Raw genomic sequence first — 60948 nt, 5'->3', positions numbered from 1 at the left:
CCTGGCCTCTCCCGGGAAGCTAGTGCCTGTGTCTTGTCAATACCACATTCCCTCCCGACTGCTTGCATCACAGTGTCGAGCTCACTGAGGAGAAAGGAAAGGTGTACACAGCAAAGTGGACGGTAGTCACTGAACAAGGTAGCGTAACTCTATCCCGACCCAAATCAGCAGAGAAACTTAGAAACCATAGGGTCACTCAATGCATGACTAAGCACACTCAATGCAACAATTGTGTTGACAATCACTGCACAACTGTCCCCAGCAACCCCCTCCCAGAACCACCCCTGAGCAACACCTCTCCCCTTGGGCATCTTAGGAGAGCATCTGCAGGGGAGAGGATGACACAGAGGCATGGGCTGGGATGCAGCAGAACTTTAATGAGTCAAAAGAGGGAAACGAGGCCGCTCTGAGTTGGAGTCCCTAGTGCGGGGAGCACCAGGGGCAGAAAGGAGTCCACGCCCCACGGCTGTGGCGGAGGTCCCGCCAGGTGTCCATCTGCCTGCCCTACAGAGGGAGCAGGGCCAGCAGGTCCTCCCTAGGCTGGCTTTGTGGGGCTCACAGCCCAGGGCAGCACAAGAGAACCAGGACGCAAGAGGGGAAGGAGAGAGTGGAAGAGGGGAAAGGCAGGCATGGGCCGTGCTTTCTGAGGACCAAGGCTGGCCCCGTCCTTTTGCAAGGGGTGCTGGGGTTGCTCGGCCCCTCTGAAAGCAGCAAGCCGATGGTCCGTCCCCAGTCCGGTACCGTCTTGTGGGTCCCTGGGGGCCTTCCCCAGGGCCATCGCCAGCAGCTTTAGCAGGGGAGGCACCTCCTGCCGCAGTAGCCGCTGCCGAGGCCGGAGAGGCCAAAACCTCCGGAGGAGATGGGCACTCCCTGAGAGCTGAGGATGCTGCCAACGGCAGCGGAGGAGGAGGATCCCACGGCGGTGTTCTGCGGGAAGGAGCTGAGGATGGGGCCGGGCAGGGTCACCACCACGGGGGAGGGCTGGATGACGACGGTGGAGTCCTGGCACTGCTTGACACAGGGCTCATTGCAGCTGTTGGCCAGCGGGGTCGGGCCACAGGGCTGGCATGGCAGGCACGGGTTGTAGCAGGACATGTCTTGTGGCTGGAGGTGCAGCTGGGAGAGAGGGCAGGGGATAATAAAGCACGAGGGGTAGTTGGAGTGCAGCCCGTCAGCCCACCATGAGGGAGACCCTTTCCCTCAGCCCAGAGGAGCCCCACCAAGAGCGACAAAGCCCAGGGAGGTCCTGACCTAGCCCATAGCTCAGGAGACACCCCAGCCAAGCTCCAACCTCTCTCCACGCCACACCTTCTTCTCCCTTCCCTCTCCCGTGGCAACCAGACTCAAGACCCAGCATAGGACAAAGAGACAGGTATGTGCTGAGAAATCGCAGAGGAGGAGGAGGAGGAGGAGGAGGAGGAGGAGGAGGAGGAGGAGGAGGAGGAAGACAAGAAATGGCTGCAAACTCACGTTGTTCCCAAGGAGATGAAGGCGAGAGGAGTGGGTGAGAGAATGAGGAGAAGGGCCCGCTTTTATACGGCTCCTGCACCGCCCCAGGCCCACAGTCACTGCAGGCGGGCAGTAATTTTCCAGCAGACTCACCTCCAAAGCAAAATAGCCTACCTAATGGCACTGGTTGTGTTTTGGTTTCCATCAGTGCTGCCATTTCATTTCCTCATTTTTGACATGACCATTACGCCACAGAGGCTCTTTTGAAGTATTGGGATGAGAGGCCCAAGGTTTTTCCTGAGCAAGATCGTGTCAGTATGGGCAGAAGATGTGACCCCAAGTGCTAGACGTGGCTGTGCAGACAGAGAATATGGGTCTGGGGAAATCTGGTGAGGTTGTTTACAACTCCCTGGAAAGAAAGACGGGCATGTCTTCCCACCAGTGCAGTCCTCTCCTGGGTGCCCAAAGGCTCCTGTGGCTTGAGGACATGCCGCATCCTTCTCCCACCCTGACCGCCTCCCTGCTCGCTCCAGCAGTCACTGATCATTGCCTCTATAGGCAGGTGGGCTGCGGTGCTGGTTTCAAATGCCTTCGCCCAAGGAAAGCCTCTCCTTGCTGGAGACATTTGCTGGTTTCTTTGGCAAAGTCGTCCCCTCTCATGGCAGTCTCTGGGGGTCCCCAGCCAGTGCCGTCAGCAGGCTTGCGGAAGGAGAACGTTGCCTTCCCAAAACCTCTGATTCCTCAACAAGCCCCGTGGAGTCGTGTCCCTCCTCACTACGTGAGGGGTGTGTTGGGGCTCGGGACAGCGCCTTGTTCCTCCCACTCTCCTCGCACCACCGCACACTTTGGCCACACGCTTTGGACGCTGACCTGCAGGACACACAATAGCCTGGCCTGGAGCTCTGTACTCGGGTACAGCCCAGTGCTCAGAGCTCGATTTCACCGGTCAGGGATGGAGCTGCCCTAGCCGCAGGGGAATTCAGCCCTGCGTGGGACACGGGCCTGCAGACAGCACCCACTCCTGGCTTGGCCTCGTGCCAAAAGGCTGACACACGGCCAATCCAAAATTAGAGTGTGACTCGCCATGGGTAGGGAGAGTCTATCCCAGAAAGCTTGCCTTGCTCTCCTGGGACGCGTCCCAGCTGCCTCCGTGTCTGCAAGGCAGGGAAGCGCATCACCTCCTTGATGTAGTCTGAGAGCTGGTTTTGTATCTGACCACGTCCCCTCCCTGAGCATCCCCAGGCACGTGGCGCTGCAGGGTCCTGCCAGCCCTCGCTCGCTGGGGAGCTGCGGGAAGCCTCCTTGCTTTCCCAGTGGTGCTGGGTTGTGCTCCAAGCTGAGGAGGCCTTTGGGGCGTGGTAAAGAAGGCATGCTGAAGCACGGATGCCAGGAGAAGACATATCGCCTGGGACCCAGGGATGAGTCCCAACCAGTGGGGAGATGTTTTCTGCAACCCTTTCTTTCCACCCATTCAGCATTCAGGAGAGCTCCTCACCGCAGCCCGGTCTCTTTGGCCGGGAAGATGAGGCCTGTGCGTCTGTTCCCTTCCACCCTCCATGCCTCTCCCCAAGGCTGACCCTTCCCCCGCAGGCAGATCTACCCAGATGAGGTTCAAGGGCTCTAAGATCGTAGCATAGTTCAGTCCCCCGTCCGTACTGATGCAAGAGGTTCCTCCCTTCCAGCTGCAGGACTCGCCATTTGTCATTCCTGAATGCCACGGGGCTCCTGTGGCCCAGTCCGCCAGCAGGTCGAGGTCTCCCTTGACAGCAGCCCTGCCCTGGAGCACATCAGCTGGCTTGTACGGGTTGACTTTTCTCAGGCAGTCCTTGATTTGATGCCCACCCACTGCTGGGAGGGCTCCCCCTCCTTCCTTCAACTCTTTCAGAGGGCACAGCAGCCTGGGAGACCTTGTGGGTGAAGACTGAGAGAGAGAAGGCGTTGGCTGCCCCCAGCCTGCTCTCTGTCCACTTTCAGGAAATCAGCCGCCCTAGCCAGCAGTGGGCCCACATTTTCCTCCATCAGCCTTCAGCTACTCTTGTAGGGGTGGATGTTGCTCCTGATGCTTGTTGCCTGTTGCTCTTGATGCCCCTTGAAGACTCCAGGCAGGCTGAGCTTTGGCTCTCCTAGCAGCATCCCAACATGCCTAGGAATTATTTCCAAATTCCTCCTTTGCAGCTCATCCCTCCTTCCACCTCCCGGATGCTGCCTTTTGACGTTGCTGCTCTTGCCTTGAGTAGCCCACTTAGCCAAAGCCGGACTGCTGAGACGTCTGTTTGATTTCCTGAGTGTTGGGCTGGACCCTTCTTGCTCTTCGACCGTGAGGTGCCTAAGGCGCTGCCAGCTTTCCTGAGCTCTTTTGAGCTTCACAGCTGCCTCCATGGCATCCTGCCTACCAGCTGCCCGACTAGGCTGAAGTCAGCGTGCCTGAAGCCCAGGGCTGTACTCTGCTACTTGCTTTCCTCCCTGCCATCAGGTCTTGAACACCAGTGTTTCTCAGGTGTGACAACCAAGGCTGCCCTTCATTCCAGTGCTCCCAGCCAGTTCTTCCTTCTTAGGGGCAGCTGTGCAGCACCCCTCTTTTGCCCATGACAGAATCGCAGGATCCTTGAGGTTGGCAGGGACCTCTGGAGATCGTCTAGTCCAACCGTCCCTGCTCAAAGCGCGGTCAGCCTTTGGAGGATGCTCAGGGCCAAGTCCTGTCAAGCTCTGGATACCTACAAGGATGGAGAATCCACAACCTGTCCGTGGCAACCCCAGCTGGCACTTGAGCACCCTCACACTAACAAAGTCTTTTCTTATGTTTTTGTGGAATTTCCCGTGTTTCAATATGTGCCTATTACCTCTTGGCCCTTCACTGGATGGGGCTCAGGAGAGTCTGGCTCTACGTTCTTGACTCTCTCCCATCAGCTCTTTTGCCCATCGCTAAGAACTTAGGGGGCCTTCTCTCCTCCAGGGTGAAGAACACCACCTCTCACAGCCCCTCCTGCCTCAGGGGCTCCAGTCGCTTCATGGGCTCCGTGGCCCTTTGCTGGACTCGCACCAGTACGGCCATGCCTCTGTCATACTGGAGAGCCGTGAACTGGACACTCTTTGTGGCAGCTGTGGTCTCAGCAGTGCTGAGCCAAGAAGAGGGATCAAATTTACAAGCTCGAGAAGTGGGCCCATGTGAACCTCATGAGGTTCAACAAGGCCAAGTGCAAGGTCCTGCACCTGGGTCGGGGCAACCCCCGGTATCAATACTGGCTGGGGGATGAAGGGACTGAGAGCAGCCCTGCCGAGAAGGACTTGGGGGTACTGGTGAATGAAAAGCTGGACATGAGCCGGCAATAGGTGCTCGCAGCCCAGAAAGCCAACCCCATCCTGGGCTGCATAAAAAGAAGCGTGTCCAGCAGGTCGAGGGAGGTGATTCTCCGCTTCTAGTCCACTCTCGTTAGACCCCAGCTGGAGTACTGCATCCCGCTCTAGAGTCCGCAGCACAAGAAGGACATGGACCTGTTGGAGTGGGTCCAGAGAAGGGCTACAAAAATGATCAGAGGGATGGAACTCATCTCCTGTGAGGACAGGCTGAGCGAGTTGGGGTTGTTCAGCCTGGAGAAGAGAAGGCTCCGGGGAGACCTTGCTGCAGCCTTTCAGTACTTAAAGGGGGCTTATAAGGAAGTCGGAGAGGGACCTTTTATCAAGGTCTGTAGTGACAGGAAAAGGAGCAACAGTTTTAAACTCAAATAGGGTAGATGTAGATTGGACATAAGGAAGAAATTTCTTGCGATGAGGGTGATGAGACACTGCAAAAAGTTGCCCAGAGACTGATGGGATGTCCCTTCATTGGAAGTGTTCAAGGTCAGGGTTGACGGAACTTTGAGTAACATGATCTAGTGACAGATGTCCCTGCCCACGGCAGGAGGGTTGGACTAGATGATCTTTAAAGGTCTCTTCCAACCCAAACCATTCTATGATTCTATGATAGCATGGTTCTATGATAAGGCATCCCTCTGCACTGTGTTCCTCCCTTTGAGAATGCTATGGTTAGGATGGGTTCTCCTGGCCTCTCCCGGGAAGCTAGTGCCTGTGTCTTGTCAATACCACATTCCCTCCCGACTGCTTGCATCACAGTGTCGAGCTCACTGAGGAGAAAGGAAAGGTGTACACAGCAAAGTGGACGGTAGTCACTGAACAAGGTAGCGTAACTCTATCCCGACCCAAATCAGCAGAGAAACTTAGAAACCATAGGGTCACTCAATGCATGACTAAGCACACTCAATGCAACAATTGTGTTGACAATCACTGCATGACTGTCCCCAGCAACCCCCTCCCAGAACCACCCCTGAGCAACACCTCTCCCCCTGGGCATCTTAGGAGAGCATCTGCAGGGGAGAGGATGACACAGAGGCATGGGCTGGGATGCAGCAGAACTTTAATGAGTCAAAAGAGGGAAACGAGGCCGCTCTGAGTTGGAGTCCCTAGTGCGGGGAGCACCAGGGGCAGAAAGGAGTCCGCGCCCCACGGCTGTGGCGGAGGTCCCGCCAGGTGTCCATCTGCCTGCCCTACAGAGGGAGCAGGGCCAGCAGGTCCTCCCTAGGCTGGCTTTGTGGGGCTCACAGCCCAGGGCAGCACAAGAGAACCAGGACGCAAGAGGGAAAGGAGAGAGTGGAAGAGGGGAAAGGCAGGCATGGGCCGTGCTTTCTGAGGACCAAGGCTGGCCCCGTCCTTTTGCAAGGGGTGCTGGGGTTGCTCGGCCCCTCTGAAAGCAGCAAGCCGATGGTCCGTCCCCAGTCCGGTACCGTCTTGTGGGTCCCTGGGGGCCTTCCCCAGGGCCATCGCCAGCAGCTTTAGCAGGGGAGGCACCTCCTGCCGCAGTAGCCGCTGCCGAGGCCGGAGAGGCCAAAACCTCCGGAGGAGATGGGCACTCCCTGAGAGCTGAGGATGCTGCCAACGGCAGCGGAGGAGGAGGATCCCACGGCGGTGTTCTGCGGGAAGGAGCTGAGGATGGGGCCGGGCAGGGTCACCACCACGGGGGAGGGCTGGATGACGACGGTGGAGTCCTGGCACTGCTTGACACAGGGCTCATTGCAGCTGTTGGCCAGCGGGGTCGGGCCACAGGGCTGGCATGGCAGGCACGGGTTGTAGCAGGACATGTCTTGTGGCTGGAGGTGCAGCTGGGAGAGAGGGCAGGGGATAATAAAGCACGAGGGGTAGTTGGAGTGCAGCCCGTCAGCCCACCATGAGGGAGACCCTTTCCCTCAGCCCAGAGGAGCCCCACCAAGAGCGACAAAGCCCAGGGAGGTCCTGACCTAGCCCATAGCTCAGGAGACACCCCAGCCAAGCTCCAACCTCTCTCCACGCCACACCTTCTTCTCCCTTCCCTCTCCCGTGGCAACCAGACTCAAGACCCAGCATAGGACAAAGAGACAGGTATGTGCTGAGAAATCGCAGAGGAGGAGGAGGAGGAGGAGGAGGAGGAGGAGGAGGAGGAGGAGGAGGAGGAAGACAAGAAATGGCTGCAAACTCACGTTGTTCCCAAGGAGATGAAGGCGAGAGGAGTGGGTGAGAGAATGAGGAGAAGGGCCCGCTTTTATACGGCTCCTGCACCGCCCCAGGCCCACAGTCACTGCAGGCGGGCAGTAATTTTCCAGCAGACTCACCTCCAAAGCAAAATAGCCTACCTAATGGCACTGGTTGTGTTTTGGTTTCCATCAGTGCTGCCATTTCATTTCCTCATTTTTGACATGACCATTACGCCACAGAGGCTCTTTTGAAGTATTGGGATGAGAGGCCCAAGGTTTTTCCTGAGCAAGATCGTGTCAGTATGGGCAGAAGATGTGACCCCAAGTGCTAGACGTGGCTGTGCAGACAGAGAATATGGGTCTGGGGAAATCTGGTGAGGTTGTTTACAACTCCCTGGAAAGAAAGACGGGCATGTCTTCCCACCAGTGCAGTCCTCTCCTGGGTGCCCAAAGGCTCCTGTGGCTTGAGGACATGCCGCATCCTTCTCCCACCCTGACCGCCTCCCTGCTCGCTCCAGCAGTCACTGATCATTGCCTCTATAGGCAGGTGGGCTGCGGTGCTGGTTTCAAATGCCTTCGCCCAAGGAAAGCCTCTCCTTGCTGGAGACATTTGCTGGTTTCTTTGGCAAAGTCGTCCCCTCTCATGGCAGTCTCTGGGGGTCCCCAGCCAGTGCCGTCAGCAGGCTTGCGGAAGGAGAACGTTGCCTTCCCAAAACCTCTGATTCCTCAACAAGCCCCGTGGAGTCGTGTCCCTCCTCACTACGTGAGGGGTGTGTTGGGGCTCGGGACAGCGCCTTGTTCCTCCCACTCTCCTCGCACCACCGCACACTTTGGCCACACGCTTTGGACGCTGACCTGCAGGACACACAATAGCCTGGCCTGGAGCTCTGTACTCGGGTACAGCCCAGTGCTCAGAGCTCGATTTCACCGGTCAGGGATGGAGCTGCCCTAGCCGCAGGGGAATTCAGCCCTGCGTGGGACACGGGCCTGCAGACAGCACCCACTCCTGGCTTGGCCTCGTGCCAAAAGGCTGACACACGGCCAATCCAAAATTAGAGTGTGACTCGCCATGGGTAGGGAGAGTCTATCCCAGAAAGCTTGCCTTGCTCTCCTGGGACGCGTCCCAGCTGCCTCCGTGTCTGCAAGGCAGGGAAGCGCATCACCTCCTTGATGTAGTCTGAGAGCTGGTTTTGTATCCAGGGCCCTTCTGCCACGTCCCCTCCCTGAGCATCCCCAGGCACGTGGCGCTGCAGGGTCCTGCCAGCCCTCGCTCGCTGGGGAGCTGCGGGAAGCCTCCTTGCTTTCCCAGTGGTGCTGGGTTGTGCTCCAAGCTGAGGAGGCCTTTGGGGCGTGGTAAAGAAGGCATGCTGAAGCACGGATGCCAGGAGAAGACATATCGCCTGGGACCCAGGGATGAGTCCCAACCAGTGGGGAGATGTTTTCTGCAACCCTTTCTTTCCACCCATTCAGCATTCAGGAGAGCTCCTCACCGCAGCCCGGTCTCTTTGGCCGGGAAGATGAGGCCTGTGCGTCTGTTCCCTTCCACCCTCCATGCCTCTCCCCAAGGCTGACCCTTCCCCCGCAGGCAGATCTACCCAGATGAGGTTCAAGGGCTCTAAGATCGTAGCATAGTTCAGTCCCCCGTCCGTACTGATGCAAGAGGTTCCTCCCTTCCAGCTGCAGGACTCGCCATTTGTCATTCCTGAATGCCACGGGGCTCCTGTGGCCCAGTCCGCCAGCAGGTCGAGGTCTCCCTTGACAGCAGCCCTGCCCTGGAGCACATCAGCTGGCTTGTACGGGTTGACTTTTCTCAGGCAGTCCTTGATTTGATGCCCACCCACTGCTGGGAGGGCTCCCCCTCCTTCCTTCAACTCTTTCAGAGGGCACAGCAGCCTGGGAGACCTTGTGGGTGAAGACTGAGAGAGAGAAGGCGTTGGCTGCCCCCAGCCTGCTCTCTGTCCACTTTCAGGAAATCAGCCGCCCTAGCCAGCAGTGGGCCCACATTTTCCTCCATCAGCCTTCAGCTACTCTTGTAGGGGTGGATGTTGCTCCTGATGCTTGTTGCCTGTTGCTCTTGATGCCCCTTGAAGACTCCAGGCAGGCTGAGCTTTGGCTCTCCTAGCAGCATCCCAACATGCCTAGGAATTATTTCCAAATTCCTCCTTTGCAGCTCATCCCTCCTTCCACCTCCCGGATGCTGCCTTTTGACGTTGCTGCTCTTGCCTTGAGTAGCCCACTTAGCCAAAGCCGGACTGCTGAGACGTCTGTTTGATTTCCTGAGTGTTGGGCTGGACCCTTCTTGCTCTTCGACCGTGAGGTGCCTAAGGCGCTGCCAGCTTTCCTGAGCTCTTTTGAGCTTCACAGCTGCCTCCATGGCATCCTGCCTACCAGCTGCCCGACTAGGCTGAAGTCAGCGTGCCTGAAGCCCAGGGCTGTACTCTGCTACTTGCTTTCCTCCCTGCCATCAGGTCTTGAACACCAGTGTTTCTCAGGTGTGACAACCAAGGCTGCCCTTCATTCCAGTGCTCCCAGCCAGTTCTTCCTTCTTAGGGGCAGCTGTGCAGCACCCCTCTTTTGCCCATGACAGAATCGCAGGATCCTTGAGGTTGGCAGGGACCTCTGGAGATCGTCTAGTCCAACCGTCCCTGCTCAAAGCGCGGTCAGCCTTTGGAGGATGCTCAGGGCCAAGTCCTGTCAAGCTCTGGATACCTACAAGGATGGAGAATCCACAACCTGTCCGTGGCAACCCCAGCTGGCACTTGAGCACCCTCACACTAACAAAGTCTTTTCTTATGTTTTTGTGGAATTTCCCGTGTTTCAATATGTGCCTATTACCTCTTGGCCCTTCACTGGATGGGGCTCAGGAGAGTCTGGCTCTACGTTCTTGACTCTCTCCCATCAGCTCTTTTGCCCATCGCTAAGAACTTAGGGGGCCTTCTCTCCTCCAGGGTGAAGAACACCACCTCTCACAGCCCCTCCTGCCTCAGGGGCTCCAGTCGCTTCATGGGCTCCGTGGCCCTTTGCTGGACTCGCACCAGTACGGCCATGCCTCTGTCATACTGGAGAGCCGTGAACTGGACACTCTTTGTGGCAGCTGTGGTCTCAGCAGTGCTGAGCCAAGAAGAGGGATCAAATTTACAAGCTCGAGAAGTGGGCCCATGTGAACCTCATGAGGTTCAACAAGGCCAAGTGCAAGGTCCTGCACCTGGGTCGGGACAACCCCCGGTATCAATACTGGCTGGGGGATGAAGGGACTGAGAGCAGCCCTGCCGAGAAGGACTTGGGGGTACTGGTGAATGAAAAGCTGGACATGAGCCGGCAATAGGTGCTCGCAGCCCAGAAAGCCAACCCCATCCTGGGCTGCATAAAAAGAAGCGTGTCCAGCAGGTCGAGGGAGGTGATTCTCCGCTTCTAGTCCACTCTCGTTAGACCCCACCTGGAGTACTGCATCCCGCTCCAGAGTCCGCAGCACAAGAAGGACATGGACCTGTTGGAGTGGGTCCAGAGAAGGGCTACAAAAATGATCAGAGGGATGGAACTCATCTCCTGTGAGGACAGGCTGAGCGAGTTGGGGTTGTTCAGCCTGGAGAAGAGAAGGCTCCGGGGAGACCTTGCTGCAGCCTTTCAGTACTTAAAGGGGGCTTATAAGGAAGTCGGAGAGGGACCTTTTATCAAGGTCTGTAGTGACAGGAAAAGGAGCAACAGTTTTAAACTCAAATAGGGTAGATGTAGATTGGACATAAGGAAGAAATTTCTTGCGATGAGGGTGATGAGACACTGCAAAAAGTTGCCCAGAGACTGATGGGATGTCCCTTCACTGGAAGTGTTCAAGGTCAGGGTTGACGGAACTTTGAGTAACATGATCTAGTGACAGATGTCCCTGCCCACGGCAGGAGGGTTGGACTAGATGATCTTTAAAGGTCTCTTCCAACCCAAACCATTCTATGATTCTATGATAGCATGGTTCTATGATAAGGCATCCCTCTGCACCGTGTTCCTCCCTTTGAGAATGCTATGGTTAGGATGGGTTCTCCTGGCCTCTCCCGGGAAGCTAGTGCCTGTGTCTTGTCAATACCACATTCCCTCCTGACTGCTTGCATCACAGTGTCGAGCTCACTGAGGAGAAAGGAAAGGTGTACACAGCAAAGTGGACGGTAGTCACTGAACAAGGTAGCGTAACTCTATCCCGACCCAAATCGGCAGAGAAACTTAGAAACCATAGGGTCACTCAATGCATGACTAAGCACACTCAATGCAACAATTGTGTTGACAATCACTGCACGACTGTCCCCAGCAACCCCCTCCCAGAACCACCCCTGAGCAACACCTCTCCCCCTGGGCATCTTAGGAGAGCGTCTGCAGGGGAGAGGATGACACAGAGGCATGGGCTGGGATGCAGCAGAACTTTAATGAGTCAAAAGAGGGAAACGAGGCCGCTCTGAGTTGGAGTCCCTAGTGCGGGGAGCACCAGGGGCAGAAAGGAGTCCGCGCCCCACGGCTGTGGCGGAGGTCCCGCCAGGTGTCCATCTGCCTGCCCCACAGAGGGAGCAGGGCCAGCAGGTCCTCCCTAGGCTGGCTTTGTGGGGCTCACAGCCCAGGGCAGCACAAGAGAACCAGGACGCAAGAGGGAAAGGAGAGAGTGGAAGAGGGGAAAGGCAGGCATGGGCCGTGCTTTCTGAGGACCAAGGCTGGCCCCGTCCTTTTGCAAGGGGTGCTGGGGTTGCTCGGCCCCTCTGAAAGCAGCAAGCCAATGGTCCGTCCCCAGTCCGGTACCGTCTTGTGGGTCCCTGGGGGCCTTCCCCAGGGCCATCGCCAGCAGCTTTAGCAGGGGAGGCACCTCCTGCCGCAGTAGCCGCTGCCGAGGCCGGAGAGGCCAAAACCTCCGGAGGAGATGGGCACTCCCTGAGAGCTGAGGATGCTGCCAACGGCAGCGGAGGAGGAGGATCCCACGGCGGTGTTCTGCGGGAAGGAGCTGAGGATGGGGCCGGGCAGGGTCACCACCACGGGGGAGGGCTGGATGACGACGGTGGAGTCCTGGCACTGCTTGACACAGGGCTCATTGCAGCTGTTGGCCAGCGGGGTCGGGCCACAGGGCTGGCATGGCAGGCACGGGTTGTAGCAGGACATGTCTTGTGGCTGGAGGTGCAGCTGGGAGAGAGGGCAGGGGATAATAAAGCACGAGGGGTAGTTGGAGTGCAGCCCGTCAGCCCACCATGAGGGAGACCCTTTCCCTCAGCCCAGAGGAGCCCCACCAAGAGCGACAAAGCCCAGGGAGGTCCTGACCTAGCCCATAGCTCAGGAGACACCCCAGCCAAGCTCCAACCTCTCTCCACGCCACACCTTCTTCTCCCTTCCCTCTCCCATGGCAACCAGACTCAAGACCCAGCATAGGACAAAGAGACAGGTATGTGCTGAGAAATCGCAGAGGAGGAGGAGGAGGAGGAGGAGGAGGAGGAGGAGGAGGAGGAGGAGGAGGAGGAGGAGGAGGAGGAGGAAGACAAGAAATGGCTGCAAACTCACGTTGTTCCCAAGGAGATGAAGGCGAGAGGAGTGGGTGAGAGAATGAGGAGAAGGGCCCGCTTTTATACGGCTCCTGCACCGCCCCAGGCCCACAGTCACTGCAGGCGGGCAGTAATTTTCCAGCAGACTCACCTCCAAAGCAAAATAGCCTACCTAATGGCACTGGTTGTGTTTTGGTTTCCATCAGTGCTGCCATTTCATTTCCTCATTTTTGACATGACCATTACGCCACAGAGGCTCTTTTGAAGTATTGGGATGAGAGGCCCAAGGTTTTTCCTGAGCAAGATCGTGTCAGTATGGGCAGAAGATGTGACCCCAAGTGCTAGACGTGGCTGTGCAGACAGAGAATATGGGTCTGGGGAAATCTGGTGAGGTTGTTTACAACTCCCTGGAAAGAAAGACGGGCATGTCTTCCCACCAGTGCAGTCCTCTCCTGGGTGCCCAAAGGCTCCTGTGGCTTGAGGACATGCCGCATCCTTCTCCCACCCTGACCGCCTCCCTGCTCGCTCCAGCAGTCACTGATCATTGCCTCTATAGGCAGGTGGGCTGCGGTGCTGGTTTCAAATGCCTTCGCCCAAGGAAAGCCTCTCCTTGCTGGAGACATTTGCTGGTTTCTTTGGCAAAGTCGTCCCCTCTCATGGCAGTCTCTGGGGGTCCCCAGCCAGTGCCGTCAGCAGGCTTGCGGAAGGAGAACGTTGCCTTCCCAAAACCTCTGATTCCTCAACAAGCCCCGTGGAGTCGTGTCCCTCCTCACTACGTGAGGGGTGTGTTGGGGCTCGGGACAGCGCCTTGTTCCTCCCACTCTCCTCGCACCACCGCACACTTTGGCCACACGCTTTGGACGCTGACCTGCAGGACACACAATAGCCTGGCCTGGAGCTCTGTACTCGGGTACAGCCCAGTGCTCAGAGCTCGATTTCACCGGTCAGGGATGGAGCTGCCCTAGCCGCAGGGGAATTCAGCCCTGCGTGGGACACGGGCCTGCAGACAGCACCCACTCCTGGCTTGGCCTCGTGCCAAAAGGCTGACACACGGCCAATCCAAAATTAGAGTGTGACTCGCCATGGGTAGGGAGAGTCTATCCCAGAAAGCTTGCCTTGCTCTCCTGGGACGCGTCCCAGCTGCCTCCGTGTCTGCAAGGCAGGGAAGCGCATCACCTCCTTGATGTAGTCTGAGAGCTGGTTTTGTATCCAGGGCCCTTCTGCCACGTCCCCTCCCTGAGCATCCCCAGGCACGTGGCACTGCAGGGTCCTGCCAGCCCTCGCTCGCTGGGGAGCTGCGGGAAGCCTCCTTGCTTTCCCAGTGGTGCTGGGTTGTGCTCCAAGCTGAGGAGGCCTTTGGGGCGTGGTAAAGAAGGCATGCTGAAGCACGGATGCCAGGAGAAGACATATCGCCTGGGACCCAGGGATGAGTCCCAACCAGTGGGGAGATGTTTTCTGCAACCCTTTCTTTCCACCCATTCAGCATTCAGGAGAGCTCCTCACCGCAGCCCGGTCTCTTTGGCCGGGAAGATGAGGCCTGTGCGTCTGTTCCCTTCCACCCTCCATGCCTCTCCCCAAGGCTGACCCTTCCCCCGCAGGCAGATCTACCCAGATGAGGTTCAAGGGCTCTAAGATCGTAGCATAGTTCAGTCCCCCGTCCGTACTGATGCAAGAGGTTCCTCCCTTCCAGCTGCAGGACTCGCCATTTGTCATTCCTGAATGCCACGGGGCTCCTGTGGCCCAGTCCGCCAGCAGGTCGAGGTCTCCCTTGACAGCAGCCCTGCCCTGGAGCACATCAGCTGGCTTGTACGGGTTGACTTTTCTCAGGCAGTCCTTGATTTGATGCCCACCCACTGCTGGGAGGGCTCCCCCTCCTTCCTTCAACTCTTTCAGAGGGCACAGCAGCCTGGGAGACCTTGTGGGTGAAGACTGAGAGAGAGAAGGCGTTGGCTGCCCCCAGCCTGCTCTCTGTCCACTTTCAGGAAATCAGCCACCCTAGCCAGCAGTGGGCCCACATTTTCCTCCATCAGCCTTCAGCTACTCTTGTAGGGGTGGATGTTGCTCCTGATGCTTGTTGCCTGTTGCTCTTGATGCCCCTTGAAGACTCCAGGCAGGCTGAGCTTTGGCTCTCCTAGCAGCATCCCAACATGCCTAGGAATTATTTCCAAATTCCTCCTTTGCAGCTCATCCCTCCTTCCACCTCCCGGATGCTGCCTTTTGACGTTGCTGCTCTTGCCTTGAGTAGCCCACTTAGCCAAATCCGGACTGCTGAGACGTCTGTTTGATTTCCTGAGTGTTGGGCTGGACCCTTCTTGCTCTTCGACCGTGAGGTGCCTAAGGCGCTGCCAGCTTTCCTGAGCTCTTTTGAGCTTCACAGCTGCCTCCATGGCATCCTGCCTACCAGCTGCCCGACTAGGCTGAAGTCAGCGTGCCTGAAGCCCAGGGCTGTACTCTGCTACTTGCTTTCCTCCCTGCCATCAGGTCTTGAACACCAGTGTTTCTCAGGTGTGACAACCAAGGCTGCCCTTCATTCCAGTGCTCCCAGCCAGTTCTTCCTTCTTAGGGGCAGCTGTGCAGCACCCCTCTTTTGCCCATGACAGAATCGCAGGATCCTTGAGGTTGGCAGGGACCTCTGGAGATTGTCTAGTCCAACCGTCCCTGCTCAAAGCGCGGTCAGCCTTTGGAGGATGCTCAGGGCCAAGTCCTGTCAAGCTCTGGATACCTACAAGGATGGAGAATCCACAACCTGTCCGTGGCAACCCCGGCTGGCACTTGAGCACCCTCACACTAACAAAGTCTTTTCTTATGTTTTTGTGGAATTTCCCGTGTTTCAATATGTGCCTATTACCTCTTGGCCCTTCACTGGATGGGGCTCAGGAGAGTCTGGCTCTACGTTCTTGACTCTCTCCCATCAGCTCTTTTGCCCATCGCTAAGAACTTAGGGGGCCTTCTCTCCTCCAGGGTGAAGAACACCACCTCTCACAGCCCCTCCTGCCTCAGGGGCTCCAGTCGCTTCATGGGCTCCGTGGCCCTTTGCTGGACTCGCACCAGTACGGCCATGCCTCTGTCATACTGGAGAGCCGTGAACTGGACACTCTTTGTGGCAGCTGTGGTCTCAGCAGTGCTGAGCCAAGAAGAGGGATCAAATTTACAAGCTCGAGAAGTGGGCCCATGTGAACCTCATGAGGTTCAACAAGGCCAAGTGCAAGGTCCTGCACCTGGGTCGGGGCAACCCCCGGTATCAATACTGGCTGGGGGATGAAGGGATTGAGAGCAGCCCTGCCGAGAAGGACTTGGGGGTACTGGTGAATGAAAAGCTGGACATGAGCCGGCAATAGGTGCTCGCAGCCCAGAAAGCCAACCCCATCCTGGGCTGCATAAAAAGAAGCGTGTCCAGCAGGTCGAGGGAGGTGATTCTCCGCTTCTAGTCCACTCTCGTTAGACCCCACCTGGAGTACTGCATCCCGCTCCAGAGTCCGCAGCACAAGAAGGACATGGACCTGTTGGAGTGGGTCCAGAGAAGAGCTACAAAAATGATCAGAGGGATGGAACTCATCTCCTGTGAGGACAGGCTGAGCGAGTTGGGGTTGTTCAGCCTGGAGAAGAGAAGGCTCCGGGGAGACCTTGCTGCAGCCTTTCAGTACTTAAAGGGGGCTTATAAGGAAGTCGGAGAGGGACCTTTTATCAAGGTCTGTAGTGACAGGAAAAGGAGCAACAGTTTTAAACTCAAATAGGGTAGATGTAGATTGGACATAAGGAAGAAATTTCTTGCGATGAGGGTGATGAGACACTGCAAAAAGTTGCCCAGAGACTGATGGGATGTCCCTTCATTGGAAGTGTTCAAGGTCAGGGTTGACGGAACTTTGAGTAACATGATCTAGTGACAGATGTCCCTGCCCACAGCAGGAGGGTTGGACTAGATGATCTTTAAAGGTCTCTTCCAACCCAAACCATTCTATGATTCTATGATAGCATGGTTCTATGATAAGGCATCCCTCTGCACCGTGTTCCTCCCTTTGAGAATGCTATGGTTAGGATGGGTTCTCCTGGCCTCTCCCGGGAAGCTAGTGCCTGTGTCTTGTCAATACCACATTCCCTCCCGACTGCTTGCATCACAGTGTCGAGCTCACTGAGGAGAAAGGAAAGGTGTACACAGCAAAGTGGACGGTAGTCACTGAACAAGGTAGCGTAACTCTATCCCGACCCAAATCGGCAGAGAAACTTAGAAACCATAGGGTCACTCAATGCATGACTAAGCACACTCAATGCAACAATTGTGTTGACAATCACTGCACGACTGTCCCCTGCAACCCCCTCCCAGAACCACCCCTGAGCAACACCTCTCCCCCTGGGCATCTTAGGAGAGCATCTTCAGGGGAGAGGATGACACAGAGGCATGGGCTGGGATGCAGCAGAACTTTAATGAGTCAAAAGAGGGAAACGAGGCCGCTCTGAGTTGGAGTCCCTAGTGCGGGGAGCACCAGGGGCAGAAAGGAGTCCGCGCCCCACGGCTGTGGCGGAGGTCCCGCCAGGTGTCCATCTGCCTGCCCCACAGAGGGAGCAGGGCCAGCAGGTCCTCCCTAGGCTGGCTTTGTGGGGCTCACAGCCCAGGGCAGCACAAGAGAACCAGGACGCAAGAGGGAAAGGAGAGAGTGGAAGAGGGGAAAGGCAGGCATGGGCTGTGCTTTCTGAGGACCAAGGCTGGCCCCGTCCTTTTGCAAGGGGTGCTGGGGTTGCTCGGCCCCTCTGAAAGCAGCAAGCCGATGGTCCGTCCCCAGTCTGGTACCGTCTTGTGGGTCCCTGGGGGCCTTCCCCAGGGCCATCGCCAGCAGCTTTAGCAGGGGAGGCACCTCCTGCCGCAGTAGCCGCTGCCGAGGCCGGAGAGGCCAAAACCTCCGGAGGAGATGGGCACTCCCTGAGAGCTGAGGATGCTGCCAACGGCAGCGGAGGAGGAGGATCCCACGGCGGTGTTCTGCGGGAAGGAGCTGAGGATGGGGCCGGGCAGGGTCACCACCACGGGGGAGGGCTGGATGACGACGGTGGAGTCCTGGCACTGCTTGACACAGGGCTCATTGCAGCTGTTGGCCAGCGGGGTCGGGCCACAGGGCTGGCATGGCAGGCACGGGTTGTAGCAGGACATGTCTTGTGGCTGGAGGTGCAGCTGGGAGAGAGGGCAGGGGATAATAAAGCACGAGGGGTAGTTGGAGTGCAGCCCGTCAGCCCACCATGAGGGAGACCCTTTCCCTCAGCCCAGAGGAGCCCCACCAAGAGCGACAAAGCCCAGGGAGGTCCTGACCTAGCCCATAGCTCAGGAGACACCCCAGCCAAGCTCCAACCTCTCTCCACGCCACACCTTCTTCTCCCTTCCCTCTCCCATGGCAACCAGACTCAAGACCCAGCATAGGACAAAGAGACAGGTATGTGCTGAGAAATCGCAGAGGAGGAGGAGGAGGAGGAGGAGGAGGAGGAGGAGGAGGAGGAGGAGGAGGAGGAGGAGGAGGAGGAAGACAAGAAATGGCTGCAAACTCACGTTGTTCCCAAGGAGATGAAGGCGAGAGGAGTGGGTGAGAGAATGAGGAGAAGGGCCCGCTTTTATACGGCTCCTGCACCGCCCCAGGCCCACAGTCACTGCAGGCGGGCAGTAATTTTCCAGCAGACTCACCTCCAAAGCAAAATAGCCTACCTAATGGCACTGGTTGTGTTTTGGTTTCCATCAGTGCTGCCATTTCATTTCCTCATTTTTGACATGACCATTACGCCACAGAGGCTCTTTTGAAGTATTGGGATGAGAGGCCCAAGGTTTTTCCTGAGCAAGATCGTGTCAGTATGGGCAGAAGATGTGACCCCAAGTGCTAGACGTGGCTGTGCAGACAGAGAATATGGGTCTGGGGAAATCTGGTGAGGTTGTTTACAACTCCCTGGAAAGAAAGACGGGCATGTCTTCCCACCAGTGCAGTCCTCTCCTGGGTGCCCAAAGGCTCCTGTGGCTTGAGGACATGCCGCATCCTTCTCCCACCCTGACCGCCTCCCTGCTCGCTCCAGCAGTCACTGATCATTGCCTCTATAGGCAGGTGGGCTGCGGTGCTGGTTTCAAATGCCTTCGCCCAAGGAAAGCCTCTCCTTGCTGGAGACATTTGCTGGTTTCTTTGGCAAAGTCGTCCCCTCTCATGGCAGTCTCTGGGGGTCCCCAGCCAGTGCCATCAGCAGGCTTGCGGAAGGAGAACGTTACCTTCCCAAAACCTCTGATTCCTCAACAAGCCCCGTGGAGTCGTGTCCCTCCTCACTACGTGAGGGGTGTGTTGGGGCTCGGGACAGCGCCTTGTTCCTCCCACTCTCCTCGCACCACCGCACACTTTGGCCACACGCTTTGGACGCTGACCTGCAGGACACACAATAGCCTGGCCTGGAGCTCTGTACTCGGGTACAGCCCAGTGCTCAGAGCTCGATTTCACCGGTCAGGGATGGAGCTGCCCTAGCCACAGGGGAATTCAGCCCTGCGTGGGACACGGGCCTGCAGACAGCACCCACTCCTGGCTTGGCCTCGTGCCAAAAGGCTGACACACGGCCAATCCAAAATTAGAGTGTGACTCGCCATGGGTAGGGAGAGTCTATCCCAGAAAGCTTGCCTTGCTCTCCTGGGATGCGTCCCAGCTGCCTCCGTGTCTGCAAGGCAGGGAAGTGCATCACCTCCTTGATGTAGTCTGAGAGCTGGTTTTGTATCCAGGGCCCTTCTGCCACGTCCCCTCCCTGAGCATCCCCAGGCACGTGGCACTGCAGGGTCCTGCCAGCCCTCGCTCGCTGGGGAGCTGCGGGAAGCCTCCTTGCTTTCCCAGTGGTGCTGGGTTGTGCTCCAAGCTGAGGAGGCCTTTGGGGCGTGGTAAAGAAGGCATGCTGAAGCACGGATGCCAGGAGAAGACATATCGCCTGGGACCCAGGGATGAGTCCCAACCAGTGGGGAGATGTTTTCTGCAACCCTTTCTTTCCACCCATTCAGCATTCAGGAGAGCTCCTCACCGCAGCCCGGTCTCTTTGGCCGGGAAGATGAGGCCTGTGCGTCTGTTCCCTTCCACCCTCCATGCCTCTCCCCAAGGCTGACCCTTCCCCCGCAGGCAGATCTACCCAGATGAGGTTCAAGGGCTCTAAGATCGTAGCATAGTTCAGTCCCCCGTCCGTACTGATGCAAGAGGTTCCTCCCTTCCAGCTGCAGGACTCGCCATTTGTCATTCCTGAATGCCACGGGGCTCCTGTGGCCCAGTCCGCCAGCAGGTCGAGGTCTCCCTTGACAGCAGCCCTGCCCTGGAGCACATCAGCTGGCTTGTACGGGTTGACTTTTCTCAGGCAGTCCTTGATTTGATGCCCACCCACTGCTGGGAGGGCTCCCCCTCCTTCCTTCAACTCTTTCAGAGGGCACAGCAGCCTGGGAGACCTTGTGGGTGAAGACTGAGAGAGAGAAGGCGTTGGCTGCCCCCAGCCTGCTCTCTGTCCACTTTCAGGAAATCAGCCGCCCTAGCCAGCAGTGGGCCCACATTTTCCTCCATCAGCCTTCAGCTACTCTTGTAGGGGTGGATGTTGCTCCTGATGCTTGTTGCCTGTTGCTCTTGATGCCCCTTGAAGACTCCAGGCAGGCTGAGCTTTGGCTCTCCTAGCAGCATCCCAACATGCCTAGGAATTATTTCCAAATTCCTCCTTTGCAGCTCATCCCTCCTTCCACCTCCCGGATGCTGCCTTTTGACGTTGCTGCTCTTGCCTTGAGTAGCCCACTTAGCCAAAGCCGGACTGCTGAGACGTCTGTTTGATTTCCTGAGTGTTGGGCTGGACCCTTCTTGCTCTTCGACCGTGAGGTGCCTAAGGCGCTGCCAGCTTTCCTGAGCTCTTTTGAGCTTCACAGCTGCCTCCATGGCATCCTGCCTACCAGCTGCCCGACTAGGCTGAAGTCAGCGTGCCTGAAGCCCAGGGCTGTACTCTGCTACTTGCTTTCCTCCCTGCCATCAGGTCTTGAACACCAGTGTTTCTCAGGTGTGACAACCAAGGCTGCCCTTCATTCCAGTGCTCCCAGCCAGTTCTTCCTTCTTAGGGGCAGCTGTGCAGCACCCCTCTTTTGCCCATGACAGAATCGCAGGATCCTTGAGGTTGGCAGGGACCTCTAGAGATCGTCTAGTCCAACCGTCCCTGCTCAAAGCGCGGTCAGCCTTTGGAGGATGCTCAGGGCCAAGTCCTGTCAAGCTCTGGATACCTACAAGGATGGAGAATCCACAACCTGTCCGTGGCAACCCCAGCTGGCACTTGAGCACCCTCACACTAACAAAGTCTTTTCTTATGTTTTTGTGGAATTTCCCGTGTTTCAATATGTGCCTATTACCTCTTGGCCCTTCACTGGATGGGGCTCAGGAGAGTCTGGCTCTACGTTCTTGACTCTCTCCCATCAGCTCTTTTGCCCATCGCTAAGAACTTAGGGGGCCTTCTCTCCTCCAGGGTGAAGAACACCACCTCTCACAGCCCCTCCTGCCTCAGGGGCTCCAGTCGCTTCATGGGCTCCGTGGCCCTTTGCTGGACTCGCACCAGTACGGCCATGCCTCTGTCATACTGGAGAGCCGTGAACTGGACACTCTTTGTGGCAGCTGTGGTCTCAGCAGTGCTGAGCCAAGAAGAGGGATCAAATTTACAAGCTCGAGAAGTGGGCCCATGTGAACCTCATGAGGTTCAACACGGCCAAGTGCAAGGTCCTGCACCTGGGTCGGGGCAACCCCCGGTATCAATACTGGCTGGGGGATGAAGGGATTGAGAGCAGCCCTGCTGAGAAGGACTTGGGGGTACTGGTGAATGAAAAGCTGGACGTGAGCCGGCAATAGGTGCTCGCAGCCCAGAAAGCCAACCCCATCCTGGGCTGCATAAAAAGAAGCGTGTCCAGCAGGTCGAGGGAGGTGATTCTCCGCTTCTAGTCCACTCTCGTTAGACCCCAGCTGGAGTACTGCATCCCTCTCTAGAGTCCGCAGCACAAGAAGGACATGGACCTGTTGGAGTGGGTCCAGAGAAGGGCTACAAAAATGATCAGAGGGATGGAACTCATCTCCTGTGAGGACAGGCTGAGCGAGTTGGGGTTGTTCAGCCTGGAGAAGAGAAGGCTCCGGGGAGACCTTGCTGCAGCCTTTCAGTACTTAAAGGGGGCTTATAAGGAAGTCGGAGAGGGACCTTTTATCAAGGTCTGTAGTGACAGGAAAAGGAGCAACAGTTTTAAACTCAAATAGGGTAGATGTAGATTGGACATAAGGAAGAAATTTCTTGCGATGAGGGTGATGAGACACTGCAAAAAATTGCCCAGAGACTGATGGGATGTCCCTTCACTGGAAGTGTTCAAGGTCAGGGTTGACGGAACTTTGAGTAACATGATCTAGTGACAGATGTCCCTGCCCACGGCAGGAGGGTTGGACTAGATGATCTTTAAAGGTCTCTTCCAACCCAAACCATTCTATGATTCTATGATAGCATGGTTCTATGATAAGGCATCCCTCTGCACTGTGTTCCTCCCTTTGAGAATGCTATGGTTAGGATGGGTTCTCCTGGCCTCTCCCGGGAAGCTAGTGCCTGTGTCTTGTCAATACCACATTCCCTCCTGACTGCTTGCATCACAGTGTCGAGCTCACTGAGGAGAAAGGAAAGGTGTACACAGCAAAGTGGACGGTAGTCACTGAACAAGGTAGCGTAACTCTATCCCGACCCAAATCGGCAGAGAAACTTAGAAACCATAGGGTCACTCAATGCATGACTAAGCACACTCAATGCAACAATTGTGTTGACAATCACTGCACGACTGTCCCCAGCAACCCCCTCCCAGAACCACCCCTGAGCAACACCTCTCCCCCTGGGCATCTTAGGAGAGCATCTGCAGGGGAGAGGATGACACAGAGGCATGGGCTGGGATGCAGCAGAACTTTAATGAGTCAAAAGAGGGAAACGAGGCCGCTCTGAGTTGGAGTCCCTAGTGCGGGGAGCACCAGGGGCAGAAAGGAGTCCGCGCCCCACGGCTGTGGCGGAGGTCCCGCCAGGTGTCCATCTGCCTGCCCCACAGAGGGAGCAGGGCCAGCAGGTCCTCCCTAGGCTGGCTTTGTGGGGCTCACAGCCCAGGGCAGCACAAGAGAACCAGGACGCAAGAGGGAAAGGAGAGAGTGGAAGAGGGGAAAGGCAGGCATGGGCCGTGCTTTCTGAGGACCAAGGCTGGCCCCGTCCTTTTGCAAGGGGTGCTGGGGTTGCTCGGCCCCTCTGAAAGCAGCAAGCCGATGGTCCGTCCCCAGTCCGGTACCGTCTTGTGGGTCCCTGGGGGCCTTCCCCAGGGCCATCGCCAGCAGCTTTAGCAGGGGAGGCACCTCCTGCCGCAGTAGCCGCTGCCGAGGCCGGAGAGGCCAAAACCTCCGGAGGAGATGGGCACTCCCTGAGAGCTGAGGATGCTGCCAACGGCAGCGGAGGAGGAGGATCCCACGGCGGTGTTCTGCGGGAAGGAGCTGAGGATGGGGCCGGGCAGGGTCACCACCACGGGGGAGGGCTGGATGACGACGGTGGAGTCCTGGCACTGCTTGACACAGGGCTCATTGCAGCTGTTGGCCAGCGGGGTCGGGCCACAGGGCTGGCATGGCAGGCACGGGTTGTAGCAGGACATGTCTTGTGGCTGGAGGTGCAGCTGGGAGAGAGGGCAGGGGATAATAAAGCACGAGGGGTAGTTGGAGTGCAGCCCGTCAGCCCACCATGAGGGAGACCCTTTCCCTCAGCCCAGAGGAGCCCCACCAAGAGCGACAAAGCCCAGGGAGGTCCTGACCTAGCCCATAGCTCAGGAGACACCCCAGCCAAGCTCCAACCTCTCTCCACGCCACACCTTCTTCTCCCTTCCCTCTCCCGTGGCAACCAGACTCAAGACCCAGCATAGGACAAAGAGACAGGTATGTGCTGAGAAATCGCAGAGGAGGAGGAGGAGGAGGAGGAGGAGGAGGAGGAGGAGGAGGAGGAGGAAGACAAGAAATGGCTGCAAACTCACGTTGTTCCCAAGGAGATGAAGGCGAGAGGAGTGGGTGAGAGAATGAGGAGAAGGGCCCGCTTTTATACGGCTCCTGCACCGCCCCAGGCCCACAGTCACTGCAGGCGGGCAGTAATTTTCCAGCAGACTCACCTCCAAAGCAAAATAGCCTACCTAATGGCACTGGTTGTGTTTTGGTTTCTGTCAGTGCTGCCATTTCATTTCCTCATTTCTGACACGCCTGGTCTGCCATGCAGGTTCCTTTCATGTGCTGGAAAGAGAGGCCCAAGGATATGCCAGGCAGGATCGTGTCATTGCAGGCACAAGATGCCTCCTAAGTGCTGGAGAGGTCCACGTGGCATTGAATCAGGCAAAGCATGTGGAGGGCAACCAGAAGGGCTTCTCCCAGGTAGGTCGTCGGCAAAAGCAAGGCTTGGTCAAAGGCAGCCCCAGCACTGAATGGGGCAGCTTCGCTGGGGACAGGGGTTACGGGAAAGGCAGAGGTAGTCCAAGGGTTCTTGGCCTTGGCCTTTATTGGCAGGGTTTTCTCTTGAGAGATCAGGCTCCTGATATTCCTCAGAACGTCTGGAGCCGGGAAGACTTACCTGCAGTAGAGGAGGATCAGGTGTGGGAGCATTTAAACAGATTGGACTGACATGAGCGCATGCGACCAGGTGCCATGCCCCCGAGGGGGTTAGTTGGTGTCTCTACAAGGCCGCTCTCAACTCCCTTTGAAAGTCCCGGCAGTCAAGGAATGCCTCTGAGGACCGGAAGAAAGCTAATGGGCCTCCTGTCTTCAAGAAGGGCACGAAGGAGGAGCCAGGGAATGGCAGGCCGGTCAGGCTCACCTCGATCTCTGCAAAGGTGATGGAGCAAATCATCCTGGAAGCCCTTTCGCAAGATGAAAGGACAAGAAGTGGTCAGCATGGATTTATGGAGGGGAAAGCAGGCCTGACCAACCTCACGGCCTTCTTTGATGACGTGCCTGGCTCCGGTGGGTGAGGGACATTCAGCAAATGTTGTTAATCTCATCTAACCAAGGCTTTTGACGCTGTCTGCTGTAGCAATCCTTACAGACCAACTGACAAAATACAGGCTGGGGAAGAGGGCAGTGCAGGGGATGGAAATCTGGCATGGCTGCTGGTCTCCAAGGGTTGTGATGAGTGGCACGAAGTCCAGCTGGCAGACACTCTCTCCTGGTGCACCGCAGGGGTCCAGACCGGGGCCAATAGTGTTTAACCCCTTTATGCAAAGTCCTGCAGTGGGGAAGGAAGAACCTCCTGCACCACTACAGGCCGGGGCTGATGGGCTGCCAAAGAACTTTGCACCAGAGGACGTGGGTCCTGGTGGACAGCATGAGGCAGCCTGCACCCTTGTGGAAATGGCATCCGACAGCATCCTGGGCTGCATTAGGAAGAGGTTTGCTATCAGATCGCGGAAGGTGATCCTTCTTCTTGGCACAAGACTATTGAGACCACAACTGCTGTCCAGTTCCTGGCTCCCAAGTATGAGAGGTGCACGGCCGTACTGGTGCGAGTCCAGCAAAGGGCCACGGAGCCCATGAAGCGACTGGAGCCCCTGAGGCAGGAGGGGCTGTGAGAGGTGGTGTTCTTCACCCTGGAGGAGAGAAGGCCCCCTAAGTTCTTAGCGATGGGCAAAAGAGCTGATGGGAGAGAGTCAAGAACGTAGAGCCAGACTCTCCTGAGCCCCATCCAGTGAAGGGCCAAGAGGTAATAGGCACATATTGAAACACGGGAAATTCCACAAAAACATAAGAAAAGACTTTGTTAGTGTGAGGGTGCTCAAGTGCCAGCTGGGGTTGCCACGGACAGGTTGTGGATTCTCCATCCTTGTAGGTATCCAGAGCTTGACAGGACTTGGCCCTGAGCATCCTCCAAAGGCTGACCGCGCTTTGAGCAGGGACGGTTGGACTAGACGATCTCCAGAGGTCCCTGCCAACCTCAAGGATCCTGCGATTCTGTCATGGGCAAAAGAGGGGTGCTGCACAGCTGCCCCTAAGAAGGAAGAACTGGCTGGGAGCACTGGAATGAAGGGCAGCCTTGGTTGTCACACCTGAGAAACACTGGTGTTCAAGACCTGATGGCAGGGAGGAAAGCAAGTAGCAGAGTACAGCCCTGGGCTTCAGGCACGCTGACTTCAGCCTAGTCGGGCAGCTGGTAGGCAGGATGCCATGGAGGCAGCTGTGAAGCTCAAAAGAGCTCAGGAAAGCTGGCAGCGCCTTAGGCACCTCACGGTCGAAGAGCAAGAAGGGTCCAGCCCAACACTCAGGAAATCAAACAGACGTCTCAGCAGTCCGGCTTTGGCTAAGTGGGCTACTCAAGGCAAGAGCAGCAACGTCAAAAGGCAGCATCCGGGAGGTGGAAGGAGGGATGAGCTGCAAAGGAGGAATTTGGAAATAATTCCTAGGCATGTTGGGATGCTGCTAGGAGAGCCAAAGCTCAGCCTGCCTGGAGTCTTCAAGGGGCATCAAGAGCAACAGGCAACAAGCATCAGGAGCAACATCCACCCCTACAAGAGTAGCTGAAGGCTGATGGAGGAAAATGTGGGCCCACTGCTGGCTAGGGCGGCTGATTTCCTGAAAGTGGACAGAGAGCAGGCTGGGGGCAGCCAACGCCTTCTCTCTCTCAGTCTTCACCCACAAGGTCTCCCAGGCTGCTGTGCCCTCTGAAAGAGTTGAAGGAAGGAGGGGGAGCCCTCCCAGCAGTGGGTGGGCATCAAATCAAGGACTGCCTGAGAAAAGTCAACCCGTACAAGCCAGCTGATGTGCTCCAGGGCAGGGCTGCTGTCAAGGGAGACCTCGACCTGCTGGCGGACTGGGCCACAGGAGCCCCGTGGCATTCAGGAATGACAAATGGCGAGTCCTGCAGCTGGAAGGGAGGAACCTCTTGCATCAGTACGGACGGGGGACTGAACTATGCTACGATCTTAGAGCCCTTGAACCTCATCTGGGTAGATCTGCCTGCGGGGGAAGGGTCAGCCTTGGGGAGAGGCATGGAGGGTGGAAGGGAACAGACGCACAGGCCTCATCTTCCCGGCCAAAGAGACCGGGCTGCGGTGAGGAGCTCTCCTGAATGCTGAATGGGTGGAAAGAAAGGGTTGCAGAAAACATCTCCCCACTGGTTGGGACTCATCCCTGGGTCCCAGGCGATATGTCTTCTCCTGGCATCCGTGCTTCAGCATGCCTTCTTTACCACGCCCCAAAGGCCTCCTCAGCTTGGAGCACAACCCAGCACCACTGGGAAAGCAAGGAGGCTTCCCGCAGCTCCCCAGCGAGCGAGGGCTGGCAGGACCCTGCAGCGCCACGTGCCTGGGGATGCTCAGGGAGGGGACGTGGTCAGATACAAAACCAGCTCTCAGACTACATCAAGGAGGTGATGCACTTCCCTGCCTTGCAGACACGGAGGCAGCTGGGACGCGTCCCAGGAGAGCAAGGCAAGCTTTCTGGGATAGACTCTCCCTACCCATGGCGAGTCACACTCTAATTTTGGATTGGCCGTGTGTCAGCCTTTTGGCACGAGGCCAAGCCAGGAGTGGGTGCTGTCTGCAGGCCCGTGTCCCACGCAGGGCTGAATTCCCCTGCGGCTAGGGCAGCTCCATCCCTGACCGGTGAAATCGAGCTCTGAGCACTGGGCTGTACCCGAGTACAGAGCTCCAGGCCAGGCTATTGTGTGTCCTGCAGGTCAGCGTCCAAAGCGTGTGGCCAAAGTGTGCGGTGGTGCGAGGAGAGTGGGAGGAACAAGGCGCTGTCCCGAGCCCCAACACACCCCTCACGTAGTGAGGAGGGACACGACTCCATGGGGCTTGTTGAGGAATCAGAGGTTTTAGGAAGGCAACGTTCTCCTTCCGCAAGCCTGCTGACGGCACTGGCTGGGGACCCCCAGAGACTGCCATGAGAGGGGACGACTTTGCCAAAGAAACCAGCAAATGTCTCCAGCAAGGAGAGGCTTTCCTTGGGCGAAGGCATTTGAAACCAGCACCGCAACCCACCTGCCTATAGAGGCAATGATCAGTGACTGCTGGAGCGAGCAGGGAGGCGGTCAGGGTGGGAGAAGGATGCGGCATGTCCTCAAGCCACAGGAGCCTTTGGGCACCCAGGAGAGGACTGCACTGGTGGGAAGACATGCCCGTCTTTCTTTCCAGGGAGTTGTAAACAACCTCACCAGATTTCCCCAGACCCATATTCTCTGTCTGCACAGCCACGTCTAGCACTTGGGGTCACATCTTCTGCCCATACTGACACGATCTTGCTCAGGAAAAACCTTGGGCCTCTCATCCCAATACTTCAAAAGAGCCTCTGTGGCGTAATGGTCATGTCAAAAATGAGGAAATGAAATGGCAGCACTGATGGAAACCAAAACACAACCAGTGCCATTAGGTAGGCTATTTTGCTTTGGAGGTGAGTCTGCTGGAAAATTACTGCCCGCCTGCAGTGACTGTGGGCCTGGGGCGGTGCAGGAGCCGTATAAAAGCGGGCCCTTCTCCTCATTCTCTCACCCACTCCTCTCGCCTTCATCTCCTTGGGAACAACGTGAGTTTGCAGCCATTTCTTGTCTTCCTCCTCCTCCTCCTCCTCCTCCTCCTCCTCCTCCTCCTCCTCCTCTGCGATTTCTCAGCACATACCTGTCTCTTTGTCCTATGCTGGGTCTTGAGTCTGGTTGCCATGGGAGAGGGAAGGGAGAAGAAGGTGTGGCGTGGAGAGAGGTTGGAGCTTGGCTGGGGTGTCTCCTGAGCTATGGGCTAGGTCAGGACCTCCCTGGGCTTTGTCGCTCTTGGTGGGGCTCCTCTGGGCTGAGGGAAAGGGTCTCCCTCATGGTGGGCTGACGGGCTGCACTCCAACTACCCCTCGTGCTTTATTATCCCCTGCCCTCTCTCCCAGCTGCACCTCCAGCCACAAGACATGTCCTGCTACAACCCGTGCCTGCCATGCCAGCCCTGTGGCCCGACCCCGCTGGCCAACAGCTGCAATGAGCCCTGTGTCAAGCAGTGCCAGGACTCCACCGTCGTCATCCAGCCCTCCCCCGTGGTGGTGACCCTGCCCGGCCCCATCCTCAGCTCCTTCCCGCAGAACACCGCCGTGGGATCCTCCTCCTCCGCTGCCGTTGGCAGCATCCTCAGCTCTCAGGGAGTGCCCATCTCCTCCGGAGGTTTTGGCCTCTCCGGCCTCGGCAGCGGCTACTGCGGCAGGAGGTGCCTCCCCTGCTAAAGCTGCTGGCGATGGCCCTGGGGAAGGCCCCCAGGGACCCACAAGACGGTACCAGACTGGGGACGGACCATCGGCTTGCTGCTTTCAGAGGGGCCGAGCAACCCCAGCACCCCTTGCAAAAGGACGGGGCCAGCCTTGGTCCTCAGAAAGCACGGCCCATGCCTGCCTTTCCCCTCTTCCACTCTCTCCTTTCCCTCTTGCGTCCTGGTTCTCTTGTGCTGCCCTGGGCTGTGAGCCCCACAAAGCCAGCCTAGGGAGGACCTGCTGGCCCTGCTCCCTCTGTGGGGCAGGCAGATGGACACCTGGCGGGACCTCCGCCACAGCCGTGGGGCGCGGACTCCTTTCTGCCCCTGGTGCTCCCCGCACTAGGGACTCCAACTCAGAGCGGCCTCGTTTCCCTCTTTTGACTCATTAAAGTTCTGCTGCATCCCAGCCCATGCCTCTGTGTCATCCTCTCCCCTGAAGATGCTCTCCTAAGATGCCCAGGGGGAGAGGTGTTGCTCAGGGGTGGTTCTGGGAGGGGGTTGCTGGGGACAGTCATGCAGTGATTGTCAACACAATTGTTGCATTGAGTGTGCTTAGTCATGCATTGAGTGACCCTATGGTTTCTAAGTTTCTCTGCCAATTTGGGTCGGGATAGAGTTACGCTACCTTGTTCAGTCACTACCGTCCACTTTGCTGTGTACACCTTTCCTTTCTCCTCAGTGAGCTCGACACTGTGATGCAAGCAGTCGGGAGGGAATGTGGTATTGACAAGACACAGGCACTAGCTTCCCGGGAGAGGCCAGGAGAACCCATCCTAACCATAGCATTCTCAAAGGGAGGAACACGGTGCAGAGGGATGCCTTATCATAGAACCATGCTATCATAGAATCATAGAATGGTTTGGGTTGGAAGAGACCTTTAAAGATCATCTAGTCCAACCCTCCTGCCGTGGGCAGGGACATCTGTCACTAGATCATGTTACTCAAAGTTCCGTCAACCCTGACCTTGAACACTTCCAGTGAAGGGACATCCCATCAGTCTCTGGGCAATTTTTTGCAGTGTCTCATCACCCTCATCGCAAGAAATTTCTTCCTTATGTCCAATCTACATCTACCCTATTTGAGTTTAAAACTGTTGCTCCTTTTCCTGTCACTACAGACCTTGATAAAAGGTCCCTCTCCGACTTCCTTATAAGCCCCCTTTAAGTACTGAAAGGCTGCAGCAAGGTCTCCCCGGAGCCTTCTCTTCTCCAGGCTGAACAACCCCAACTCGCTCAGCCTGTCCTCACAGGAGATGAGTTCCATCCCTCTGATCATTTTTGTAGCCCTTCTCTGGACCCACTCCAACAGGTCCATGTCCTTCTTGTGCTGCGGACTCTAGAGCGGGATGCAGTACTCCAGCTGGGGTCTAACGAGAGTGGACTAGAAGCGGAGAATCACCTCCCTCGACCTGCTGGACACGCTTCTTTTTATGCAGCCCAGGATGGGGTTGGCTTTCTGGGCTGCGAGCACCTATTGCCGGCTCATGTCCAGCTTTTCATTCACCAGTACCCCCAAGTCCTTCTCGGCAGGGCTGCTCTCAATCCCTTCATCCCCCAGCCAGTATTGATACCGGGGGTTGCCCCGACCCAGGTGCAGGACCTTGCACTTGGCCTTGTTGAACCTCATGAGGTTCACATGGGCCCACTTCTCGAGCTTGTAAATTTGATCCCTCTTCTTGGCTCAGCACTGCTGAGACCACAGCTGCCACAAAGAGTGTCCAGTTCACGGCTCTCCAGTATGACAGAGGCATGGCCGTACTGGTGCGAGTCCAGCAAAGGGCCACGGAGCCCATGAAGCGACTGGAGCCCCTGAGGCAGGAGGGGCTGTGAGAGGTGGTGTTCTTCACCCTGGAGGAGAGAAGGCCCCCTAAGTTCTTAGCGATGGGCAAAAGAGCTGATGGGAGAGAGTCAAGAACGTAGAGCCAGACTCTCCTGAGCCCCATCCAGTGAAGGGCCAAGAGGTAATAGGCACATATTGAAACACGGGAAATTCCACAAAAACATAAGAAAAGACTTTGTTAGTGTGAGGGTGCTCAAGTGCCAGCCGGGGTTGCCACGGACAGGTTGTGGATTCTCCATCCTTGTAGGTATCCAGAGCTTGACAGGACTTGGCCCTGAGCATCCTCCAAAGGCTGACCGCGCTTTGAGCAGGGACGGTTGGACTAGACGATCTCCAGAGGTCCCTGCCAACCTCAAGGATCCTGCGATTCTGTCATGGGCAAAAGAGGGGTGCTGCACAGCTGCCCCTAAGAAGGAAGAACTGGCTGGGAGCACTGGAATGAAGGGCAGCCTTGGTTGTCACACCTGAGAAACACTGGTGTTCAAGACCTGATGGCAGGGAGGAAAGCAAGTAGCAGAGTACAGCCCTGGGCTTCAGGCACGCTGACTTCAGCCTAGTCGGGCAGCTGGTAGGCAGGATGCCATGGAGGCAGCTGTGAAGCTCAAAAGAGCTCAGGAAAGCTGGCAGCGCCTTAGGCACCTCACGGTCGAAGAGCAAGAAGGGTCCAGCCCAACACTCAGGAAATCAAACAGACGTCTCAGCAGTCCGGCTTTGGCTAAGTGGGCTACTCAAGGCAAGAGCAGCAACGTCAAAAGGCAGCATCCGGGAGGTGGAAGGAGGGATGAGCTGCAAAGGAGGAATTTGGAAATAATTCCTAGGCATGTTGGGATGCTGCTAGGAGAGCCAAAGCTCAGCCTGCCTGGAGTCTTCAAGGGGCATCAAGAGCAACAGGCAACAAGCATCAGGAGCAACATCCACCCCTACAAGAGTAGCTGAAGGCTGATGGAGGAAAATGTGGGCCCACTGCTGGCTAGGGCGGCTGATTTCCTGAAAGTGGACAGAGAGCAGGCTGGGGGCAGCCAACGCCTTCTCTCTCTCAGTCTTCACCCACAAGGTCTCCCAGGCTGCTGTGCCCTCTGAAAGAGTTGAAGGAAGGAGGGGGAGCCCTCCCAGCAGTGGGTGGGCATCAAATCAAGGACTGCCTGAGAAAAGTCAACCCGTACAAGCCAGCTGATGTGCTCCAGGGCAGGGCTGCTGTCAAGGGAGACCTCGACCTGCTGGCGGACTGGGCCACAGGAGCCCCGTGGCATTCAGGAATGACAAATGGCGAGTCCTGCAGCTGGAAGGGAGGAACCTCTTGCATCAGTACGGACGGGGGACTGAACTATGCTACGATCTTAGAGCCCTTGAACCTCATCTGGGTAGATCTGCCTGCGGGGGAAGGGTCAGCCTTGGGGAGAGGCATGGAGGGTGGAAGGGAACAGACGCACAGGCCTCATCTTCCCGGCCAAAGAGACCGGGCTGCGGTGAGGAGCTCTCCTGAATGCTGAATGGGTGGAAAGAAAGGGTTGCAGAAAACATCTCCCCACTGGTTGGGACTCATCCCTGGGTCCCAGGCGATATGTCTTCTCCTGGCATCCGTGCTTCAGCATGCCTTCTTTACCACGCCCCAAAGGCCTCCTCAGCTTGGAGCACAACCCAGCACCACTGGGAAAGCAAGGAGGCTTCCCGCAGCTCCCCAGCGAGCGAGGGCTGGCAGGACCCTGCAGCGCCACGTGCCTGGGGATGCTCAGGGAGGGGACGTGGTCAGATACAAAACCAGCTCTCAGACTACATCAAGGAGGTGATGCGCTTCCCTGCCTTGCAGACACGGAGGCAGCTGGGACGCGTCCCAGGAGAGCAAGGCAAGCTTTCTGGGATAGACTCTCCCTACCCATGGCGAGTCACACTCTAATTTTGGATTGGCCGTGTGTCAGCCTTTTGGCACGAGGCCAAGCCAGGAGTGGGTGCTGTCTGCAGGCCCGTGTCCCACGCAGGGCTGAATTCCCCTGCGGCTAGGGCAGCTCCATCCCTGACCGGTGAAATCGAGCTCTGAGCACTGGGCTGTACCCGAGTACAGAGCTCCAGGCCAGGCTATTGTGTGTCCTGCAGGTCAGCGTCCAAAGCGTGTGGCCAAAGTGTGCGGTGGTGCGAGGAGAGTGGGAGGAACAAGGCGCAGTCCTGAGCCCCAACACACCCCTCACGTAGTGAGGAGGGACACGACTCCACGGGGCTTGTTGAGGAATCAGAGGTTTTGGGAAGGCAACGTTCTCCTTCCGCAAGCCTGCTGACGGCACTGGCTGGGGACCCCCAGAGACTGCCATGAGAGGGGACGACTTTGCCAAAGAAACCAGCAAATGTCTCCAGCAAGGAGAGGCTTTCCTTGGGCGAAGGCATTTGAAACCAGCACCGCAGCCCACCTGCCTATAGAGGCAATGATCAGTGACTGCTGGAGCGAGCAGGGAGGCGGTCAGGGTGGGAGAAGGATGCGGCATGTCCTCAAGCCACAGGAGCCTTTGGGCACCCAGGAGAGGACTGCACTGGTGGGAAGACATGCCCGTCTTTCTTTCCAGGGAGTTGTAAACAACCTCACCAGATTTCCCCAGACCCATATTCTCTGTCTGCACAGCCACGTCTAGCACTTGGGGTCACATCTTCTGCCCATACTGACACGATCTTGCTCAGGAAAAACCTTGGGCCTCTCATCCCAATACTTCAAAAGAGCCTCTGTGGCGTAATGGTCATGTCAAAAATGAGGAAATGAAATGGCAGCACTGATGGAAACCAAAACACAACCAGTGCCATTAGGTAGGCTATTTTGCTTTGGAGGTGAGTCTGCTGGAAAATTACTGCCCGCCTGCAGTGACTGTGGGCCTGGGGCGGTGCAGGAGCCGTATAAAAGCGGGCCCTTCTCCTCATTCTCTCACCCACTCCTCTCGCCTTCATCTCCTTGGGAACAACGTGAGTTTGCAGCCATTTCTTGTCTTCCTCCTCCTCCTCCTCCTCCTCCTCCTCCTCCTCCTCCTCCTCCTCCTCCTCCTCTGCGATTTCTCAGCACATACCTGTCTCTTTGTCCTATGCTGGGTCTTGAGTCTGGTTGCCACGGGAGAGGGAAGGGAGAAGAAGGTGTGGCGTGGAGAGAGGTTGGAGCTTGGCTGGGGTGTCTCCTGAGCTATGGGCTAGGTCAGGACCTCCCTGGGCTTTGTCGCTCTTGGTGGGGCTCCTCTGGGCTGAGGGAAAGGGTCTCCCTCATGGTGGGCTGACGGGCTGCACTCCAACTACCCCTCGTGCTTTATTATCCCCTGCCCTCTCTCCCAGCTGCACCTCCAGCCACAAGACATGGCCTGCTACAACCCGTGCCTGCCATGCCAGCCCTGTGGCCCGACCCCGCTGGCCAACAGCTGCAATGAGCCCTGTGTCAAGCAGTGCCAGGACTCCACCGTCGTCATCCAGCCCTCCCCCGTGGTGGTGACCCTGCCCGGCCCCATCCTCAGCTCCTTCCCGCAGAACACCGCCGTGGGATCCTCCTCCTCCGCTGCCGTTGGCAGCATCCTCAGCTCTCAGGGAGTGCCCATCTCCTCCGGAGGTTTTGGCCTCTCCGGCCTCGGCAGCGGCTACTGCGGCAGGAGGTGCCTCCCCTGCTAAAGCTGCTGGCGATGGCCCTGGGGAAGGCCCCCAGGGACCCACAAGACGGTACCGGACTGGGGACGGACCATCGGCTTGCTGCTTTCAGAGGGGCCGAGCAACCCCAGCACCCCTTGCAAAAGGACGGGGCCAGCCTTGGTCCTCAGAAAGCACGGCCCATGCCTGCCTTTCCCCTCTTCCACTCTCTCCTTTCCCTCTTGCGTCCTGGTTCTCTTGTGCTGCCCTGGGCTGTGAGCCCCACAAAGCCAGCCTAGGGAGGACCTGCTGGCCCTGCTCCCTCTGTGGGGCAGGCAGATGGACACCTGGCGGGACCTCCGCCACAGCCGTGGGGCGCGGACTCCTTTCTGCCCCTGGTGCTCCCCGCACTAGGGACTCCAACTCAGAGCGGCCTCGTTTCCCTCTTTTGACTCATTAAAGTTCTGCTGCATCCCAGCCCATGCCTCTGTGTCATCCTCTCCCCTGAAGATGCTCTCCTAAGATGCCCAGGGGGAGAGGTGTTGCTCAGGGGTGGTTCTGGGAGGGGGTTGCTGGGGACAGTCATGCAGTGATTGTCAACACAATTGTTGCATTGAGTGTGCTTAGTCATGCATTGAGTGACCCTATGGTTTCTAAGTTTCTCTGCCGATTTGGGTCGGGATAGAGTTACGCTACCTTGTTCAGTCACTACCGTCCACTTTGCTGTGTACACCTTTCCTTTCTCCTCAGTGAGCTCGACACTGTGATGCAAGCAGTCGGGAGGGAATGTGGTATTGACAAGACACAGGCACTAGCTTCCCGGGAGAGGCCAGGAGAACCCATCCTAACCATAGCATTCTCAAAGGGAGGAACACGGTGCAGAGGGATGCCTTATCATAGAACCATGCTATCATAGAATCATAGAATGGTTTGGGTTGGAAGAGACCTTTAAAGATCATCTAGTCCAACCCTCCTGCCGTGGGCAGGGACATCTGTCACTAGATCATGTTACTCAAAGTTCCGTCAACCCTGACCTTGAACACTTCCAATGAAGGGACATCCCATCAGTCTCTGGGCAACTTTTTGCAGTGTCTCATCACCCTCATCGCAAGAAATTTCTTCCTTATGTCCAATCTACATCTACCCTATTTGAGTTTAAAACTGTTGCTCCTTTTCCTGTCACTACAGACCTTGATAAAAGGTCCCTCTCCGACTTCCTTATAAGCCCCCTTTAAGTACTGAAAGGCTGCAGCAAGGTCTCCCCGGAGCCTTCTCTTCTCCAGGCTGAACAACCCCAACTCGCTCAGCCTGTCCTCACAGGAGATGAGTTCCATCCCTCTGATCATTTTTGTAGCCCTTCTCTGGACCCACTCCAACAGGTCCATGTCCTTCTTGTGCTGCGGACTCTAGAGCGGGATGCAGTACTCCAGCTGGGGTCTAACGAGAGTGGACTAGAAGCGGAGAATCACCTCCCTCGACCTGCTGGACACGCTTCTTTTTATGCAGCCCAGGATGGGGTTGGCTTTCTGGGCTGCGAGCACCTATTGCCGGCTCATGTCCAGCTTTTCATTCACCAGTACCCCCAAGTCCTTCTCGGCAGGGCTGCTCTCAATCCCTTCATCCCCCAGCCAGTATTGATACCGGGGGTTGCCCCGACCCAGGTGCAGGACCTTGCACTTGGCCTTGTTGAACCTCATGAGGTTCACATGGGCCCACTTCTCGAGCTTGTAAATTTGATCCCTCTTCTTGGCTCAGCACTGCTGAGACCACAGCTGCCACAAAGAGTGTCCAGTTCACGGCTCTCCAGTATGACAGAGGCATGGCCGTACTGGTGCGAGTCCAGCAAAGGGCCACGGAGCCCATGAAGCGACTGGAGCCCCTGAGGCAGGAGGGGCTGTGAGAGGTGGTGTTCTTCACCCTGGAGGAGAGAAGGCCCCCTAAGTTCTTAGCGATGGGCAAAAGAGCTGATGGGAGAGAGTCAAGAACGTAGAGCCAGACTCTCCTGAGCCCCATCCAGTGAAGGGCCAAGAGGTAATAGGCACATATTGAAACACGGGAAATTCCACAAAAACATAAGAAAAGACTTTGTTAGTGTGAGGGTGCTCAAGTGCCAGCCGGGGTTGCCACGGACAGGTTGTGGATTCTCCATCCTTGTAGGTATCCAGAGCTTGACAGGACTTGGCCCTGAGCATCCTCCAAAGGCTGACCGCGCTTTGAGCAGGGACGGTTGGACTAGACGATCTCCAGAGGTCCCTGCCAACCTCAAGGATCCTGCGATTCTGTCATGGGCAAAAGAGGGGTGCTGCACAGCTGCCCCTAAGAAGGAAGAACTGGCTGGGAGCACTGGAATGAAGGGCAGCCTTGGTTGTCACACCTGAGAAACACTGGTGTTCAAGACCTGATGGCAGGGAGGAAAGCAAGTAGCAGAGTACAGCCCTGGGCTTCAGGCACGCTGACTTCAGCCTAGTCGGGCAGCTGGTAGGCAGGATGCCATGGAGGCAGCTGTGAAGCTCAAAAGAGCTCAGGAAAGCTGGCAGCGCCTTAGGCACCTCACGGTCGAAGAGCAAGAAGGGTCCAGCCCAACACTCAGGAAATCAAACAGACGTCTCAGCAGTCCGGCTTTGGCTAAGTGGGCTACTCAAGGCAAGAGCAGCAACATCAAAAGGCAGCATCCGGGAGGTGGAAGGAGGGATGAGCTGCAAAGGAGGAATTTGGAAATAATTCCTAGGCATGTTGGGATGCTGCTAGGAGAGCCAAAGCTCAGCCTGCCTGGAGTCTTCAAGGGGCATCAAGAGCAACAGGCAACAAGCATCAGGAGCAACATCCACCCCTACAAGAGTAGCTGAAGGCTGATGGAGGAAAATGTGGGCCCACTGCTGGCTAGGGCGGCTGATTTCCTGAAAGTGGACAGAGAGCAGGCTGGGGGCAGCCAACGCCTTCTCTCTCTCAGTCTTCACCCACAAGGTCTCCCAGGCTGCTGTGCCCTCTGAAAGAGTTGAAGGAAGGAGGGGGAGCCCTCCCAGCAGTGGGTGGGCATCAAATCAAGGACTGCCTGAGAAAAGTCAACCCGTACAAGCCAGCTGATGTGCTCCAGGGCAGGGCTGCTGTCAAGGGAGACCTCGACCTGCTGGCGGACTGGGCCACAGGAGCCCCGTGGCATTCAGGAATGACAAATGGCGAGTCCTGCAGCTGGAAGGGAGGAACCTCTTGCATCAGTACGGACGGGGGACTGAACTATGCTACGATCTTAGAGCCCTTGAACCTCATCTGGGTAGATCTGCCTGCGGGGGAAGGGTCAGCCTTGGGGAGAGGCATGGAGGGTGGAAGGGAACAGACGCACAGGCCTCATCTTCCCGGCCAAAGAGACCGGGCTGCGGTGAGGAGCTCTCCTGAATGCTGAATGGGTGGAAAGAAAGGGTTGCAGAAAACATCTCCCCACTGGTTGGGACTCATCCCTGGGTCCCAGGCGATATGTCTTCTCCTGGCATCCGTGCTTCAGCATGCCTTCTTTACCACGCCCCAAAGGCCTCCTCAGCTTGGAGCACAACCCAGCACCACTGGGAAAGCAAGGAGGCTTCCCGCAGCTCCCCAGCGAGCGAGGGCTGGCAGGACCCTGCAGCGCCACGTGCCTGGGGATGCTCAGGGAGGGGACGTGGTCAGATACAAAACCAGCTCTCAGACTACATCAAGGAGGTGATGCGCTTCCCTGCCTTGCAGACACGGAGGCAGCTGGGACGCGTCCCAGGAGAGCAAGGCAAGCTTTCTGGGATAGACTCTCCCTACCCATGGCGAGTCACACTCTAATTTTGGATTGGCCGTGTGTCAGCCTTTTGGCACGAGGCCAAGCCAGGAGTGGGTGCTGTCTGCAGGCCCGTGTCCCACGCAGGGCTGAATTCCCCTGCGGCTAGGGCAGCTCCATCCCTGACCGGTGAAATCGAGCTCTGAGCACTGGGCTGTACCCGAGTACAGAGCTCCAGGCCAGGCTATTGTGTGTCCTGCAGGTCAGCGTCCAAAGCGTGTGGCCAAAGTGTGCGGTGGTGCGAGGAGAGTGGGAGGAACAAGGTGCAGTCCTGAGCCCCAACACACCCCTCACGTAGTGAGGAGGGACACGACTCCACGGGGCTTGTTGAGGAATCAGAGGTTTTGGGAAGGCAACGTTCTCCTTCCGCAAGCCTGCTGACGGCACTGGCTGGGGACCCCCAGAGACTGCCATGAGAGGGGACGACTTTGCCAAAGAAACCAGCAAATGTCTCCAGCAAGGAGAGGCTTTCCTTGGGCGAAGGCATTTGAAACCAGCACCGCAGCCCACCTGCCTATAGAGGCAATGATCAGTGACTGCTGGAGCGAGCAGGGAGGCGGTCAGGGTGGGAGAAGGATGCGGCATGTCCTCAAGCCACAGGAGCCTTTGGGCACCCAGGAGAGGACTGCACTGGTGGGAAGACATGCCCGTCTTTCTTTCCAGGGAGTTGTAAACAACCTCACCAGATTTCCCCAGACCCATATTCTCTGTCTGCACAGCCACGTCTAGCACTTGGGGTCACATCTTCTGCCCATACTGACACGATCTTGCTCAGGAAAAACCTTGGGCCTCTCATCCCAATACTTCAAAAGAGCCTCTGTGGCGTAATGGTCATGTCAAAAATGAGGAAATGAAATGGCAGCACTGATGGAAACCAAAACACAACCAGTGCCATTAGGTAGCATATTTTGCTTTGGAGGTGAGTCTGCTGGAAAATTACTGCCCGCCTGCAGTGACTGTGGGCCTGGGGCGGTGCAGGAGCCGTATAAAAGCGGGCCCTTCTCCTCATTCTCTCACCCACTCCTCTCGCCTTCATCTCCTTGGGAACAACGTGAGTTTGCAGCCATTTCTTGTCTTCCTCCTCCTCCTCCTCCTCCTCCTCCTCCTCCTCCCTCCTCCTCCTCTGCGATTTCTCAGCACATACCTGTCTCTTTGTCCTATGCTGGGTCTTGAGTCTGGTTGCCACGGGAGAGGGAAGGGAGAAGAAGGTGTGGCGTGGAGAGAGGTTGGAGCTTGGCTGGGGTGTCTCCTGAGCTATGGGCTAGGTCAGGACCTCCCTGGGCTTTGTCGCTCTTGGTGGGGCTCCTCTGGGCTGAGGGAAAGGGTCTCCCTCATGGTGGGCTGACGGGCTGCACTCCAACTACCCCTCGTGCTTTATTATCCCCTGCCCTCTCTCCCAGCTGCACCTCCAGCCACAAGACATGGCCTGCTACAACCCGTGCCTGCCATGCCAGCCCTGTGGCCCGACCCCGCTGGCCAACAGCTGCAATGAGCCCTGTGTCAAGCAGTGCCAGGACTCCACCGTCGTCATCCAGCCCTCCCCCGTGGTGGTGACCCTGCCCGGCCCCATCCTCAGCTCCTTCCCGCAGAACACCGCCGTGGGATCCTCCTCCTCCGCTGCCGTTGGCAGCATCCTCAGCTCTCAGGGAGTGCCCATCTCCTCCGGAGGTTTTGGCCTCTCCGGCCTCGGCAGCGGCTACTGCGGCAGGAGGTGCCTCCCCTGCTAAAGCTGCTGGCGATGGCCCTGGGGAAGGCCCCCAGGGACCCACAAGACGGTACCGGACTGGGGACGGACCATCGGCTTGCTGCTTTCAGAGGGGCCGAGCAACCCCAGCACCCCTTGCAAAAGGACGGGGCCAGCCTTGGTCCTCAGAAAGCACGGCCCATGCCTGCCTTTCCCCTCTTCCACTCTCTCCTTTCCCTCTTGCGTCCTGGTTCTCTTGTGCTGCCCTGGGCTGTGAGCCCCACAAAGCCAGCCTAGGGAGGACCTGCTGGCCCTGCTCCCTCTGTGGGGCAGGCAGATGGACACCTGGCGGGACCTCCGCCACAGCCGTGGGGCGCGGACTCCTTTCTGCCCCTGGTGCTCCCCGCACTAGGGACTCCAACTCAGAGCGGCCTCGTTTCCCTCTTTTGACTCATTAAAGTTCTGCTGCATCCCAGCCCATGCCTCTGTGTCATCCTCTCCCCTGAAGATGCTCTCCTAAGATGCCCAGGGGGAGAGGTGTTGCTCAGGGGTGGTTCTGGGAGGGGGTTGCTGGGGACAGTCGTGCAGTGATTGTCAACACAATTGTTGCATTGAGTGTGCTTAGTCATGCATTGAGTGACCCTATGGTTTCTAAGTTTCTCTGCCGATTTGGGTCGGGATAGAGTTACGCTACCTTGTTCAGTCACTACCGTCCACTTTGCTGTGTACACCTTTCCTTTCTCCTCAGTGAGCTCGACACTGTGATGCAAGCAGTCGGGAGGGAATGTGGTATTGACAAGACACAGGCACTAGCTTCCCGGGAGAGGCCAGGAGAACCCATCCTAACCATAGCATTCTCAAAGGGAGGAACACGGTGCAGAGGGATGCCTTATCATAGAACCATGCTATCATAGAATCATAGAATGGTTTGGGTTGGAAGAGACCTTTAAAGATCATCTAGTCCAACCCTCCTGCCGTGGGCAGGGACATCTGTCACTAGATCATGTTACTCAAAGTTCCGTCAACCCTGACCTTGAACACTTCCAATGAAGGGACATCCCATCAGTCTCTGGGCAACTTTTTGCAGTGTCTCATCACCCTCATCGCAAGAAATTTCTTCCTTATGTCCAATCTACATCTACCCTATTTGAGTTTAAAACTGTTGCTCCTTTTCCTGTCACTACAGACCTTGATAAAAGGTCCCTCTCCGACTTCCTTATAAGCCCCCTTTAAGTACTGAAAGGCTGCAGCAAGGTCTCCCCGGAGCCTTCTCTTCTCCAGGCTGAACAACCCCAACTCGCTCAGCCTGTCCTCACAGGAGATGAGTTCCATCCCTCTGATCATTTTTGTAGCCCTTCTCTGGACCCACTCCAACAGGTCCATGTCCTTCTTGTGCTGCGGACTCTAGAGCGGGATGCAGTACTCCAGCTGGGGTCTAACGAGAGTGGACTAGAAGCGGAGAATCACCTCCCTCGACCTGCTGGACACGCTTCTTTTTATGCAGCCCAGGATGGGGTTGGCTTTCTGGGCTGCGAGCACCTATTGCCGGCTCATGTCCAGCTTTTCATTCACCAGTACCCCCAAGTCCTTCTCGGCAGGGCTGCTCTCAATCCCTTCATCCCCCAGCCAGTATTGATACCGGGGGTTGCCCCGACCCAGGTGCAGGACCTTGCACTTGGCCTTGTTGAACCTCATGAGGTTCACATGGGCCCACTTCTCGAGCTTGTAAATTTGATCCCTCTTCTTGGCTCAGCACTGCTGAGACCACAGCTGCCACAAAGAGTGTCCAGTTCACGGCTCTCCAGTATGACAGAGGCATGGCCGTACTGGTGCGAGTCCAGCAAAGGGCCACGGAGCCCATGAAGCGACTGGAGCCCCTGAGGCAGGAGGGGCTGTGAGAGGTGGTGTTCTTCACCCTGGAGGAGAGAAGGCCCCCTAAGTTCTTAGCGATGGGCAAAAGAGCTGATGGGAGAGAGTCAAGAACGTAGAGCCAGACTCTCCTGAGCCCCATCCAGTGAAGGGCCAAGAGGTAATAGGCACATATTGAAACACGGGAAATTCCACAAAAACATAAGAAAAGACTTTGTTAGTGTGAGGGTGCTCAAGTGCCAGCCGGGGTTGCCACGGACAGGTTGTGGATTCTCCATCCTTGTAGGTATCCAGAGCTTGACAGGACTTGGCCCTGAGCATCCTCCAAAGGCTGACCGCGCTTTGAGCAGGGACGGTTGGACTAGACGATCTCCAGAGGTCCCTGCCAACCTCAAGGATCCTGCGATTCTGTCATGGGCAAAAGAGGGGTGCTGCACAGCTGCCCCTAAGAAGGAAGAACTGGCTGGGAGCACTGGAATGAAGGGCAGCCTTGGTTGTCACACCTGAGAAACACTGGTGTTCAAGACCTGATGGCAGGGAGGAAAGCAAGTAGCAGAGTACAGCCCTGGGCTTCAGGCACGCTGACTTCAGCCTAGTCGGGCAGCTGGTAGGCAGGATGCCATGGAGGCAGCTGTGAAGCTCAAAAGAGCTCAGGAAAGCTGGCAGCGCCTTAGGCACCTCACGGTCGAAGAGCAAGAAGGGTCCAGCCCAACACTCAGGAAATCAAACAGACGTCTCAGCAGTCCGGCTTTGGCTAAGTGGGCTACTCAAGGCAAGAGCAGCAACGTCAAAAGGCAGCATCCGGGAGGTGGAAGGAGGGATGAGCTGCAAAGGAGGAATTTGGAAATAATTCCTAGGCATGTTGGGATGCTGCTAGGAGAGCCAAAGCTCAGCCTGCCTGGAGTCTTCAAGGGGCATCAAGAGCAACAGGCAACAAGCATCAGGAGCAACATCCACCCCTACAAGAGTAGCTGAAGGCTGATGGAGGAAAATGTGGGCCCACTGCTGGCTAGGGCGGCTGATTTCCTGAAAGTGGACAGAGAGCAGGCTGGGGGCAGCCAACGCCTTCTCTCTCTCAGTCTTCACCCACAAGGTCTCCCAGGCTGCTGTGCCCTCTGAAAGAGTTGAAGGAAGGAGGGGGAGCCCTCCCAGCAGTGGGTGGGCATCAAATCAAGGACTGCCTGAGAAAAGTCAACCCGTACAAGCCAGCTGATGTGCTCCAGGGCAGGGCTGCTGTCAAGGGAGACCTCGACCTGCTGGCGGACTGGGCCACAGGAGCCCCGTGGCATTCAGGAATGACAAATGGCGAGTCCTGCAGCTGGAAGGGAGGAACCTCTTGCATCAGTACGGACGGGGGACTGAACTATGCTACGATCTTAGAGCCCTTGAACCTCATCTGGGTAGATCTGCCTGCGGGGGAAGGGTCAGCCTTGGGGAGAGGCATGGAGGGTGGAAGGGAACAGACGCACAGGCCTCATCTTCCCGGCCAAAGAGACCGGGCTGCGGTGAGGAGCTCTCCTGAATGCTGAATGGGTGGAAAGAAAGGGTTGCAGAAAACATCTCCCCACTGGTTGGGACTCATCCCTGGGTCCCAGGCGATATGTCTTCTCCTGGCATCCGTGCTTCAGCATGCCTTCTTTACCACGCCCCAAAGGCCTCCTCAGCTTGGAGCACAACCCAGCACCACTGGGAAAGCAAGGAGGCTTCCCGCAGCTCCCCAGCGAGCGAGGGCTGGCAGGACCCTGCAGCGCCACGTGCCTGGGGATGCTCAGGGAGGGGACGTGGTCAGATACAAAACCAGCTCTCAGACTACATCAAGGAGGTGATGCGCTTCCCTGCCTTGCAGACACGGAGGCAGCTGGGACGCGTCCCAGGAGAGCAAGGCAAGCTTTCTGGGATAGACTCTCCCTACCCATGGCGAGTCACACTCTAATTTTGGATTGGCCGTGTGTCAGCCTTTTGGCACGAGGCCAAGCCAGGAGTGGGTGCTGTCTGCAGGCCCGTGTCCCACGCAGGGCTGAATTCCCCTGCGGCTAGGGCAGCTCCATCCCTGACCGGTGAAATCGAGCTCTGAGCACTGGGCTGTACCCGAGTACAGAGCTCCAGGCCAGGCTATTGTGTGTCCTGCAGGTCAGCGTCCAAAGCGTGTGGCCAAAGTGTGCGGTGGTGCGAGGAGAGTGGGAGGAACAAGGCGCAGTCCTGAGCCCCAACACACCCCTCACGTAGTGAGGAGGGACACGACTCCACGGGGCTTGTTGAGGAATCAGAGGTTTTGGGAAGGCAACGTTCTCCTTCCGCAAGCCTGCTGACGGCACTGGCTGGGGACCCCCAGAGACTGCCATGAGAGGGGACGACTTTGCCAAAGAAACCAGCAAATGTCTCCAGCAAGGAGAGGCTTTCCTTGGGCGAAGGCATTTGAAACCAGCACCGCAGCCCACCTGCCTATAGAGGCAATGATCAGTGACTGCTGGAGCGAGCAGGGAGGCGGTCAGGGTGGGAGAAGGATGCGGCATGTCCTCAAGCCACAGGAGCCTTTGGGCACCCAGGAGAGGACTGCACTGGTGGGAAGACATGCCCGTCTTTCTTTCCAGGGAGTTGTAAACAACCTCACCAGATTTCCCCAGACCCATATTCTCTGTCTGCACAGCCACGTCTAGCACTTGGGGTCACATCTTCTGCCCATACTGACACGATCTTGCTCAGGAAAAACCTTGGGCCTCTCATCCCAATACTTCAAAAGAGCCTCTGTGGCGTAATGGTCATGTCAAAAATGAGGAAATGAAATGGCAGCACTGATGGAAACCAAAACACAACCAGTGCCATTAGGTAGGCTATTTTGCTTTGGAGGTGAGTCTGCTGGAAAATTACTGCCCGCCTGCAGTGACTGTGGGCCTGGGGCGGTGCAGGAGCCGTATAAAAGCGGGCCCTTCTCCTCATTCTCTCACCCACTCCTCTCGCCTTCATCTCCTTGGGAACAACGTGAGTTTGCAGCCATTTCTTGTCTTCCTCCTCCTCCTCCTCCTCCTCCTCCTCCTCCTCCTCCTCCTCCTCCTCTGCGATTTCTCAGCACATACCTGTCTCTTTGTCCTATGCTGGGTCTTGAGTCTGGTTGCCACGGGAGAGGGAAGGGAGAAGAAGGTGTGGCGTGGAGAGAGGTTGGAGCTTGGCTGGGGTGTCTCCTGAGCTATGGGCTAGGTCAGGACCTCCCTGGGCTTTGTCGCTCTTGGTGGGGCTCCTCTGGGCTGAGGGAAAGGGTCTCCCTCATGGTGGGCTGACGGGCTGCACTCCAACTACCCCTCGTGCTTTATTATCCCCTGCCCTCTCTCCCAGCTGCACCTCCAGCCACAAGACATGGCCTGCTACAACCCGTGCCTGCCATGCCAGCCCTGTGGCCCGACCCCGCTGGCCAACAGCTGCAATGAGCCCTGTGTCAAGCAGTGCCAGGACTCCACCGTCGTCATCCAGCCCTCCCCCGTGGTGGTGACCCTGCCCGGCCCCATCCTCAGCTCCTTCCCGCAGAACACCGCCGTGGGATCCTCCTCCTCCGCTGCCGTTGGCAGCATCCTCAGCTCTCAGGGAGTGCCCATCTCCTCCGGAGGTTTTGGCCTCTCCGGCCTCGGCAGCGGCTACTGCGGCAGGAGGTGCCTCCCCTGCTAAAGCTGCTGGCGATGGCCCTGGGGAAGGCCCCCAGGGACCCACAAGACGGTACCGGACTGGGGACGGACCATCGGCTTGCTGCTTTCAGAGGGGCCGAGCAACCCCAGCACCCCTTGCAAAAGGACGGGGCCAGCCTTGGTCCTCAGAAAGCACGGCCCATGCCTGCCTTTCCCCTCTTCCACTCTCTCCTTTCCCTCTTGCGTCCTGGTTCTCTTGTGCTGCCCTGGGCTGTGAGCCCCACAAAGCCAGCCTAGGGAGGACCTGCTGGCCCTGCTCCCTCTGTGGGGCAGGCAGATGGACACCTGGCGGGACCTCCGCCACAGCCGTGGGGCGCGGACTCCTTTCTGCCCCTGGTGCTCCCCGCACTAGGGACTCCAACTCAGAGCGGCCTCGTTTCCCTCTTTTGACTCATTAAAGTTCTGCTGCATCCCAGCCCATGCCTCTGTGTCATCCTCTCCCCTGAAGATGCTCTCCTAAGATGCCCAGGGGGAGAGGTGTTGCTCAGGGGTGGTTCTGGGAGGGGGTTGCTGGGGACAGTCATGCAGTGATTGTCAACACAATTGTTGCATTGAGTGTGCTTAGTCATGCATTGAGTGACCCTATGGTTTCTAAGTTTCTCTGCCGATTTGGGTCGGGATAGAGTTACGCTACCTTGTTCAGTCACTACCGTCCACTTTGCTGTGTACACCTTTCCTTTCTCCTCAGTGAGCTCGACACTGTGATGCAAGCAGTCGGGAGGGAATGTGGTATTGACAAGACACAGGCACTAGCTTCCCGGGAGAGGCCAGGAGAACCCATCCTAACCATAGCATTCTCAAAGGGAGGAACACGGTGCAGAGGGATGCCTTATCATAGAACCATGCTATCATAGAATCATAGAATGGTTTGGGTTGGAAGAGACCTTTAAAGATCATCTAGTCCAACCCTCCTGCCGTGGGCAGGGACATCTGTCACTAGATCATGTTACTCAAAGTTCCGTCAACCCTGACCTTGAACACTTCCAATGAAGGGACATCCCATCAGTCTCTGGGCAACTTTTTGCAGTGTCTCATCACCCTCATCGCAAGAAATTTCTTCCTTATGTCCAATCTACATCTACCCTATTTGAGTTTAAAACTGTTGCTCCTTTTCCTGTCACTACAGACCTTGATAAAAGGTCCCTCTCCGACTTCCTTATAAGCCCCCTTTAAGTACTGAAAGGCTGCAGCAAGGTCTCCCCGGAGCCTTCTCTTCTCCAGGCTGAACAACCCCAACTCGCTCAGCCTGTCCTCACAGGAGATGAGTTCCATCCCTCTGATCATTTTTGTAGCCCTTCTCTGGACCCACTCCAACAGGTCCATGTCCTTCTTGTGCTGCGGACTCTAGAGCGGGATGCAGTACTCCAGGTGGGGTCTAACGAGAGTGGACTAGAAGCGGAGAATCACCTCCCTCGACCTGCTGGACACGCTTCTTTTTATGCAGCCCAGGATGGGGTTGGCTTTCTGGGCTGCGAGCACCTATTGCCGGCTCACGTCCAGCTTTTCATTCACCAGTACCCCCAAGTCCTTCTCGGCAGGGCTGCTCTCAATCCCTTCATCCCCCAGCCAGTATTGATACCGGGGGTTGCCCCGACCCAGGTGCAGGACCTTGCACTTGGCCTTGTTGAACCTCATGAGGTTCACATGGGCCCACTTCTCGAGCTTGTAAATTTGATCCCTCTTCTTGGCTCAGCACTGCTGAGACCACAGCTGCCACAAAGAGTGTCCAGTTCACGGCTCTCCAGTATGACAGAGGCATGGCCATACTGGTGCGAGTCCAGCAAAGGGCCACGGAGCCCATGAAGCGACTGGAGCCCCTGAGGCAGGAGGGGCTGTGAGAGGTGGTGTTCTTCACCCTGGAGGAGAGAAGGCCCCCTAAGTTCTTAGCGATGGGCAAAAGAGCTGATGGGAGAGAGTCAAGAACGTAGAGCCAGACTCTCCTGAGCCCCATCCAGTGAAGGGCCAAGAGGTAATAGGCACATATTGAAACACGGGAAATTCCACAAAAACATAAGAAAAGACTTTGTTAGTGTGAGGGTGCTCAAGTGCCAGCTGGGGTTGCCACGGACAGGTTGTGGATTCTCCATCCTTGTAGGTATCCAGAGCTTGACAGGACTTGGCCCTGAGCATCCTCCAAAGGCTGACCGCGCTTTGAGCAGGGACGGTTGGACTAGACGATCTCCAGAGGTCCCTGCCAACCTCAAGGATCCTGCGATTCTGTCATGGGCAAAAGAGGGGTGCTGCACAGCTGCCCCTAAGAAGGAAGAACTGGCTGGGAGCACTGGAATGAAGGGCAGCCTTGGTTGTCACACCTGAGAAACACTGGTGTTCAAGACCTGATGGCAGGGAGGAAAGCAAGTAGCAGAGTACAGCCCTGGGCTTCAGGCACGCTGACTTCAGCCTAGTCGGGCAGCTGGTAGGCAGGATGCCATGGAGGCAGCTGTGAAGCTCAAAAGAGCTCAGGAAAGCTGGCAGCGCCTTAGGCACCTCACGGTCGAAGAGCAAGAAGGGTCCAGCCCAACACTCAGGAAATCAAACAGACGTCTCAGCAGTCCGGCTTTGGCTAAGTGGGCTACTCAAGGCAAGAGCAGCAACGTCAAAAGGCAGCATCCGGGAGGTGGAAGGAGGGATGAGCTGCAAAGGAGGAATTTGGAAATAATTCCTAGGCATGTTGGGATGCTGCTAGGAGAGCCAAAGCTCAGCCTGCCTGGAGTCTTCAAGGGGCATCAAGAGCAACAGGCAACAAGCATCAGGAGCAACATCCACCCCTACAAGAGTAGCTGAAGGCTGATGGAGGAAAATGTGGGCCCACTGCTGGCTAGGGCGGCTGATTTCCTGAAAGTGGACAGAGAGCAGGCTGGGGGCAGCCAACGCCTTCTCTCTCTCAGTCTTCACCCACAAGGTCTCCCAGGCTGCTGTGCCCTCTGAAAGAGTTGAAGGAAGGAGGGGGAGCCCTCCCAGCAGTGGGTGGGCATCAAATCAAGGACTGCCTGAGAAAAGTCAACCCGTACAAGCCAGCTGATGTGCTCCAGGGCAGGGCTGCTGTCAAGGGAGACCTCGACCTGCTGGCGGACTGGGCCACAGGAGCCCCGTGGCATTCAGGAATGACAAATGGCGAGTCCTGCAGCTGGAAGGGAGGAACCTCTTGCATCAGTACGGACGGGGGACTGAACTATGCTACGATCTTAGAGCCCTTGAACCTCATCTGGGTAGATCTGCCTGCGGGGGAAGGGTCAGCCTTGGGGAGAGGCATGGAGGGTGGAAGGGAACAGACGCACAGGCCTCATCTTCCCGGCCAAAGAGACCGGGCTGCGGTGAGGAGCTCTCCTGAATGCTGAATGGGTGGAAAGAAAGGGTTGCAGAAAACATCTCCCCACTGGTTGGGACTCATCCCTGGGTCCCAGGCGATATGTCTTCTCCTGGCATCCGTGCTTCAGCATGCCTTCTTTACCACGCCCCAAAGGCCTCCTCAGCTTGGAGCACAACCCAGCACCACTGGGAAAGCAAGGAGGCTTCCCGCAGCTCCCCAGCGAGCGAGGGCTGGCAGGACCCTGCAGCGCCACGTGCCTGGGGATGCTCAGGGAGGGGACATGGTCAGATACAAAACCAGCTCTCAGACTACATCAAGGAGGTGATGCGCTTCCCTGCCTTGCAGACACGGAGGCAGCTGGGACGCGTCCCAGGAGAGCAAGGCAAGCTTTCTGGGATAGACTCTCCCTACCCATGGCGAGTCACACTCTAATTTTGGATTGGCCGTGTGTCAGCCTTTTGGCACGAGGCCAAGCCAGGAGTGGGTGCTGTCTGCAGGCCCGTGTCCCACGCAGGGCTGAATTCCCCTGCGGCTAGGGCAGCTCCATCCCTGACCGGTGAAATCGAGCTCTGAGCACTGGGCTGTACCCGAGTACAGAGCTCCAGGCCAGGCTATTGTGTGTCCTGCAGGTCAGCGTCCAAAGCGTGTGGCCAAAGTGTGCGGTGGTGCGAGGAGAGTGGGAGGAACAAGGCGCAGTCCTGAGCCCCAACACACCCCTCACGTAGTGAGGAGGGACACGACTCCACGGGGCTTGTTGAGGAATCAGAGGTTTTGGGAAGGCAACGTTCTCCTTCCGCAAGCCTGCTGACGGCACTGGCTGGGGACCCCCAGAGACTGCCATGAGAGGGGACGACTTTGCCAAAGAAACCAGCAAATGTCTCCAGCAAGGAGAGGCTTTCCTTGGGCGAAGGCATTTGAAACCAGCACCGCAGCCCACCTGCCTATAGAGGCAATGATCAGTGACTGCTGGAGCGAGCAGGGAGGCGGTCAGGGTGGGAGAAGGATGCGGCATGTCCTCAAGCCACAGGAGCCTTTGGGCACCCAGGAGAGGACTGCACTGGTGGGAAGACATGCCCGTCTTTCTTTCCAGGGAGTTGTAAACAACCTCACCAGATTTCCCCAGACCCATATTCTCTGTCTGCACAGCCACGTCTAGCACTTGGGGTCACATCTTCTGCCCATACTGACACGATCTTGCTCAGGAAAAACCTTGGGCCTCTCATCCCAATACTTCAAAAGAGCCTCTGTGGCGTAATGGTCATGTCAAAAATGAGGAAATGAAATGGCAGCACTGATGGAAACCAAAACACAACCAGTGCCATTAGGTAGGCTATTTTGCTTTGGAGGTGAGTCTGCTGGAAAATTACTGCCCGCCTGCAGTGACTGTGGGCCTGGGGCGGTGCAGGAGCCGTATAAAAGCGGGCCCTTCTCCTCATTCTCTCACCCACTCCTCTCGCCTTCATCTCCTTGGGAACAACGTGAGTTTGCAGCCATTTCTTGTCTTCCTCCTCCTCCTCCTCCTCCTCCTCCTCCTCCTCCTCCTCCTCCTCCTCCTCCTCTGCGATTTCTCAGCACATACCTGTCTCTTTGTCCTATGCTGGGTCTTGAGTCTGGTTGCCACGGGAGAGGGAAGGGAGAAGAAGGTGTGGCGTGGAGAGAGGTTGGAGCTTGGCTGGGGTGTCTCCTGAGCTATGGGCTAGGTCAGGACCTCCCTGGGCTTTGTCGCTCTTGGTGGGGCTCCTCTGGGCTGAGGGAAAGGGTCTCCCTCATGGTGGGCTGACGGGCTGCACTCCAACTACCCCTCGTGCTTTATTATCCCCTGCCCTCTCTCCCAGCTGCACCTCCAGCCACAAGACATGTCCTGCTACAACCCGTGCCTGCCATGCCAGCCCTGTGGCCCGACCCCGCTGGCCAACAGCTGCAATGAGCCCTGTGTCAAGCAGTGCCAGGACTCCACCGTCGTCATCCAGCCCTCCCCCGTGGTGGTGACCCTGCCCGGCCCCATCCTCAGCTCCTTCCCGCAGAACACCGCCGTGGGATCCTCCTCCTCCGCTGCCGTTGGCAGCATCCTCAGCTCTCAGGGAGTGCCCATCTCCTCCGGAGGTTTTGGCCTCTCCGGCCTCGGCAGCGGCTACTGCGGCAGGAGGTGCCTCCCCTGCTAAAGCTGCTGGCGATGGCCCTGGGGAAGGCCCCCAGGGACCCACAAGACGGTACCGGACTGGGGACGGACCATCGGCTTGCTGCTTTCAGAGGGGCCGAGCAACCCCAGCACCCCTTGCAAAAGGACGGGGCCAGCCTTGGTCCTCAGAAAGCACGGCCCATGCCTGCCTTTCCCCTCTTCCACTCTCTCCTTTCCCTCTTGCGTCCTGGTTCTCTTGTGCTGCCCTGGGCTGTGAGCCCCACAAAGCCAGCCTAGGGAGGACCTGCTGGCCCTGCTCCCTCTGTGGGGCAGGCAGATGGACACCTGGCGGGACCTCCGCCACAGCCGTGGGGCGCGGACTCCTTTCTGCCCCTGGTGCTCCCCGCACTAGGGACTCCAACTCAGAGCGGCCTCGTTTCCCTCTTTTGACTCATTAAAGTTCTGCTGCATCCCAGCCCATGCCTCTGTGTCATCCTCTCCCCTGAAGATGCTCTCCTAAGATGCCCAGGGGGAGAGGTGTTGCTCAGGGGTGGTTCTGGGAGGGGGTTGCTGGGGACAGTCATGCAGTGATTGTCAACACAATTGTTGCATTGAGTGTGCTTAGTCATGCATTGAGTGACCCTATGGTTTCTAAGTTTCTCTGCCGATTTGGGTCGGGATAGAGTTACGCTACCTTGTTCAGTCACTACCGTCCACTTTGCTGTGTACACCTTTCCTTTCTCCTCAGTGAGCTCGACACTGTGATGCAAGCAGTCGGGAGGGAATGTGGTATTGACAAGACACAGGCACTAGCTTCCCGGGAGAGGCCAGGAGAACCCATCCTAACCATAGCATTCTCAAAGGGAGGAACACGGTGCAGAGGGATGCCTTATCATAGAACCATGCTATCATAGAATCATAGAATGGTTTGGGTTGGAAGAGACCTTTAAAGATCATCTAGTCCAACCCTCCTGCCGTGGGCAGGGACATCTGTCACTAGATCATGTTACTCAAAGTTCCGTCAACCCTGACCTTGAACACTTCCAATGAAGGGACATCCCATCAGTCTCTGGGCAACTTTTTGCAGTGTCTCATCACCCTCATCGCAAGAAATTTCTTCCTTATGTCCAATCTACATCTACCCTATTTGAGTTTAAAACTGTTGCTCCTTTTCCTGTCACTACAGACCTTGATAAAAGGTCCCTCTCCGACTTCCTTATAAGCCCCCTTTAAGTACTGAAAGGCTGCAGCAAGGTCTCCCCGGAGCCTTCTCTTCTCCAGGCTGAACAACCCCAACTCGCTCAGCCTGTCCTCACAGGAGATGAGTTCCATCCCTCTGATCATTTTTGTAGCCCTTCTCTGGACCCACTCCAACAGGTCCATGTCCTTCTTGTGCTGCGGACTCTAGAGCGGGATGCAGTACTCCAGCTGGGGTCTAACGAGAGTGGACTAGAAGCGGAGAATCACCTCCCTCGACCTGCTGGACACGCTTCTTTTTATGCAGCCCAGGATGGGGTTGGCTTTCTGGGCTGCGAGCACCTATTGCCGGCTCACGTCCAGCTTTTCATTCACCAGTACCCCCAAGTCCTTCTCGGCAGGGCTGCTCTCAATCCCTTCATCCCCCAGCCAGTATTGATACCGGGGGTTGCCCCGACCCAGGTGCAGGACCTTGCACTTGGCCTTGTTGAACCTCATGAGGTTCACATGGGCCCACTTCTCGAGCTTGTAAATTTGATCCCTCTTCTTGGCTCAGCACTGCTGAGACCACAGCTGCCACAAAGAGTGTCCAGTTCACGGCTCTCCAGTATGACAGAGGCATGGCCGTACTGGTGCGAGTCCAGCAAAGGGCCACGGAGCCCATGAAGCGACTGGAGCCCCTGAGGCAGGAGGGGCTGTGAGAGGTGGTGTTCTTCACCCTGGAGGAGAGAAGGCCCCCTAAGTTCTTAGCGATGGGCAAAAGAGCTGATGGGAGAGAGTCAAGAACGTAGAGCCAGACTCTCCTGAGCCCCATCCAGTGAAGGGCCAAGAGGTAATAGGCACATATTGAAACACGGGAAATTCCACAAAAACATAAGAAAAGACTTTGTTAGTGTGAGGGTGCTCAAGTGCCAGCTGGGGTTGCCACGGACAGGTTGTGGATTATCCATCCTTGTAGGTATCCAGAGCTTGACAGGACTTGGCCCTGAGCATCCTCCAAAGGCTGACCGCGCTTTGAGCAGGGACGGTTGGACTAGACGATCTCCAGAGGTCCCTGCCAACCTCAAGGATCCTGCGATTCTGTCATGGGCAAAAGAGGGGTGCTGCACAGCTGCCCCTAAGAAGGAAGAACTGGCTGGGAGCACTGGAATGAAGGGCAGCCTTGGTTGTCACACCTGAGAAACACTGGTGTTCAAGACCTGATGGCAGGGAGGAAAGCAAGTAGCAGAGTACAGCCCTGGGCTTCAGGCACGCTGACTTCAGCCTAGTCGGGCAGCTGGTAGGCAGGATGCCATGGAGGCAGCTGTGAAGCTCAAAAGAGCTCAGGAAAGCTGGCAGCGCCTTAGGCACCTCACGGTCGAAGAGCAAGAAGGGTCCAGCCCAACACTCAGGAAATCAAACAGACGTCTCAGCAGTCCGGCTTTGGCTAAGTGGGCTACTCAAGGCAAGAGCAGCAACGTCAAAAGGCAGCATCCGGGAGGTGGAAGGAGGGATGAGCTGCAAAGGAGGAATTTGGAAATAATTCCTAGGCATGTTGGGATGCTGCTAGGAGAGCCAAAGCTCAGCCTGCCTGGAGTCTTCAAGGGGCATCAAGAGCAACAGGCAACAAGCATCAGGAGCAACATCCACCCCTACAAGAGTAGCTGAAGGCTGATGGAGGAAAATGTGGGCCCACTGCTGGCTAGGGCGGCTGATTTCCTGAAAGTGGACAGAGAGCAGGCTGGGGGCAGCCAACGCCTTCTCTCTCTCAGTCTTCACCCACAAGGTCTCCCAGGCTGCTGTGCCCTCTGAAAGAGTTGAAGGAAGGAGGGGGAGCCCTCCCAGCAGTGGGTGGGCATCAAATCAAGGACTGCCTGAGAAAAGTCAACCCGTACAAGCCAGCTGATGTGCTCCAGGGCAGGGCTGCTGTCAAGGGAGACCTCGACCTGCTGGCGGACTGGGCCACAGGAGCCCCGTGGCATTCAGGAATGACAAATGGCGAGTCCTGCAGCTGGAAGGGAGGAACCTCTTGCATCAGTACGGACGGGGGACTGAACTATGCTACGATCTTAGAGCCCTTGAACCTCATCTGGGTAGATCTGCCTGCGGGGGAAGGGTCAGCCTTGGGGAGAGGCATGGAGGGTGGAAGGGAACAGACGCACAGGCCTCATCTTCCCGGCCAAAGAGACCGGGCTGCGGTGAGGAGCTCTCCTGAATGCTGAATGGGTGGAAAGAAAGGGTTGCAGAAAACATCTCCCCACTGGTTGGGACTCATCCCTGGGTCCCAGGCGATATGTCTTCTCCTGGCATCCGTGCTTCAGCATGCCTTCTTTACCACGCCCCAAAGGCCTCCTCAGCTTGGAGCACAACCCAGCACCACTGGGAAAGCAAGGAGGCTTCCCGCAGCTCCCCAGCGAGCGAGGGCTGGCAGGACCCTGCAGCGCCACGTGCCTGGGGATGCTCAGGGAGGGGACGTGGTCAGATACAAAACCAGCTCTCAGACTACATCAAGGAGGTGATGCACTTCCCTGCCTTGCAGACACGGAGGCAGCTGGGACGCGTCCCAGGAGAGCAAGGCAAGCTTTCTGGGATAGACTCTCCCTACCCATGGCGAGTCACACTCTAATTTTGGATTGGCCGTGTGTCAGCCTTTTGGCACGAGGCCAAGCCAGGAGTGGGTGCTGTCTGCAGGCCCGTGTCCCACGCAGGGCTGAATTCCCCTGCAGCTAGGGCAGCTCCATCCCTGACCGGTGAAATCGAGCTCTGAGCACTGGGCTGTACCCGAGTACAGAGCTCCAGGCCAGGCTATTGTGTGTCCTGCAGGTCAGCGTCCAAAGCGTGTGGCCAAAGTGTGCGGTGGTGCGAGGAGAGTGGGAGGAACAAGGCGCTGTCCCGAGCCCCAACACACCCCTCACGTAGTGAGGAGGGACACGACTCCATGGGGCTTGTTGAGGAATCAGAGGTTTTAGGAAGGCAACGTTCTCCTTCCGCAAGCCTGCTGACGGCACTGGCTGGGGACCCCCAGAGACTGCCATGAGAGGGGACGACTTTGCCAAAGAAACCAGCAAATGTCTCCAGCAAGGAGAGGCTTTCCTTGGGCGAAGGCATTTGAAACCAGCACCGCAACCCACCTGCCTATAGAGGCAATGATCAGTGACTGCTGGAGCGAGCAGGGAGGCGGTCAGGGTGGGAGAAGGATGCGGCATGTCCTCAAGCCACAGGAGCCTTTGGGCACCCAGGAGAGGACTGCACTGGTGGGAAGACATGCCCGTCTTTCTTTCCAGGGAGTTGTAAACAACCTCACCAGATTTCCCCAGACCCATATTCTCTGTCTGCACAGCCACGTCTAGCACTTGGGGTCACATCTTCTGCCCATACTGACACGATCTTGCTCAGGAAAAACCTTGGGCCTCTCATCCCAATACTTCAAAAGAGCCTCTGTGGCGTAATGGTCATGTCAAAAATGAGGAAATGAAATGGCAGCACTGATGGAAACCAAAACACAACCAGTGCCATTAGGTAGGCTATTTTGCTTTGGAGGTGAGTCTGCTGGAAAATTACTGCCCGCCTGCAGTGACTGTGGGCCTGGGGCGGTGCAGGAGCCGTATAAAAGCGGGCCCTTCTCCTCATTCTCTCACCCACTCCTCTCGCCTTCATCTCCTTGGGAACAACGTGAGTTTGCAGCCATTTCTTGTCTTCCTCCTCCTCCTCCTCCTCCTCCTCCTCCTCCTCCTCCTCCTCCTCCTCTGCGATTTCTCAGCACATACCTGTCTCTTTGTCCTATGCTGGGTCTTGAGTCTGGTTGCCACGGGAGAGGGAAGGGAGAAGAAGGTGTGGCGTGGAGAGAGGTTGGAGCTTGGCTGGGGTGTCTCCTGAGCTATGGGCTAGGTCAGGACCTCCCTGGGCTTTGTCGCTCTTGGTGGGGCTCCTCTGGGCTGAGGGAAAGGGTCTCCCTCATGGTGGGCTGACGGGCTGCACTCCAACTACCCCTCGTGCTTTATTATCCCCTGCCCTCTCTCCCAGCTGCACCTCCAGCCACAAGACATGGCCTGCTACAACCCGTGCCTGCCATGCCAGCCCTGTGGCCCGACCCCGCTGGCCAACAGCTGCAATGAGCCCTGTGTCAAGCAGTGCCAGGACTCCACCGTCGTCATCCAGCCCTCCCCCGTGGTGGTGACCCTGCCCGGCCCCATCCTCAGCTCCTTCCCGCAGAACACCGCCGTGGGATCCTCCTCCTCCGCTGCCGTTGGCAGCATCCTCAGCTCTCAGGGAGTGCCCATCTCCTCCGGAGGTTTTGGCCTCTCCGGCCTCGGCAGCGGCTACTGCGGCAGGAGGTGCCTCCCCTGCTAAAGCTGCTGGCGATGGCCCTGGGGAAGGCCCCCAGGGACCCACAAGACGGTACCGGACTGGGGACGGACCATCGGCTTGCTGCTTTCAGAGGGGCCGAGCAACCCCAGCACCCCTTGCAAAAGGACGGGGCCAGCCTTGGTCCTCAGAAAGCACGGCCCATGCCTGCCTTTCCCCTCTTCCACTCTCTCCTTTCCCTCTCCTTTTCCTGATCTCCTTCTATGACCAGGTGACCCGCCTAGTGGATGAGGGAAAGGCTGTGGATGTGGTCTACCTGGACTTCAGCAAGGCCTTTGACACTGTCTCCCACAGCATTCTCCTTGAGAAGCTGGCGGCTCACGGCTTAGACAGGTGGACTCTGCGCTGGGTCAAAAACTGGCTGGACGGCCGGGCCCAGAGAGTTGTGGTGAATGGAGTTACATCCAGTTGGCGGCTGGTCACGAGCGGTGTTCCCCAGGGCTCAGTACTGGGGCCGGTCTTGTTTAATATCTTTATTGATGATCTGGATGAGGGGATTGAGTGCACCCTCAGTAAGTTTGCAGACGACACCAAGTTGGGTGGGAGTGTTGATCTGCTGGAGGGTAGGAAGGCTCTGCAGAGGGACCTGGACAGGCTGGATGGATGGGCCGAGGCCAACTGTATGAGGTTCAACAAGGCCAAGTGCCGGGTCCTGCACTTCGGCCACAACAACCCCATGCAGCGCTACAGGCTTGGGGAAGAGTGGCTGGAAAGCTGCCTGGCGGAAAAGGACCTGGGGGTGTTGGTCGACAGCCGGCTGAACATGAGCCGGCAGTGTGCCCAGGCGGCCAAGAAGGCCAATGGCATCCTGGCCTGTATCAGAAATAGTGTGGCCAGTAGGAGTAGGGAAGTGATTGTGCCCCTGTACTCGGCCCTGGTGAGGCCGCACCTCGAATACTGTGTTCAGTTTTGGGCCCCTCACTACAAGAAGGACGTTGAGGTGCTGGAGCGTGTCCAGAGAAGGGCAACGAGGCTGGTGAGGGGTCTGGAGCACAAGTCTTATGAGGAGCGGCTGAGGGAACTGGGACTGTTCAGCCTGGAGAAAAGGAGGCTGAGGGGAGACCTCATCGCTCTCTACAACTACCTGAAAGGAGGTTGTAGCGAGGTGGGTGTTGGTCTTTTCTCCGAAGTAACAAGCGATAGGACGAGAGGAAATGGCCTCAAGTTGCGGCAGGGGAGGTTTAGATTGGATGTAAGGAAAAATTTCTTTACTGAAAGAGTGGTGAAACATTGGAACAGGCTGCCCAGGGAAGTGGTGGAGTCCCCATCCCTGGAGGTATTTAAAAGACGTGTAGATGAGGCGCTTAGGGACATGGTTTAGTGGGCCTGGTGGTGTTGGGTTGACGGTTGGACTCGATGATCTTAGAGGTCTTTTCCAACCTCAATGATTCTATGATTCTATGATTCTTGCGTCCTGGTTCTCTTGTGCTGCCCTGGGCTGTGAGCCCCACAAAGCCAGCCTAGGGAGGACCTGCTGGCCCTGCTCCCTCTGTGGGGCAGGCAGATGGACACCTGGCGGGACCTCCGCCACAGCCGTGGGGCGCGGACTCCTTTCTGCCCCTGGTGCTCCCCGCACTAGGGACTCCAACTCAGAGCGGCCTCGTTTCCCTCTTTTGACTCATTAAAGTTCTGCTGCATCCCAGCCCATGCCTCTGTGTCATCCTCTCCCCTGAAGATGCTCTCCTAAGATGCCCAGGGGGAGAGGTGTTGCTCAGGGGTGGTTCTGGGAGGGGGTTGCTGGGGACAGTCATGCAGTGATTGTCAACACAATTGTTGCATTGAGTGTGCTTAGTCATGCATTGAGTGACCCTATGGTTTCTAAGTTTCTCTGCCGATTTGGGTCGGGATAGAGTTACGCTACCTTGTTCAGTGACTACCGTCCACTTTGCTGTGTACACCTTTCCTTTCTCCTCAGTGAGCTCGACACTGTGATGCAAGCAGTCGGGAGGGAATGTGGTATTGACAAGACACAGGCACTAGCTTCCCGGGAGAGGCCAGGAGAACCCATCCTAACCATAGCATTCTCAAAGGGAGGAACACGGTGCAGAGGGATGCCTTATCATAGAACCATGCTATCATAGAATCATAGAATGGTTTGGGTTGGAAGAGACCTTTAAAGATCATCTAGTCCAACCCTCCTGCCGTGGGCAGGGACATCTGTCACTAGATCATGTTACTCAAAGTTCCGTCAACCCTGACCTTGAACACTTCCAATGAAGGGACATCCCATCAGTCTCTGGGCAACTTTTTGCAGTGTCTCATCACCCTCATCGCAAGAAATTTCTTCCTTATGTCCAATCTACATCTACCCTATTTGAGTTTAAAACTGTTGCTCCTTTTCCTGTCACTACAGACCTTGATAAAAGGTCCCTCTCCGACTTCCTTATAAGCCCCCTTTAAGTACTGAAAGGCTGCAGCAAGGTCTCCCCGGAGCCTTCTCTTCTCCAGGCTGAACAACCCCAACTCGCTCAGCCTGTCCTCACAGGAGATGAGTTCCATCCCTCTGATCATTTTTGTAGCCCTTCTCTGGACCCACTCCAACAGGTCCATGTCCTTCTTGTGCTGCGGACTCTAGAGCGGGATGCAGTACTCCAGCTGGGGTCTAACGAGAGTGGACTAGAAGCGGAGAATCACCTCCCTCGACCTGCTGGACACGCTTCTTTTTATGCAGCCCAGGATGGGGTTGGCTTTCTGGGCTGCGAGCACCTATTGCCGGCTCACGTCCAGCTTTTCATTCACCAGTACCCCCAAGTCCTTCTCGGCAGGGCTGCTCTCAATCCCTTCATCCCCCAGCCAGTATTGATACCGGGGGTTGCCCCGACCCAGGTGCAGGACCTTGCACTTGGCCTTGTTGAACCTCATGAGGTTCACATGGGCCCACTTCTCGAGCTTGTAAATTTGATCCCTCTTCTTGGCTCAGCACTGCTGAGACCACAGCTGCCACAAAGAGTGTCCAGTTCACGGCTCTCCAGTATGACAGAGGCATGGCCGTACTGGTGCGAGTCCAGCAAAGGGCCACGGAGCCCATGAAGCGACTGGAGCCCCTGAGGCAGGAGGGGCTGTGAGAGGTGGTGTTCTTCACCCTGGAGGAGAGAAGGCCCCCTAAGTTCTTAGCGATGGGCAAAAGAGCTGATGGGAGAGAGTCAAGAACGTAGAGCCAGACTCTCCTGAGCCCCATCCAGTGAAGGGCCAAGAGGTAATAGGCACATATTGAAACACGGGAAATTCCACAAAAACATAAGAAAAGACTTTGTTAGTGTGAGGGTGCTCAAGTGCCAGCCGGGGTTGCCACGGACAGGTTGTGGATTCTCCATCCTTGTAGGTATCCAGAGCTTGACAGGACTTGGCCCTGAGCATCCTCCAAAGGCTGACCGCGCTTTGAGCAGGGACGGTTGGACTAGACGATCTCCAGAGGTCCCTGCCAACCTCAAGGATCCTGCGATTCTGTCATGGGCAAAAGAGGGGTGCTGCACAGCTGCCCCTAAGAAGGAAGAACTGGCTGGGAGCACTGGAATGAAGGGCAGCCTTGGTTGTCACACCTGAGAAACACTGGTGTTCAAGACCTGATGGCAGGGAGGAAAGCAAGTAGCAGAGTACAGCCCTGGGCTTCAGGCACGCTGACTTCAGCCTAGTCGGGCAGCTGGTAGGCAGGATGCCATGGAGGCAGCTGTGAAGCTCAAAAGAGCTCAGGAAAGCTGGCAGCGCCTTAGGCACCTCACGGTCGAAGAGCAAGAAGGGTCCAGCCCAACACTCAGGAAATCAAACAGACGTCTCAGCAGTCCGGCTTTGGCTAAGTGGGCTACTCAAGGCAAGAGCAGCAACGTCAAAAGGCAGCATCCGGGAGGTGGAAGGAGGGATGAGCTGCAAAGGAGGAATTTGGAAATAATTCCTAGGCATGTTGGGATGCTGCTAGGAGAGCCAAAGCTCAGCCTGCCTGGAGTCTTCAAGGGGCATCAAGAGCAACAGGCAACAAGCATCAGGAGCAACATCCACCCCTACAAGAGTAGCTGAAGGCTGATGGAGGAAAATGTGGGCCCACTGCTGGCTAGGGCGGCTGATTTCCTGAAAGTGGACAGAGAGCAGGCTGGGGGCAGCCAACGCCTTCTCTCTCTCAGTCTTCACCCACAAGGTCTCCCAGGCTGCTGTGCCCTCTGAAAGAGTTGAAGGAAGGAGGGGGAGCCCTCCCAGCAGTGGGTGGGCATCAAATCAAGGACTGCCTGAGAAAAGTCAACCCGTACAAGCCAGCTGATGTGCTCCAGGGCAGGGCTGCTGTCAAGGGAGACCTCGACCTGCTGGCGGACTGGGCCACAGGAGCCCCGTGGCATTCAGGAATGACAAATGGCGAGTCCTGCAGCTGGAAGGGAGGAACCTCTTGCATCAGTACGGACGGGGGACTGAACTATGCTACGATCTTAGAGCCCTTGAACCTCATCTGGGTAGATCTGCCTGCGGGGGAAGGGTCAGCCTTGGGGAGAGGCATGGAGGGTGGAAGGGAACAGACGCACAGGCCTCATCTTCCCGGCCAAAGAGACCGGGCTGCGGTGAGGAGCTCTCCTGAATGCTGAATGGGTGGAAAGAAAGGGTTGCAGAAAACATCTCCCCACTGGTTGGGACTCATCCCTGGGTCCCAGGCGATATGTCTTCTCCTGGCATCCGTGCTTCAGCATGCCTTCTTTACCACGCCCCAAAGGCCTCCTCAGCTTGGAGCACAACCCAGCACCACTGGGAAAGCAAGGAGGCTTCCCGCAGCTCCCCAGCGAGCGAGGGCTGGCAGGACCCTGCAGCGCCACGTGCCTGGGGATGCTCAGGGAGGGGACGTGGTCAGATACAA

The 60948-nt window shown here is 57.0% G+C and overlaps 8 protein-coding genes across 8 annotated transcripts; 3 read left to right on the top strand and 5 right to left on the bottom strand.

The window, feature by feature from the left end:
• Positions 1-604: 604 nt before the first annotated feature.
• On the bottom strand, positions 605-1488 carry LOC143169373 (feather keratin 1-like). The gene is made up of 2 exons (XM_076356706.1): positions 1471-1488; positions 605-1116 (listed from the first exon to the last, which is right to left on the bottom strand). The coding sequence occupies exon 2, from the start codon at positions 1093-1095 to the stop codon at positions 790-792; it is 306 nt and encodes a 101-aa protein (XP_076212821.1). The 5' UTR covers positions 1096-1116; positions 1471-1488; the 3' UTR covers positions 605-789.
• Positions 1489-5843: 4355 nt separating this feature from the next.
• On the bottom strand, positions 5844-6974 carry LOC143169357 (feather keratin 1-like). Its single transcript, XM_076356688.1, has 2 exons — positions 6957-6974; positions 5844-6602 (listed from the first exon to the last, which is right to left on the bottom strand). The coding sequence occupies exon 2, from the start codon at positions 6579-6581 to the stop codon at positions 6276-6278; it is 306 nt and encodes a 101-aa protein (XP_076212803.1). The 5' UTR covers positions 6582-6602; positions 6957-6974; the 3' UTR covers positions 5844-6275.
• Positions 6975-11706: 4732 nt separating this feature from the next.
• LOC143169356 (feather keratin 1-like) lies at positions 11707-12488 on the bottom strand. Its single transcript, XM_076356686.1, has 2 exons — positions 12471-12488; positions 11707-12098 (listed from the first exon to the last, which is right to left on the bottom strand). The coding sequence occupies exon 2, from the start codon at positions 12075-12077 to the stop codon at positions 11772-11774; it is 306 nt and encodes a 101-aa protein (XP_076212801.1). The 5' UTR covers positions 12078-12098; positions 12471-12488; the 3' UTR covers positions 11707-11771.
• A 4650-nt stretch (positions 12489-17138) lies between these two features.
• LOC143169363 (feather keratin 1-like) lies at positions 17139-17999 on the bottom strand. The gene is made up of 2 exons (XM_076356696.1): positions 17982-17999; positions 17139-17612 (listed from the first exon to the last, which is right to left on the bottom strand). Exon 2 carries the CDS (start codon positions 17589-17591, stop codon positions 17286-17288), a length of 306 nt encoding a protein of 101 aa, XP_076212811.1. The 5' UTR covers positions 17592-17612; positions 17982-17999; the 3' UTR covers positions 17139-17285.
• A 4365-nt stretch (positions 18000-22364) lies between these two features.
• LOC143169352 (feather keratin 1-like) lies at positions 22365-23492 on the bottom strand. Its single transcript, XM_076356680.1, has 2 exons — positions 23475-23492; positions 22365-23123 (listed from the first exon to the last, which is right to left on the bottom strand). The coding sequence occupies exon 2, from the start codon at positions 23100-23102 to the stop codon at positions 22797-22799; it is 306 nt and encodes a 101-aa protein (XP_076212795.1). The 5' UTR covers positions 23103-23123; positions 23475-23492; the 3' UTR covers positions 22365-22796.
• A 4492-nt stretch (positions 23493-27984) lies between these two features.
• On the top strand, positions 27985-29109 carry LOC143169353 (feather keratin 1-like). The gene is made up of 2 exons (XM_076356681.1): positions 27985-28002; positions 28351-29109. The coding sequence occupies exon 2, from the start codon at positions 28372-28374 to the stop codon at positions 28675-28677; it is 306 nt and encodes a 101-aa protein (XP_076212796.1). The 5' UTR covers positions 27985-28002; positions 28351-28371; the 3' UTR covers positions 28678-29109.
• Positions 29110-33463: 4354 nt separating this feature from the next.
• Positions 33464-34598, top strand: LOC143169349 (feather keratin 1-like). Its single transcript, XM_076356675.1, has 2 exons — positions 33464-33482; positions 33840-34598. Exon 2 carries the CDS (start codon positions 33861-33863, stop codon positions 34164-34166), a length of 306 nt encoding a protein of 101 aa, XP_076212790.1. The 5' UTR covers positions 33464-33482; positions 33840-33860; the 3' UTR covers positions 34167-34598.
• Positions 34599-44433: 9835 nt separating this feature from the next.
• On the top strand, positions 44434-45562 carry LOC143169348 (feather keratin 1-like). Its single transcript, XM_076356674.1, has 2 exons — positions 44434-44452; positions 44804-45562. The coding sequence occupies exon 2, from the start codon at positions 44825-44827 to the stop codon at positions 45128-45130; it is 306 nt and encodes a 101-aa protein (XP_076212789.1). The 5' UTR covers positions 44434-44452; positions 44804-44824; the 3' UTR covers positions 45131-45562.
• Positions 45563-60948: the final 15386 nt, after the last annotated feature.

The sequence above is a fragment of the Aptenodytes patagonicus genome, chromosome 20 (assembly GCF_965638725.1).
Source record: "Aptenodytes patagonicus chromosome 20, bAptPat1.pri.cur, whole genome shotgun sequence".
Lineage (NCBI taxonomy): Eukaryota > Metazoa > Chordata > Aves > Sphenisciformes > Spheniscidae > Aptenodytes > Aptenodytes patagonicus.
The sequence above is the reverse complement of the archived record's forward strand: the minus strand, read 5'-3'. Positions and strand labels throughout refer to the sequence as shown.

Bases quoted from the DNA above. Each gene is read 5' to 3' on its own strand.
- LOC143169352 (XM_076356680.1), bottom strand. From the start codon at position 23,102: ATGTCCTGCTACAACCCGTGCCTGCCATGCCAGCCCTGTGGCCCGACC.
- LOC143169363 (XM_076356696.1), bottom strand. From the start codon at position 17,591: ATGTCCTGCTACAACCCGTGCCTGCCATGCCAGCCCTGTGGCCCGACC.
- LOC143169356 (XM_076356686.1), bottom strand. From the start codon at position 12,077: ATGTCCTGCTACAACCCGTGCCTGCCATGCCAGCCCTGTGGCCCGACC.
- LOC143169348 (XM_076356674.1), top strand. From the start codon at position 44,825: ATGGCCTGCTACAACCCGTGCCTGCCATGCCAGCCCTGTGGCCCGACC.
- LOC143169349 (XM_076356675.1), top strand. From the start codon at position 33,861: ATGGCCTGCTACAACCCGTGCCTGCCATGCCAGCCCTGTGGCCCGACC.
- LOC143169373 (XM_076356706.1), bottom strand. From the start codon at position 1,095: ATGTCCTGCTACAACCCGTGCCTGCCATGCCAGCCCTGTGGCCCGACC.
- LOC143169357 (XM_076356688.1), bottom strand. From the start codon at position 6,581: ATGTCCTGCTACAACCCGTGCCTGCCATGCCAGCCCTGTGGCCCGACC.
- LOC143169353 (XM_076356681.1), top strand. From the start codon at position 28,372: ATGTCCTGCTACAACCCGTGCCTGCCATGCCAGCCCTGTGGCCCGACC.